Source organism: Microcaecilia unicolor, chromosome 6, assembly GCF_901765095.1.
Source record: "Microcaecilia unicolor chromosome 6, aMicUni1.1, whole genome shotgun sequence".
Classification (NCBI taxonomy): domain Eukaryota; kingdom Metazoa; phylum Chordata; class Amphibia; order Gymnophiona; family Siphonopidae; genus Microcaecilia; species Microcaecilia unicolor.
Window position 1 is genome coordinate 111,013,961 of NC_044036.1, and position 72,089 is coordinate 111,086,049.

Sequence of the window (72,089 nt, forward strand, 5' to 3'; positions counted from 1 at the left end):
GGATTGGGGAGAGAGAGAGAAAGAAAGAGGGAAACCAACAGAGGAAGGATTGGGGAGAGAGAGAAAGAGGGAAAACAACAGAGGGAAGTATTGGGGAGAGAGAGAAAGAAGGAAAACAACAGAGGGAAGGATTGGGGAGAGAGAGAAAGAGGGAAAACAACAGAGGGAAGGATTGGGGAGAGAGAGAGAGGGAAACCAACAGAGGGAAGGATTGGGGAGAGAGAGAAAGAGGGAAACCAACAGAGGGAAGGATTGGGGAGAGAGAGAGAGAAAGAGGGAAACCAACAGAGAAAGGATGGGGGAGAGAGAGAAAGAGGGAAACCAACAGAGGGAAGGATTGGAGAGAGAGAGAAAGAGGGAAAACAACAGAGGGAAGTATTGGGGGGAGAGAGAGAGGGAAAACAACAGAGGGAAGGATTGGGGAGAGAGAGAAAGAGGGAAACCAACAGAGGGAAGGATTGGGGAGAGAGAGAAAGAGGGAAACCAACAGAGGAAGGATTGGGGAGAGAGAGAAAGAGGGAAACCAACAGAGGGAAGGATTGGGGAGAGAGAGAAAGAGGGAAACCAACAGAGGAAGGATTGGGGAGAGAGAGAGAGGGGGAAAACAACAGAGGGAAGGATTGGGGAGAGAGAGAAAGAGGGAAACCAACAGAGGGAAGGATTGGGGAGAGAGAGAAAGAGGGAAACCAACAGAGGGAAGGATTGGGGAGAGAGAGAGAAAGAAAGAGGGAAACCAACAGAGGAAGGATTGGGGAGAGAGAGAAAGAGGGGAAACAACAGAGGGAAGTATTGGGGAGAGAGAGAAAGAGGGAAAACAACAGAGGGAAGGATTGGGGAGAGAGAGAAAGAGGGAAAACAACAGAGGGAAGGATTGGGGAAAGAGAGAGAGGGAAACCAACAGAGGGAAGGATTGGGGAGAGAGAGAAAGAGGGAAACCAACAGAGGGAAGGATTGGGGAGAGAGAGAAAGAGGGAAACCAACAGAGAAAGGATTGGGGAGAGAGAGAAAGAGGGAAACCAACAGAGGGAAGGATTGGGGAGAGAGAGAGAAAGAAAGAGGGAAACCAACAGAGGAAGTATTGGGGAGAGAGAGAAAGAGGGAAACCAACAGAGGGAAGGATTGGGGAGAGAGAGAAAGAGGGAAACCAACAGAGGGAAGGATTGGGGAGAGAGAGAAAGAGGGAAACCAACAGAGGAAGGATTGGGGAGAGAGAGAAAGAGGGAAAACAACAGAGGGAAGGATTGGGGGGAGAGAAAGGGGAAAACAGATGGAAGGATAGGGAGAGAGAGGGAAAAACAGTTGGAAGGTTTGGGGAGAGAGGGGAAAAACAGATGGAAGGATTGGGGAGAGAGGGGAAAAACAGATGGAAGGATGGGGAGAGAAAGGGAAAAACAGGGAAGGATTGGGGAGAGAGGGAAAAACATGGAAGGATGGGGAAGAGAGAGGGAAAATAGATGGAAGGATGGGGAGAGAGAGGGGGAAAAACAGATGGAAGGATGTGGAGAGAGAGAGAGGGAAAAACAGATGGAAGGATGGGGAGAGAGAGAGGGAAAACGGAAGGATAGGGAGAGAAAGAGGGAAGATGCTGGATGGAAGAATGCAGAAAGAAATAGGGGAGACACTGGAAGGATGGGGAGAGAAAGCAGAGCTGCTGGATGGAAAAGGGGAATAGAGAAAGACTGGAGAATAAGAGGAAGGGGCATGGGGAGAACAAGGGTGAGGAAAAGATGAAAAGCCACAGGTAGATGAAGGAAATTGAAGAATGGATAGTAAGAATGAATTAAATCTGGACAGAGAGAGAGCCTGAAAAATATTGAAGAAAGCAAAGAAAAAGGAGACAAAAATGACAAATGGCACAGAAGAGTTAAGTGAAAACAAAGGAAAGGAGAATCATAGACTGGGACCAATATGGAAAGAAAAACAGTCACCAGACAACAAAGGTAGAAAAAAATCATTTTATTTTCATTTTAGTGTTTGTAATATGTCCAATTTGAGAATTTACATTGGCTGTCTTATTTTGCACTGGGTATACTGGAGCTGTAAGAGCTTACAGAGATTATTTATAATAAAAAAAATCACGTTATTTTTTTCTCCTATAGTACTGTAATATTTTCAATGATGTCTGTTTATATGCGCCATGACTGGTATAGGGTGTGTGGTTAATGTGGGTGTGGCTATCATAGGGGTGGAGCCAAAAGTGGTGACCCCGCCCATAATGAGTACCGGCACCTTTTTTTCTACAAAAAAAGCACTGGTAATAGGTGGGGGGGATGGGCCTGGGTCCGCCTGTCTGAAGTGCACTGAACCCACTAAAAACTGCTCCAGGGACCTGCATACTGCCGTGATCGAGCTCGGTATGACATTTGAGGCTGGCATAGCGGCTGGCAAAAAATGTTTTTTAATTTTGGGGGAGGGGGTGAGAGGGGGTTGGTGGCCACTGGGGGAGTAAGGGGAGGTCATCCCCAATTCCCTCCGGTGGTCATCTGGTCAATTGGGGCACTTTTTGGGGACTTAGTCCTAAAAATAAATGGACCAAGTGCAGCCGGCGAAATGCTCATCTGAGCCGGTCATCCTTTTTCCATTATGGGGTGAAGCCGGCTATCTCGTAACCATGCCCCTCCCCCTCCTCACCCCACCCCATCCCGCCTTCTGTACCCTCCCTTGAAGGTTGACCGGCTCCGCGACGAAAAGCAGTTGGCACCGGCCAAAATCAGCTTTCGATTATACCGATTTGGCCGGGATCAGGAGGCCATCTCCCGATTTTTTTCAGAAGACTGACGGTGATCTCTTTCAAAAATAAGCTCAAAGGTCATCCAGCATTTAAGGATATGCACTTAAGATTGAGCTTTTCAAGGGGCCGGAACATAAAAGAAATTTTAAATCCATCTGTGATGCATCCATTAGGTTCTGTACAAATACGGAGACACAACTCAAAATGCAGTCAATACACAATATGTGCTATTACTGAAGAACTTAAGGTTTATAGTTTGAGACATGTAACTGATTGCAAGAGTGACTTTGTAATTTACCCAAACAAAGTGGAAGGCACCAAGGCAACAAACCAGGATGGCCAGAAGCAGTGGCGATCCTAGCCGGCATGACACCCACGGCGGAGCGCCGATGTGCCCCCCCCCCCCGGGTGCAGCGCCCCCCCCCTGGCGAAATGACATCCCCCCCGGGTGCACACTGCTGGGGGGGGTGCCGTGGCGCGCGCCTGTCAGCTGACTTTGCTAACTTCACTGCAGCTCCCTCTGCCCCGGCCGGAACAGGAAGCAACCTGTTCCGGGGCAGAGGGAGCTGCAGCGAAGTTAGCGAACTCAGCGAACTCAGCTGACAGGCGCGCGCCGTTGCACCCCCCCCCCCCCCCCAGCGGCATGCACCTGGGGCGGACCGCCCCCCCCCCCCCCCCCCTTGGTACGCCATTGGCCAGAAGTTTAGTTTGTTTGTAAAATGCACTTTATTCATAAGATCCAAGGCTTCTACAGCAGTCTTCAAGTAATATACAGGATGTGCTTTACTGCAAAACCCAACACAGGCTGTGTTTTGGCAAAAGTCAGTCTTCATCAGGGGTCCTGTGAAATGTACTATGACGCTGCTAATAACCATCATTTCTTGAAGATGAATAGTGTGGGCTAAAAATGCACCATTCTGACACTTGTAAAAACTGGGAGTGGCAACAGAAATCAAAACAACATCCTCTTTCACAAAGACGCATCCTGTATATTATTTGAAGACTGTTGTTTGTACAGGCCGTTGGATTTTATAAATAAAGTGTATTTTACAAACAAGCTGAACTTCTGCCCATCCTGGTTCATTGACTTGGTGCCTTCCACTTTGTTTCACTGACTTGTTCTATGGAAAGTTTGTTTTCCTTCTTGTGTTGTTTGACTTTGTAATGTACAATGCTGACATCCATTATATTCCTGTGGGTATCTTAGCATTTAGTGCATGCTAAGTTTTAGCGTGCCTTAGTAAAAGGAGCCCTACATGTCTCTGTCACAACATTTATGTCAGTAAGACAATTAGATTATTTAAAACACGGATAATAGAACACAAGTCTTGCTTAAATTGCAAGCAAATTGAGGCGCCTATAGTGTCACATTGTTTAACATTAGGACATTCTATCAATGATTTGAAATGCTTTGTACTAGATAGAGTGAGGCATTATATAAGGGGAGGGGATCAGGGTGGAAAATGATTACAATTAGAGCAAAGATGAATTGACAGGTTAAAGACACTAGTTGAACCTTCAGGATTAAATATCACTATTGATTGGAAAGCCTTTTTGTGACTCGTATAATATTTTTGATAAGTATGGTAGAAATTAATCACCAGAAGAAGCTAATAATTATAATATTTCCAGGTTTTCAGTGCCGGCGTCTTATATATTTCTCGGCGCCATTTTAGATCTAGTGACTACAAAGCTGTAAGCAGCAGTGGTACAATGAGGGGCATAATCGAATGCAAACGCCCGTGTGTAAGAACGTCCATCTCCGAGAATGGGTCGTGAAGGGGTGGGCCGAATCGTATTTTCGAAAAAGATGGACGTTTATCTTTAGTCTCGAAAATACGGTTTGTGCCAGGCAAATGCATTGGATGTGGGCGTTTTTGAGATGTGGGCATTTGTTTGAGCTGGGCGTTTTTGTTTTTCAGCGATAATCGAAACCGAAGCGTCCCAGCTCAAAAACGACCAAATCCAAGGCTTTGGGTCGTGGGTGGGGCCAGGATTCATAGTGCACTGGTCCCCCTCACATGCCAGGACACCAACCGGGCACCCTAGAGGGCACTTTTAAAAAATAGGAAAAAACATTAAATTACCTCCCAGGTGCATAGCTCCTTTACCTTGGGTGCTGAGACCCCCAAATCCCCCCCAAAACCCACTCCCCACAACTCAACACCATTACCATAGCACTTAATGGTGAAGGGGGGTACCTACATGTGGGTACAGTGGGTTTTGGGGGGGTTAGAGGGCTCCCATTTACCACCACAAGTGGTACAGGTACAGGGGGATGGGCCTGGGTCCGCCTGCCTGAAGTGCACTGCATTACCCACTAAAACTGCTCCAGGGACAGGACTTGTTGCTGCTGTATAACCTTGGCATAGCAGTTCACACCGTAAGACTAATCTCGCTGAAAACGTCCTTTATTTCAATAACCGCGTTTACTCACAGTTAACTGCAGATCAGAGGTTGTGCCCCACTGGCAACGAGTCTCCCTGGTACTAAGATTAGCAGTAGCTCAGAGCTGGCAGAATGGTGTACAATGCCCTCTTTCAGCAACATTCAAGGTAAGAACTAAGTTCTGTAACGTGGCTAAAACATGAAAGGGATCTAAAATGGACTTACAAAAATGGCCACTACCTCGTGGACTACCGGAAACAAAACAGGGCACACTCTGACCCAATAAGCAGAGGGAAAAGCACCATGGGAGAAGAGCCTACCAACTATCAACATTGTGAGACTGTAACACAAGCTAGTGAAATCACGGAGCCCAATACCCTACACCCACCACAATGCAATGCTGATGTGACCCTGCAGTGCACTCGAGAGCCAAATCTGACCCAGGGAAAGGGTGTGAGAGGTGGGCTGTCATGGAGGTGGGTACGGAATTTGAGGGTGGCATAGAGGCTGGGAAATAAGGTTTTTGCAAGTGGGGTTTTTTTGGTGGGAGGGGGTTAGTGACCACTGGGGGAGTCAGGGGAGGTGATTCCCGATTGCCTCCGGTGGTCATCTGGTCATTTAGGGCACTTTTTTGGGACCTGTTCATGAGAAAAAAGGGTCCAAAAAAAGTGTCCTAAATTCTCGCTAAAAACGCCTTTCTTTTTTCCATTATCGGCCGAGCGCGCCCATCTCTGCTCAGCCGATAATCACACCCCAGTCCCGCCTTCACCACGCCTCCGACACATCCCCGTCAACTTTATTCGTTCCCGCGATGGAGTGCAGTTGAAGATGACCAAAATCGGCATTCGATTATACCGATTTGGCCGCCCACGGGAAACGGACGCCCATCTCCCGAACATGGGCGTTTTTCTCCTTTCGAAAATAAGCAGGATAGTAAGGTAAGAGTAAATATCAAATTCAGGGCAGTGGTACCTAAGAAGCCTAATAGTTGTCACTATTTTTATTTTTACTTTAATTTATTTGCAGGCTGTGAGGCAAAGATCTTGGTATATAGGCTCCTGAAAATGGAGCCTAGAGAACCTTATAAAGGATAAGTGTGTCTTTGCTTTGCATGAACTGAATAAAATATAAATGAATAGTTAGTTGATGGATGGACATGGTAAATGTTGAGATTGAAAGTGTAAAAATATATAATAGAAAAATCTAGAGAGTGTGTTTACATTATTCAGGTAAAGGGATTTTTTTAGACCAATGAAGGTGGTCTTATTTTGAGGTTTTTTAACGTGTCTAATATGAGGCCATTAAAGAATATCAATGAAAATATAAATTAATAATTAATAGTGGGGGTATTGGGATTTAGTTGGATGATTAGTGTTGAGCATATAAATTATAATATTGTTACATGCATATTCTAAAATTTGTTAACAGACACCTGACTCAGTAATTAAGAAGTGATGATAACTCAAAACTGTAATATGGAGGTATCACCACAAATTTAACAAAAGCAGACTCATCTTTATTAGATTTTATTTTAGCTGTTGCAGTAAAAGTAATACGTAAATGGTGCAATTCACAGGCTTTTGACTCCCATATCTAGTGAAATGCAATCCATATTGCAAGTATGAAATCATTATGGTGGAGAAAAATTGCTACCTAAACACAAGAAGCCAGCACTGATAATCCTTGGACATGAAAGTTACGAACATTATGTAGTCATCATGGGGTTGATATTCACAATCGTTTAAATGGGCAGGAAAGGCTTCTTCTGCCCACTTAAACCATCCTGAGCTGTCAGGTCAGTGTAGCTGAATATTGGCTCTAAAAGGCCAGGTAAAATCTGGGCAATTCTGGGTGGTCTAGATGTGGAGTCAGGGAGGAACTAGCACTTAAGCATGCACAAGCAATATTCAGTCCTGTGCCCACATAGCTAAGTGACTAGGTACGATTATACAAAGGGTTTAGCTATGTGGATGCTGGCACTAACTAGCAGCCAACAAATGCAAAACTTGAGTTGCAGCCTGATTATCTTTTTCTTTTCCCTTTCCGATGCCCTCCCCCCCCCCCCCCCCCCCCCGGCCACAACAGCAACCCTCCTCCTACTAACTCCCCTTCTCAAAAGCTTTGCCCCCTCCTGATGATGCTCCCTCAAGGTCAGGCACTCCCAAAATTAGCCCCCAAGATCAATCCAGTTCCTGAAGCCACTACTAGAGCTTACACTCTCCTATACCCCCTCCATAGCAGACCCCATCCTGGACCTTCACATTAGCTTCCTCCCTCCTGAAAACTCCCCCACCACCTCTGTGTAGGCCACCCTGGTCCCACCTTAAGGTCCAAGGTGGTCCATGGTGTAGGCTAGGCAAGAGTGAACTCCAGTTGCCCCTGCCTATGTTGGTTCCAGATGCAAAATGGTGGTCACAACCTCTAGCGATAGTTTTGCAGTATTACCACTAAAGTCTTGACCCCCCAGAAGTAGTATGATGAGACTATCACTAGAGGTCACAGCTGCTGTTTTGCACCTAGAGCCAGCATGGGCAGGAGCAGAAGGTCATATGCCAATGTAGTGCAATGGATCATCTATCACTAGAAGGAGATTGTATATGGACTTGTGTTCAATTGGGCTAACAATGAAGATTATGATGACCCCTGATGAAGAGTAGTGCCAAAACGTGGCCGAGTAGGTTCATTCTTCAATAAAAGTCTGGTTGTTTCTTTCTTTCCTGGACCACCTCTGCTGTTCTCCTTGGACTTGTCTATGCTGAGGTTTTCTCCATTTTCCTTTGTCCAGATTTGGACACCAGGACTTACAACTGATGAAATCAGGTGTAATTCCCAGTGCCCAATTTGAGCACACATCCCTGGTAGCATTGTGCACAAATTTTGGGAATGTCCCTAACCCGCTCATGCACCTCCCATGACCATATCCTCTTTTGGTTGTGTGCTATGGAATTTGGGCACACATTGTTATAGAATACCATGTAGCAAAGATGTGCACACAAATTCAAATTGGTGCCAATTAGCACCCAATTATTGGCACTAATTGGCTTGTTAGCCAGTTTTGTTATGCGCACATCTTGGATGGGTGCCATATATAGAATCTGGGAGAGAGTTTATTATAAACAGGTCTCAAGTTACTTATCAGCCTTAGCCTTCCCCTTAAGTCCCTAATAGACCTCTTAGATCTCTCTCTGACTTTCAGGTGGTAATACTGCATCCATTGAAAGCTCATTGGGTTGTGATGCAGGACTCTGCTATTTTTTTTTCAGCTGGCTCCTTGTCTTTGGAACCAATCAGCCTTTGGGCTGAAGGTAGTCTGAAAAAAGTTTGTTGAAAGCTCTGGGTTTTTTTTTTAAGAGCCTTTGAGGATCACACTTCAGAATGATGACATTTCCTTCTTGTTTGTGTTTTTTCCAGTCTATTATGGAATTCCTTTTGTTTTCTTATTATTGGATTTTAATTTTTATTGTATGCCACTGTGATGGCTTATCAGTATATCAAATCTTGAATAAACTAAACTATTGCTTTAGTTTTGGGGGTATATATTATATATTTGGGATACACCAATAAGATATGCCGTTTCAACTTGATGAACACTATAGCAGTGCTTCTCAATGCTCTCCTGGAGGCACACCTAGCCAGTCAGGCTTTCAGAATTACCACAGTGAATATGCATAAGATAGATTTGCATACAGTGGGTCTTCAATATATGCAAATTTGGTAAGCCTAGAAACCAGATTGGCCAGGTGTGCCTCCAGGAGAGCATTGAGAATATTACTATGCTGTGCATTATACATGCTTAGTTCACAGTACCTCACATGCTCTGAAGCAACACATTCTTAAAAAGGGAAGAGAAACAAATTAAATTTATTTTTACGCAGGTGGCAAGATGAAGTGCACTGATGTGGAAAGACCTATGGTCACCACTTCTCTGGGCATAATCCCTCTTTTGAGCACTGAACCAAACATTTCATCATTGCACAGTGAACTTTTTATTGAGCTGAAAGAATGTACCCAACAAACAACTTTCTTCAGTTTCTTGGAACAAAGCCGAGACAGAAGAAAAAGGATCATTGAGTATATTTGGGTGTCATCTCGATTCTTATAAATCTATAAATAGTTACATTGAAAAAAAGTGCCATTAAGTAAGCAATACAGATAATATCAACATGTCATAAACTAGGACTTCCAGTGGAACTGCAGAGCAAGATGGCCACAACATATGGAGCTCCCAGTTGTCTGGTCCCGAGCAACTCCCTGTGGATTACTCGATAATGGATGGAATGTAGGCAGGAGGTCTTTGCTATGAAAATAACCACCCAACAGCATAGGAACATGTGGCCCACGTGAGAGCCAAACATCGATCCTTCAACAGGTAGAGCTGAAGCAAACTTCCTTCTGGCGGAGGATCAAGTGCTTAGGGAAGACACCACTTTCAGAATTCTAGTCACTCAGAGCCTAAATCACTCCTGAGAGCTTTGTCAGTTAAAATGGGTAACTTCCTTCTCAGATGCCACATGGTTTGACCCCGGCAGACCTTTATAAACCCTGACATAAGGGGCCAGCAACACTACAGCCTACTCGGCAGATCCTTTACATCTGCTGTGCCGACCAGGGGCGTAGCCAGACCTTGATAGGAGAGGGGCCAGAACCCAAGGTGGGGGGGGGAACATTTTGATCTGCCTCCCTGCTGCCACCCTCCCGTCGCCACTTCTGCCCCCCCGCGGCTGCTACTACCTCCCTGCCACCACCCTCCTGCCGCCGCTTCTGCCCCTCCTACCACTGCTCCCCCCCCCCCACCACCACTGCGAAGGTACCTTGGCTGGCGAGGGTCCCAACCCCCACCAGCTAAAGTGTTTGTCCTGCACTCAGTTTCATTAAAATGAGTTTGTACAGCGACTAAAAACAGAACAGGGCAGCAGGCAATGTGAGACAAGCACGGGATAAACACTCGCTGGCGAAGGTTGGGGACCCCCACCAACCAAACCAGGGGCCACAGAGTCAATTTAGGGGAGCCCAGGCCCCCATGGCCCCCCTTAGCTATGCCACTGGTGTCAACGGAAGGAAACTACTCTGTATTTAACACTTGTCCATCAGCAGACTCATATTTGTAATCATTTTATAGAAAGATCTGACTTAAGATTAATTAATATTTGATCTTATGGGGTCAGCCCCAATGCCAACTTCATATGCTTGGGATTAAATTTCATTACTACGTCTAAACAGACTAGTTGGGGGTACTATGCCAAAGCAACTTAAATTGAAGGTCTCAACATCTATTAGAAATATGTACGCCACTAAGGCCTCAAAAGCTCAGAAGGTTGTTCAGTGGTGGAGTCTAAAACTTTGTCCCCCTCTGAAATTGCCTCTCACACAGAGGGGAATGGGATTACTGAGAATATGTGGCAAATGGCACTGCAAGAAATTAAAAGTTCAATTGAAGAGATTGCTGATTTGATAATGGCTAAGTTAGAGAAGAAGTTCAAGGCAATCATGGGACATATGGACACTGTGGAGGTGTGCTTAATGGAGTTGGAAGAGAATGCAGAGGGAGACTGTGAAGAGCAGCTTCATGTGCAACAGCATCTGGAGGCCTTACAGGACAAAATTGAAGTTCAAGAAAATAGGAACCAGAGGTCAAATGTTCACATTCTAAGAATCTTCCACGTATATTGCCGTCTTCTATAGATTTTAGACTATCAAATCAAACCATAAACTGTAGACACTCTCTTCTAATTATTTTAGAGCTAAGGGGAGCTAAAAGGAACCAAGAGGAGGAAAAGACTTCAAACCGCCCGGGTGCTAGGGCACTCACTGGACCTTTGCTCATCATTGGCCAAAAACTTCCTCCGTACATTCGCTATTTTTATTAAAGCAAAATTTTTGTCAAATTTTATCCACTTGCTGATTCAAAACATCTTCAAAAACTCGCTTTAATAATTTTGCTTTAATAAAAATAGCAAAGGTACAGAGTAGGTTTTTGGCCAATGATGAGCAAAGGTCCAGTGAGTGCTTTGAAGAAATTGGGCGTGAAATAAGCCCTAGTACCCGGGCGGTTTGAGGTCTTTTCCTCTTCTTAGTTCCTTTTAGCTCCCCCTTAGCTCTAAAATAATTAGAAGAGAATGTCTACAGTTTATGGTCACATTCTAGGAATCCCAGAGGTTCGAGAGGGAGACTCCCCCATTAAGTACTTACATAAACTTTTGATAACTTGTTTCCCAGGGGAATAGAGATTTAGATTTGAGATTTTCTTGTAAAGACCACAACACATGAAGCCTGATACTACCCCTGTCCCATAGCAAATTGTAAGGTTCATACTAGAAAAATAAGGCAGCTAGTACATTGGCATCTGGGAGCCCCAAATGCCTCATTAAACACCCATTTTAATCCTATTTGCCCTATTGCACAACCTCTGTTCCAGTTTGAATATATTTTTTTATTCTCCAGTCTCTGTTCCTGCCATCTTCCTGTGCTGTATGCCTGGAATACACTTCCTGATTTGGTACCTCATGCTCCATCTCTGACGCTGTTCAAATCCAGGCTAGAAGCCCACAATTTTGAAGCTCCTTTTATCTCTTAACCCATTTATTCACCTATTCAGTACCCATGTTGTCTTAATCATTCCCATAATAAATGTAACTCCTTTGACCCTTATTTGTCCTGTTTGTCTGGCTTGAATAGACCGCAAGTTCTACCGGGCAGGGACTGTGTTCTGTGTACAGTGCTGCATATGTCTGGGAGTGCTACAGAAATGATAATTAGTATAGTTGGAGTAGTAGTAGTAGTTTGCCGAAATAGCAACAGCCTCAGCCTCCTTTCTGGCTTCACAATAGATAAAATGATTTCATTGTGTTCAAGCCAAGGTAAAAGAACTTACAAAGAAAACTTCCAAGCAGGATGACAGTTCTTCAGACTAACGCCAGATTCAGCTTTGATTTATCAAGGATGAACTAACAAAATTCAGCTTGAATTTAGCAATAACTTTATAGCATGAAGGACTTTCCTGGAAAACAAAGGTTTGGGCATTACCTCAATAGAGAGTGTGAGCAGTGTTTATTTTTTGGTAGCCCCCTGCTATCTTGGAACATGGGTCAGTCTACAGTGTGATGCCACTTACCAGTCCATATCCAGAGAGGGTTCAGTCAGTTGCACTTACCAGTCCATATCCAGAGAGGGTTCAGTCAGTTGCTCGGAAAAACAGCTTGCATATATGTCCCATACCATATATGTAGCAAACTCATCTTCCCCTCCCCTCCCCCCTTATTCTGCTTGGTGCAATAATCAAGTGACTAGGAAGTGACTACACATTACATCATCCCTTCCTTATAGACATATGCAGGGACTTGAGATTCCTGCATTTCCCCTCTTTTGTCTTTGGAGCATTTTTGGAATTTCCTTCAGGAAATTTAAGGTTATGACCTCAGGCTTTCCTCAGCTTGCACACTCTACTTTCCCACAGTAACAGGCTAGGAAGGAATGCAAAATGCATAGAGGTAAGTATCATTGCTTTCTTTCGTGTGCCTTCTATTGGGTCACAATCATTTACCTTCAATCTTCAGTAGGGTAGAGGAGGGAAGTAAGGAGCTGGGCAGAAGCAAACAGCATGTGCTTATTAGCTCAGGGGCACTTTTACCATAGTGCATTAGATTTTGCCATTACCATACCTTAACACAAAAAAACTTATTGTGTAGTAAGTGCAAATTTAATGTGGCAACTATTGAGGGAATGCCCAGCATGTCCTTAGCTATTCTCGCATTAAAATATCCATGTGTGTGATATTCTGGTTGTAATTAGAGCAGATGCACTTGCCTTAGGGGTCTTTTTACTAAGGTGCGCTGCAAAATGGCCTGTGGTAGTATAGGCACGATTTTGGACACGTGCAGATCCATTTTTCAGCACACCTGTAAAAATGCCTTTTTTTATTTTGACCAAAAATGGACGTGCAGCAAAATGATAATTGACGCAAGTCCATTTTGGGTCTGAGACCTTATCCCACCCATTGCCTTAGCAGTAAGGTCTCACGCGTTAACTGGGCAGGAATGAACTATGCGTTTCAGCTGCCTTTACTGCCCAGTAGCGCCGCATGCCAGAAAATAAAAATTATTTTCTTGTGTGCCTAGGAGACACGCCAGGGGCGTAACCAGACTTCAGTGGGAGGGGGGGGCCAGAGCCCGAGGCGAGGGGCACATTTTAGTCCCCCCCCCCCCGGTGCTGCCAACCCCCCCCCCCCCCCCCCCCCGCCATTGCCAACTTTGCCCCCCCCCCCGCCACTGATGACGATGACCCTCTCGACCTCCCCTCCCACCGCCAACCCGCCATCGCCTACCTTTGTTGGCGGGGGACCCCAACCCCCGCCAGCTGAGGTCCTCTTCTTCTCGCAAAAGGCTTCCTTCTGTTTCTGATGTCCTGCACGGGGCAGAGGGGTCCAGGGCCAAATCTATGGGGGGGCCAGGCCCCCCTCTGGCCCCATGTAGCTACGCCACTGGGACACACATAAAAAATGAAATTACTGCCTGGGCCACACGGTAGCCAGGCAATAACTTGGATTTGGCACACGGGCACGTGTAGACGCTTACGCAGCTTAGTAAAAGGGCCCCTTAATGTGCAAACATACACATACTGCTAAAACAACACAGAAACAGCTACTGTGTATCTAATTTACTACTGTCTAGTAAAAGGGCCCCTCAGGGATGCTAGTCCTAGAGCTCACCAAAAAATATCATGAGAGGATTAATAGATAAAGCTCTGAAGGAAAAGTGCTCATGGCCACAAAACATTAAATCCACAGAGCATACATCCTTTACCAGAAATATAACACCAATCTTAAATTGAAAGTATACAAAAGTTTTGTAATGTGCTCATATATCACAGACCCTCAGGTTTTCTGAACTGTCCACTGCATGTTTCAATCATTGTACAATGTATTTTTATTTTAACCCAGTCATGCTTCACTTCACCACAGTTTTGTAAAACTGTGGTGAAGTTGTGGTGAAGTGAAGCACGATTGGGTTACAATAAAAATACAACGTGCAATGATTGAAACATGCAGTGGACAGTTCAGAAAACCTGAGGGTCTGTGATAGTCCTGTGAAGACATATGAGCACATTACAATTGGTGCTATTTTTTTTGGAAATTATGTATGCTGTATGGATTTAATTTTTTGTGACTGTGAGTCCTTGAGCTCAGTCACAGAGTCCTTGGTTCAATGTCAGAACTGAAAAAATGAACTCAAGCAGCGTGAATGCTACAGCAAAGGTGGAACCCTTCACAGTAATTACAAACCAACTTTGAAAGCAGTTTAACCTTTCTGTATCACGGCTTCTTACAATAGAAGGACAAACCTACAGCAGTTTCGTTGTGTGTTTTTTTCTACTACTAAGCAAAATAAACCCAGAACCGTTTGAAACTTAAGCTATGAAAGCCTGTGCCACAGCCCACAAAACTGCTTAAAGGGTCCAGTTGTGGATTTTGCAAGACAGAAGAAATGTTATCTGATTATTCTTTTCCTATATAGCGTCACAACTGTGGTCTTTTCCTGCCACAGAGTTTGCTTTCCTGAATGACATAATGTTCCACTTCCCACAGCTACCCTAGGAAATCCACTGACATATTTCTAGGCAGGACTTGTCTACTGTGTGCCAGACCTTATTGCAAATTTAGGCGTGCAAGCAGCCTTAGAGGAAATGTAAAAACATTCGCAACAGTGCACATTTAAAAACAAAATCAGTTTATTAATGTTTAGAAACTTCATAAAGCTATGTGCAAATTCAACATAAAAATCAGAAAATTTTTAAATAGTAGTTTTACAAAAAAAAAAAACCATCTCAGTTTAATTGCACTCAAAATAAAACTTCAAAAGCAGCAACACATCATATACAGAATATCATTTCTATGCTGAACAGTTCTCAGCTGTTTTCAGTAACTATGCAAATCCTAGGTGTGTTATCTCATGTCCTATGTGCCCAGACACTGCTGCTGGTTAATCACCTGCACTCAGCAGAGCATTCCTTTCAGGTTGGGAAGACACAGTGACAACACTGACTGGTAACAAATACATTCAAAGAACATGAACAATACCCTTTTTAACAAGATAAAACACAAAAGTATTTGCTGAAAACATTCTGAAACATCTTGAATGTCAACTTAAGTGCCATAAACTTTAGTTTGCATTTTGTTAGAGAAGTGCATTTAAAGTCATAGCTACCGAATACTCTTTCAAACATGACTACAAATTTCAGTTTTTTTTTAACATGAATGCCATTACATTCAACTCAGATTTCCCAGCTTTGGTTTCCCACGCTAGAATGGAAAACTAACCAGTCATTCGTCTGCTCTGATGGTTCACAGTCATACTTTGCAGAAAATAACCTAATAAGACCTAGTAACAGCAATACCAGGGTAAGATGTGGTTATATTAATACTGACAAGCAAGCTTTACAGAAAGCTGTACCTTCTGCATGCTGCTCAAGGATTTCAGAGTTCATTTGACAAGAGTTTGATTAGAAATAGGCAAATAAGTCCTGATTCAGGGCTGTGATCTAAACCCTATCCCATTACCCATCTATTAATGGGAGGCCAAATTTCATTGATCACAATTCAAGATTCCCACAACATCATAAGATATGAAAGTAAAGTCCTGGATTGTAGCAGGCATTTCACTCTTACTCTTACAATCTTGTGAGATTGTACTTTAAACCCCATGGATTATAACCAAACCAGCCCCTACAGTGGAGCAGGTGTTTATTTGTTTTAGTGAAGGGTAGTTTCCTACTGGATCTTTGTGCTTTCAGCTCAAGTGAGACTGGTCCCTTATAGGTCCACAGCACCCTGAGTCTTCAGTCTCAAATGCACGATTTCCAGCCCTCCCTCTTCCCAGCCTACTACTGTAGCCACAGTCATTGGACAGCAAGGACAGACCACAACTCTCTCCAGAACTGAAGACACAGGGGGGCCTTTTACTACAGGATTGCCGCACGGCAACCTGGAACTTCCACCGGCCCAACATGGGCACACACCATATCCAGCGATACAGAAATTTATTCCCTAATTATCAGTGCGGTGCTAATCCAGCTGTAATTGGGCAGTGCCGCAAGCTGTCTGGTTACTGCCGGGTTACCACAGGAGCCCTTACCGCCACCTCAATGGGTGGCAGGAAGTGCTGCCCCCACATGGCCATGTGGTAAATGCAATTTTACCACATGGCCATGTCGATTTTCGGTCTTTTTTACCCCCTGTGGTACAAAGGGCCCTGGTGCACAGCAAAAATGTCCACCGCTGCTACCGCAGGGCCTTTTTTACCACAGCTTGGTGAAAGAGCTACAGAACAGTGGCGATCCTTGGTCAGCTAACACCCGGAGCAGATCACCGCTGTGCACCCCCCCCCCAAACCGGGTGCAACGGCAGCACAACATACCCCCATGGGCGCATCGCCCCCCCCCCCCCCAGGTGCATTCTTACCTGCTGGGAGCAGCCGCACGGTTGCCGGTTCCACAGGTTCCCTGCTCCCTCTGCCCCGGAACAGGAAGTAACCTGTTCTGGGGCAGAGGGAGCAGGGAACTAGTGCAGCCAACAGCCATGTGGCTGCTTTCTTTATCCCTCCAGCGGCATGCACCCGGGGCAGACTGCCCCCACCACCCCGCTCTCGGTACGCCACTGCTACAGAATGTATGCACCCTAAAATCTAGCCACTATGGAGTAGATTCAAGACAGAGCGTGGCACTGCCCTTAAGGAATACTAGTGTAAATTTGCAGTTTAGTGCCTAACTTTAAGTGTGAGCACTTGTGCCATGTCAAAGGATAATGTATAATATAAGTTTTCTATAACCCACATGCCTAACTCCTAAGCATGCCCCTGACCCTCCAGTGCCCCTCCTACATCCATGCCACCCTAGAACTTCTGCACAATAGTTTTACTGTTCTGGGATCTTGCCAGGTACTTGTGACCTGGATTGGCCACTGTTGGAAACAGGATACTGGGCTTGATGGACCTTCAGTCTGTCCCAGTATGACAACACTTATGTTCCTATGACTAAGGGCAGTTGTGGGCAAAACTGGTAACTGGTGTCAAGTATCACCAATTAACAGTCAATTATTAAATGAATTTGAACATGCAAAGGATCTTGTTTCATAAATCTGCGTGCAGATTTGCGCACTAAGCACTAATGCTTCAGAAAATCTGGGTGCTCCTATATTAGCAAGAGTTGCAATTTACATACATTGTTTCTCATATTCTATGTAACATCACTGAATCAAATTTTGGGTGCGGGTGTGGTGAAGATAATTTAACATGTTCACCTAATGTACAGTGAATATTGCAATTTGCCATAATCTCTTTTGCAATTCTGAATAATACACATGGAATTTCATTTAGGTCAATGTATGTGAGATTTTGTGACCTACTAAAGAAAAATGTTTGTGCTAACCAAATCAAGGATTCCTTTTATTAAGCTGCGGAAAAAAGTGGCCTGTTCTACTGTAGGTGCAGGTATTGGGCACGTGCAGAATTATTTTTCAGCGCGCCTGTAAAAAAGCCCTTTTTTCCCCCCGAAAATGGGCGTGCAGCAAAACCAAAATGGCCACGCAGCCATTTTGGTTCTCTGAACTTACCGCCGGCCATAGACCTAGTGGTAAAGAATTTGTGCGGTAATGACCTACGCCTGTCAGATGCCACTTGACGTTCGTCTGCTATGTGCACCAGAAAATAAAAAATATTTTTCAGAGACATGTAGCGGACGCGCGCCAAAAATGAAATTACCGTGAGTCACATGGTAGTCGGGCGGTAAGTTCATTGTGGCGCATGTTGGGCGCGCATAGACGCTTACGCGGCTTAGTAAAAGGGGCCCCAAATCTTGTTCTTGTCAACTGAACTCCTCCATAGTAAGCGCATTTGCTGCACTTAATCTGGAATAGATTGCCGTGTGTGCTATAGAAGTGATGCATTCCCTCAAAATGTCTTGGCCATCAAAATCTTCATGCTGGGAGCCAGTTTTGGAGGCCGTATCTTGCTAAAGATGTAAAAAGACTGGAAGCGGTGCAAAGAAAAGCTGCGAAAATGGTATGGGATTTACGTTGCAAACCATACGAGGAGAGACTTGCTGACCTGAACATGTATACCTTGGAGGAAAGGAGAAACAGGGGTGATATGATACAGACGTTCAAATGAACCTTTTCCGGAGATGGGAAGGCGGTAGAACTAGAGGACATGAATTGAGGTTGAAAGGGGGCAGACTCAGGACTAATGTCAGGAAGTATTTTTTCACAGAGCGGGTGGTGGATATGTGGAATGCCCTCCCGCAGGAGGTGGTGGAGATGAAAACGGTAATGGAATTCAAACATGTGTGGGATAAACACGAAGGAATCCTATTTAGAAGGAATGGGTCTATGGAATCTTAGCAGAGATTGGGTGGTGACGCCAGTAATTGGAAACAAAACGGGAGCTGGGCAGACTTCTACGGTCTACGCCCTGATCGTGACTGAATAGATAGGGATGGGCTGGAGTGTAAATTTTAAGGGGCTTCGATGTTAGCTTCAGAACTTAGTACAAGAACAGTACTGGGCAGACTTCTACTGTCTGTGCCCTAAGAAAGGCAAGGACAAATCAAACTCGGGTATACATATAAAGTATCACATACCATGTAAAATGAGTTTATCTTGTTGGGCAGACTGGATGGACCGTACAGGTTTTTATCTGCCGTCATTTACTATGATACTATAACGTTGTCAGTTAATGCTTGTCCACCTAAATTTTAAAAATTCTATATTCTACCCAAACAGAAAAAAAAAAAATATATATATATATATATATATATATATATATCAGACATGCAGATTTTCACCAACGCATCCACCTGTTTCACAAAATTATACTGTCACCCAGGACATGAATGTTCCTGGAAACCATGTAGCCAAAAGTTCAATACCTTTTGAAAGGAATTGGTTTCCAAGTATGAATTACCCATCCTCCTTCTCCCGGAAGTCGGCCCTCTCAGGTGCTCTGTTTAACTCTTCTGAACTAAGCTACCTTTTCTGACCCAGGTCATTACAGCACTGCTGAAATGTGTAGGAAGTGTCCTCACCCCTGAAGGTCTGACAAAACCTGATAACACAGACCACTTTCCATAATGGTTAGGAGGATGAGGTCGGGTTGCCTGAAGACATAATAGTTTCAGGATACTCCACCTCATCCCTCTGTCGATGAGAAGAGTTATCTGATCTGCTTCTACTGAACTCCTTTCCTACAAACGGTCTCTTAATGGTAGCCCCAGAATCTATAGAGGCGCAGTTACAAGAAGACACCATTTTCCTGAAAGCTCTTCGCATCTCCTTGTTGGTCAACGTGTAGATGATAGGGTTCGTTGCAGAATTGAGCACAGCCAGGGCCAAAAAGTATTCTGCTTTAAAGAGAATGGGACAGGTCTTCACCCTGCAGCTGACATCCAGCAGAAGGAGGATGAAGAGGGGTGACCAGCAGATAATGAAAGCACTGAGCACAATGATCACTGTCTTTAGCAAGGCCATGGATTTTTCGGAATTCCCAGTGGATTTAGTCGCGTGTTGCCTGAATGTCATTTTGCGACTCTTAGTCCGGACGAAGGTATAAATCCTGGCGTAAAGGATAACAACTGACAGTAACAGCAAGGAGAAGACAGTGGTGCAGAACAGCAGATAATGCTTCAGATATAAAGGCAGCACGGTGGAGCACTGCTCCAGTACCCCGATGCAGTTCCAACCCATAATCGGGAGACCTCCTAGGATCAGGGAGACGACCCAACAGCCGCCTATCAAAAGCGAAGATCTGCAGCAATTGCTCTCATTTTGCACTTTCATTTTCAGCATCGTGCTGAACCGCTCGATGGCAATAGACAGCAGGCTGAACACCGAAGCCGACAAAGCCACAAACATGCTTCCCTCTCTCATCATCCACTGAGCAGGGGTCAGCGTGTAGGTCTTCTCGCCTGACAAAAGGATGTTGGCAATGTACACCGCCCCAGCCAGCATATCGGAGAAAGCCAGGTTCCCGATAAAGTAATACATGGGGCGGTGGAACTTCTTGGTTCTCCAGATGGTCAGCAAAACCAAAATGTTTTCTACAATAATAAAGCAGCAGATGATGATGAGCAGAACGGATGTCCATTTCATCCCAGTGTCCACGCTGGAGTTCAGGTTGAGCTTCCCGGTGTAATTGTAATGGAGCACGATGATTGTACGGTTGGCATAGTCGCTGAAAGCCATGGCAGCGAAGATTTCTCGGGCTGACGCTAGAGGGCGCCCTTGACTCAGCCAGCAGCCTGACCCTGGTCGCACGTCCCGCTGTACCCCTTGCCGAGGTGCAAAAATTCAGAGCTCGACGCGTAGAAAGCTTCACAAGCCTGAGCCCTGAAACAAAGCAGGAACAAAAAGAAACGGTCAGCACAGAAGCTATCTTTCATGGATTCACTTGGTCCCGGTGTCAAAATGTATGCTAAAGCTGCGCAACTATAATTGAGAAATATATATACCCACGATACTTAATTGGGATATGACAAATTATTTCAAAACACATATCCTTTTATTGTCCAAAATATGCGATTTGGTGTTTGTGAATAGCTCGAACTATCGTACAACCAATTTTCTCTCCGGGGTTCTTCCCTTTCTGCTCCTTTTCTTTGTTCCGCTCCATTCCATTGCAGTAGACAAAGCTTTCTGCTCCTTTTCTTTGTTCCGCTCCATTCCATTGCAGTAGACAAAGCTTTTGCAATAAGTTAAAGTATTATCAAACATGTAAAACACATACAAAGATTTGCAATACACGCTTTCTCGATTGTTACATTTCCCGTCCTGCCCCCCCCGCCCCCCCCCCCCCCCCCCCACACACACACACACACACACACACTCTCTCTCTCTCTCTCTTGATTTTTTTTCTAGTAAAAATTTACAGTAATGCCAGCGGGACAGGATGAAGCGTTTACAGCCCAGTGAGGTGTAGCCTAAGAGGTTATATACAAATCAATGCTGTGCATAAAAAAGCTGCATTTTATTGCTATTCTGGATCAAGCTTTCGTTTGCGCAATTTAAAAAAAAAAAGGTTAGGGCAATCATTAAAAAAAAGAGGAGACTGGTGAAAAAAAAATAAAACAACCCGAACTGCAAGAAATGCCTGTGTTGCACTTGAGGACTTTATGTTTACGCTTCACCTTAGTGAAGAAGCAAATACCACATCAAAAGAGAGGAATTTCAATAAACTGGAAACTTTTGTGGTTAATCAATATCTCACATCACGTTTCCACTGACAAATTCCATCTTAAGAAGTCCTTAGGAACCAACTTTTCAAAATGATTGAGGGGGGGGGGGGGGTTGCTAAATCCACTGCAAAAGACCCCATCTCTGGATACAGTCGAGGACTTTGCTCAATATTGGGGAGGGGGTGCTCAAGCATACAAATAGCACCCACAGCTGGCTCCGAGGGCTGCCTTTGCCATCTCCAGCGGTTTATCCCGTGCAACCCGGCTGACTAAAATTTAGGATGAGGTTTCCTGCTAGACACTTAAAAGGCAGAGTCACAATATTTCAATTCACAACTAAAGAAACAGCTGAAAACAAAGCAACACACACACAAAGACAACAGTGGCAAAGCTGCTGCAAGCACTCGGAATTGCATAAGAAACTTAACAGTGCAAAAAAAAATTTAATTAACAGTGCAAAATAAATTATTTTGCATTCAGTAAAAAAAAAAAAAAAACAATGTGCACGTTACTTTATAGTAGAAAGCAATATTTTTTTTGTTGCTGTTGTTCTCCAAAGTGGCCTTTTTTTTTTTTTTCTTGCATGTGCAGGTAGGATTGCAACAAAGCTACCTAAATCCTCCCATCGGAACCTACCTGAGAGGCAGTGGCCAGTCCCTGCATCTCTGTTCTTGTGTCTCCTCTTCAGACTGATCACAGCTTTGCACTGGCTCGGGGGGGGGGGGGGGGGGTTAGAGAAAGCATCACAGCAGTTTCCTTTAGCTAATGGCCTCCACCCTTTGGGTTTCCTATTATGCCACTTAACTCTTTAACAACCACAGGGCTTCTCTGCAGCTGTTGGCTGGGAGCTTTTTCTTTTTAGTAATCCAGGTTTGCGTCTCACGTTAAAGAAAAAAAAAAGATATGAAACCTAGATAGTGTGAACTGTTTGTAACACTACTATCTTAAGAAACCAGTTTTCTTTAAGATATTCTTCTTATTATTGTTACGGGAAGCGGGAGATTGTTCTTTTATTTGTCTGCAAAGAGTTGGAGAAAACTAGCTTTTGACAGTGGTTTGAGCGCTAGCTGCTATTCACAGAGTAAACAGCGTGTGATTCAAGTACACTGCACGGTGTGTGCCTGCTGTATTTAGGAAAGATTCCCCCACCCCCGTTTTTTTTCACTAATATGGGTCATTAAATCACTGCTGGCTTCCTCCTCCCCTAACACCTACAGTCCCTGCTTTTTTAAGCATCCCCCACTGCTAAACCCAAGGCAAAAAAAAGTTGGATGTAGTGAAGAATGCTAGTCAGCCCTTCTGGGGGGAGGGGGGGGGGAGCTGCCACCCTAACCTTTTAACTCAAAAGAAAGGCGCAGGCTTTCCACTAAACCAGGAAGGGCGTGTGCCGGCAAGAAAACCAGAACCACAGGGTGCTGAAAGCCTCACCACAACTGTCGCCTCCTGCCACCGACTCAGAAATCGAGTGTGCAAAGTCCCCAAGAGTTCATTTTACTTTCTTCGAGCCGTTTAAAGCTGTGGGTGTTTTTGCAGAGCTGCTTCATTCATGCCCTAATCATTCTAGTTTCAACAGCCAGCGAATCGGTAAAGGCAATAACGACTTTGTGGGTTTTAGCTAAAAGACATTGTGCATTTTCACGACCAAACTTCCCATGAAGGACTGTTACCTTTCCAGTGCAAAGTCACAGTTTTGTACAATCTTAATTTCCAGCCCTAGCAAAGAAATGCCCTTCAAGATAGGCAGCGAGCTACGGCGAGAGAGTTCAAGGCCAATTTGGTCCAGGGACACAGGGGCAGGTGCTGCCCACGTGTGCCTCAAAGGCTACTGTACTGTCACACTAAACGCAGAGTCAGCGTCGCCTGCCTTAGGACATGACTGGAGCTTTGACTCAGATCATCCCTTCCTTCCCCTCTTCTCCCCACCGCAAAGCTTGCCGGCTGACTGCAGTTTGCAGCAACAACGGTTACATCAAACGGCCAAACGCAAAGGCGAGCAAAAAAAAAAGAATCATACCTGCCACAACCCTTCCTTAAAGAGTTTCACACCGTTTTCTAGCTCTGTTCTGTTCGTCTTCTGTGGTGCTGCTCTCTGCCTGGTTGCTTCAGTTCTCCATGGCAGGATTTCCGATTCGATTAGGGATTCTTTGGCTTAGCTTCATAGGAGCCAACTTTTCAAAATGATTGGTTGGGGGGGGGGGTGCTAAACCCAATGTAAGTTACCCTTCCCTAGACACAGCAGTCAAGGAGTTTGTTCAATATTGGGGGTGCTCAAGCATCCACAGCAGGGGCGTAGCCAGACCACACAAAGCCCGAGGTGGGAGGGACACATTTTGGTCTGCTGCCCAGCCGCCTCACCGCCCCCCTGCCACCTCGCCACCCTCTGCTGCCCTGCCGCTCCACCCCATGCCACCCCGTCGCTTCCCACCCATTGCCGCAGCAAATACCTTGGCTGGCGGGGGTCCCCAACCCCCACCAGCTGAAGTGTTGTCCAGCGCCAGTCTCTGACGCCGCCGGTTGCCTGCCCTGCTCTGTCTTCCCCTCACATCCTGAACGCTCCTTTTAGTGAAATTGAGCATGTTCAGTTGGGGATCCGCCCCAGCAAAACCAGGGGCCCACAGGAAATTTGGGGGGGCCCAGCCCCCGTGGACCCACATAGGTACACCACTGGACCACAGCACCCACAGAGCTGGCTCCCATGCTTAGCTTTACTGGTATACCATCATGAAATTGGGACGACCATACCTTGGTTCAATAATGTGATATAAACCAGTTCTCTTCCAGAAGGAAGCAACATTCTGTAACACAGGTAGTCCCAACCAGGGACATTTTGACCTGAGCATACCCTCCCCGCCTAAACAAGGAGAAGGCAAGGCCAACCCATAACACAATGATTGCGATGTTAATGGCGATGTTAATGGCAAAGTCAGATTAATGAAAACCTGTGCCATAGCCCACAAAACTGCTAAAAGGGTCCAGCTGTGGATTTTTCAAGACAGAAGAAATGTTATCAGATTATTCTTTTCCTATCCAGTGCCCCCCTTAATTCTATGTGCCCAATTTGTGTGTGTAATTTAATTGAATAACAAGCCAATTGGTGCCAATAAATGGGAGTTAACAATCAATTATCGGTGCTCATTGGCATTAATTAAAAATTACATGCGTATATTTACACGCCCAGATCTGCATGCAAATATTACACATAGCTCTAAAAAAGGGGCGTGGCTATGGGAGAGTCATGGGTGGATCAGGGGTGTTCCCACAATTTATGGGTGCTGTTATTAAATAAGGGGGTCCACGCTTAATTTAAGCACAGGGATTTACACCAAGGTTTCAATGGTGTAAACGGTTGTGCCTAAATGTAGTCGTGGTTCCCAACATTTAGTGCTATTCTATAAATGGTGCCGAACTTTGAGCAGTGCTAACTCCTATTTTTTTTTCCAGTGCTGATCTTTTTGGTCGCTATTTACTGAATTTATCCCAACATAATCAATAGAAATAAAACAAAATAAAACATGAAAAAGAAAATAAGATGATATCTTTTTTATTGAACATAACTTAATACATTTCTTGATTAGCTTTCGAAGGTTGCCCTTCTTCGTCAGATCGGAAATAAGCAAATCTTGGTAGGTGACAGTATATATAGGTGAAACATCAAAGCTTACAAGTGAGACATCAAAGCAATTATCAGTGCTCATTGGCATTAATTAAAAATTACATGCATATATTTACACGCCCAGATCTGCATGTAAATATTATAAGTAGCTCTAAAAAAGGGGCATGCTTTGATGTCTCACTTGTAAGCTTTGATGCTTCACCTATATATACTGTCACCTACCAAGATTTGCTTATTTCCGATCTGACAAAGAAGAGCAACCTTCAAAAGCTAATCAAGAAATGTATTAAGTTATGTCCAATAAAAAAGGTATCATCTTATTTTTTTTCCGTGTTTTATTTCTATTGATTACCTTTAAAAGTGGACTAACACGGCTACCACACCTCTCTATCCCAATATAACAAATTACAGAACTGTATGTGAGCCAACCAAAACACATTAATACAGTTACATTATCAGCCTGCAATAGGACCAGCAAGAAGATCATCCACTCTGCCTCTAGCCTAGGGTAGTGGCATAGCTACGGGGAGCTTTGGGGGGCCTGTGCCTCCCCAAATTGGATCCAGGGCCCCTGGTTTGTCTGGCGGGGGTCCCCAGCCATGCTTTCCCTCACCTGCTCGGTTTTAGTGAAAGATCAGCATTTTACAGGGTACCCAACAACTGTTTCTTTCACCAACGGTCTTTTTGAACACCACCTCATGCTCTTTTCACAAGAAGCATCATCAACGATAAACGTGATTATCAAGTATATGCACCAAGACTCCTGAAGTAGACACGCATCTGCCAAAAAACATGGCTCCATGTCGAGTCAGTATTAATAAACACCTATAATTCCATTCTGGCGTCCTGAGTCTGTTTTTGTAGAGCCTCATCCAGTTCCCACTCCTTGTTCCTGGATTTTATCCACCTCGTGGGATCTTTGAGTTCTTTCCACCTTCTGTGGTTGTCTTGCACTGGCATTGAGGTGCTCATTTTCAAAGCACGTAGACTTACAAAGTTACATAGTGCCATATGTAACTTTGTAAGTCTATGTGCTTTGAAAATGAGCCTCTTTTAAATGTTAGGGCATAAAGGCAATGGTGGCAAAGAAATTGCTGACAGCCACCAGCTGGATATTTAGCCTAGTGAGTATAAGTTCCCCACTCCTTTGGGAAATAAGTTCAGAACCAGATCTGGTGAAAAAGTCTCCCTCGTGGACATGGATAATGTCTGGTCTGCATGAAGTGTGTGTATGTAGTTGGGATTATAGGCCTAGCAGGCATTCTAGGAGCAGTGGCATAGCAAGGGCAGGGCAGTGGGGGCAGTCCGCCCCAGGTGCACGCTGCTGGAAGGTGCAGAGAGCAGCCGCGCACCTGTCAGCTCCGCTGGTTCCCTGCTCCCTCTGCCCCGGAACAGGTTACTTCCTGTTCCGGGGCACAGGGAGCAGGGAGCCAGTGGAGCCGACAGGCGCACGGCTGCTTTCTGCACCCTCCAGCAGCCTAGAACGCACCCGGGGGGGGGGCTTGATATGCCGGGGAAGGAGGTGTCATTGCGCCGGGGGGGCTTGATGCACTGGGGAGGGGGGGTCGTGCTGCACCCGGGGGTGGTGCGCAGCGGCGATCTGCCCCGGGTGGCAGCCGACCTAGGATCACCACTGTCTAGTAGTGCTGGCTGCTGCTGTCTTTCCTAGAACTATAGTTCTAATGCACTACTCCACATTCACTAACATGAAAAGGGCCGATAGCTCACTCACATATACGCCCAACTTCTTTGTATACAATTCTACAGATTTATTCATTAGCAGTCAGTAAGATCAGAAAAAATTTTTTGTGTTGGATCATCATATAGTTTTAAATTTTTAGAAGCCGTCATTGGAAAAAATCTGGAGACTACCTTGAGACAGCTATGAGCGAAACACGGATATTCGTGTCGGTGACAGTCTCCAATATTGGGTGCCTAGACTGAAATGGAAAAGCTGAACTAAATAAGCTAGAAAGCTAAGTACCCTCTTTATAAAATAAGTTCAAATCTTAAAACTACTACTACTACTACTACTTGACATTTCTAAAGCGCTACTAGGGTTACGCAGTGCTGTACAATTTAACATAGAAGGACAGTCCCTGCTCAAAACAAATTCCTACTGATAAAAATCTAAAACTATAGGATATTGAGAATAAAAGATAGACTAAAAGTAAATTTATAAAAATGGATTGATGACAAGTACGTGCGTCTCCTATTGAATGCCTGGCTCAAAGTTTTTAGCCAAATGGATATGTGCACATGACTCTGATGATCCAGCACCCAAAAAAATTTCTGATCTTACTGACTGCTAATGAATAAATCTGTAGAATTGTATACAAAGAAGTTGGGCGCCTATGTGAGTTTCCTAGAACTATGACACCTTTTCCTGTTTCAAGAACTGTCACCTGAATATCAGCTTTCACTTGTCACTTAGGATTTTGCTCTTTTTTCAGAGACTAAAAAGACGTGGTGAATTGAGAGCCTGGCGAGGTAGTCACTTTCTTCGGTGGGAGTTACTGGCTACATTGTAGCCAGAGTGAAAAGATCAATAATGCTCTGAAATATTGTCTGTGGTAACTTTCTTTCTTTGTTCTATTCAAAGATTACAGTAGTTAGGTTCCCCGTGCCAGAAAGGAATTCACTATATCATCAGGCATCAAAAGTACAGAGACATAATATATAATTCAACTACTCTAATTACTTTATACAAAATGCTCGAAGTCAATGACTCCCTGTTTTTAAGAGGAGACGGTGCTGAGACTGACTCTAACAGAATAACAACAACAAAAACATGAAAGTCTGTTCTGCAAACTCCATGCAAGCCATTTCCTTTAGATATGCTAAGTGTATGGTTTAATTGCATTTCACTATCCAGGCTCTGTCTAAAACATGTGACTAGTTGTCTATTTCTTGATCATTTCAACATTGCCCAAAGATTTTTAGTCATGCTGGATTATAAACAGGGATGTCGTCTCGCCAATATTCAGATTTTCCTTTTTCTGATCTTTCATGGGGCAGTTTTCGCATTGCTAGGAAGTACAAGAGCCAATGTAATGGACTGAAAGCCAGGACTTGAATCCTGCTCTGCCACTGTCACTCTTTGTGACCTTGGCCAACTCACTTTCCCACTAGTTCTATAAAAGTCACCAAAAAAGTGCACATGTAATTTAATTGAATAGCGAGCAAATTGGTGCCAGTAATTGGCTTTTTAACAAGCAATTATTGGCGCTAATTGAAATCAATTAACATGTACATGTGTAAATTTAGGCATTTGATCCATGCCTAAATTTTATGTGTGTCCCAGAAAGGGGGGGAGGGTCCAGAAATGGGAGTGTCATGGGCATTTCAGTGCAGAGTGTGGGCATGAATTCCAGTTATTTATTTATTTATTAGGATTTATTACCCGCCTTTTTGAAAGAATTCGCTCAAGGCAGTGTACAGTAAGAATAGATCAAACATGAGCAATAGGCAATTACAGCAATAAAAATATTCAAATAACAATACAAAGTATGGCATAGTATACTACTTACAATGTCAACACAATATGTAATAGAACATTTTAATTGATAGTGAAGGGTATAAGCAAAGATGGAACATATAGATAGGTAAGTGAGTAAGAGGAGTTAGAAAATAAGGTGACTAATTTAAAGAAAGTAGCACATGAGGTCCAAGAGATGGTTAGATATTATCTCAGCTACGGTGGGAGTGGATAAACATGTCCTGCTGCACTGTGTGCAGCCCATGTCACTCCTTGTATGTGTTGTGTGTGCAATTATAAAATAAGGGGGTTTTGTGTGTACATTTTGGCAGGGCATTTATACCACATTTTCATTGGTGCAAATGGATGTGCCTAAATTTAAGTAGAATCCCTTTGCTTGAGCCCTATTCTATAAACCATACTTGACTTTAGGCATGGCTTATAGAATAGCGCTAAAGCATTTTTTTCCCACATCAATTTTTTAGGTGCAATTTATAGAATTCACTCATTTATCTCCCATTGCCTCGGGTATCCATTTATTTTATTTATTATACTTCAATTAAATCGGGTTTTCAGGATATCCACAATGAATAAAATCTCAAGGTAGGAGTAAGGGATCACATATGAGAAGGACTAAAATTACAATACATTGTACTTATTTCTAAGATACAGAACAGAGGGGAGAAAGCGAAAAGATGGAAGTAGAATAAGCTCCCATGAACTCTCAGAGAAATTGATAACTATCTTATCTTTAGAAGAAAGTTGAAAACGTATCTAATTGATCAGTATTTCTTTAACGTTTAACTGTAATGGCTGCTATTATTATTATTATATTTCTATTGTACTTTTAGAACTGTACCCCAATTGTTCCCTTTTCTTATTGTGATCTGCCTTGAGCCAATTCAAGGTTAAGTGGAATATAAGTGTTCAAATTAGATTAGATTAGACAAGATAAAAACTACAATTGAGAAGCTGCTATGAGGGGAGCAAATTAACCCAAAGCTCCAGTGCTTCTGCATTCTCTTGTTTGCTAGAGGAGAAGGCTTGAGTAAAATGGTAGGTTTTAAGGATAGCTTGAAATGTTTTAAAGGGAAGGAGTGAGATGGGGCATGGGAGAGCTGGTGGGTGTAAGAAGAAGATGGAAATTTGATAGGTAGTTGAAAAGTAAAAAGGAGACGAAGAAGGGTGAGAGAGAGAGGCAGAAAAGAGCTAAAAAGGAATGATCAATATGTCAGAGGCAGGAGTAGTGAGGGAATAGGCAGGAGAGGGGAAAAGACAAATGGACTGCAGCCGCTTGAAGAAGAATTAGCAGACCACAGACAGGAAAGCAGAAAAGAGAAATTGGAACCAGCAAGATGGAAAAATAAAATGTCCAGACAACAAAGGTAGAAACAAAGCATTTTATTTGAATGTTTTAAATGGAGTATGTTAGCTTTTGGAAATGTTCATAGCAAATGTCTTTGTATCGTGTTCAGTAGAAAAGGAAATGCACTTCTGTTTTATGTCTCCAGTGTTGCAGTAATGCTAAGTTTAACTTCTTGGGATTCCCATTCAATATTTGTCTAAATATTTTATTTCTAATTTGTGATCCCTTGTTCTGTATTTGATGAGAGTCTGTTGGCGTGATAGTAATAGCAGGTGGGAAATCTGAGGGGAGGCAAAGAGGAGAGGGAATCGGGGAGGGGGCCTTCCTTTATTTTCTGACCTGGGCCCAAGCAAGACTAAACACCAGTCCTGACCCTTGCTGTATAGCTAGTGAGGATCCCTAAGCATCCCCAGCTAAGGACCTCCTCCAAAGACGGCCAGAACTCCCTTCTACCATGCTCTGCAGTTGACAACAGCATCCTTGAACAATCAACAACTAAGCACGTGTGGGGTGCCAGCATCAGTGGCTTAGGTTCATTGCTGCTGCCTGCCAAGCTTGGTAAAAGAAAGTTCTGGCCACCTTCAGAGAAAGACTTCAGCTGACAGAGCTTGGAGATCCTTATTAGCTAAAGTATTTACATTTTGAGGTAGGGGTAGGGTGAAGCAGAGAACATTTTGTGCCCACCCACTTTGGGCTCAGGCCCATCCAAAACTAGGCACTGGTTCTTCCAGCTTTACTGAATTAGTTTAAATGGTCCCTGCCCTCAAGTGACCACCATCTAATCATTCTGTTCCTAGTAGATTGATTAAAAACACAGAGAAATAATAGAAACATAGAAACATGACAGCAGATAAGGGCCGTCCAGTCTGCCCTTCCTAAGTAAACCACTAACTCCTCCTTTCCTAAGGGATCCCACATGCCTGTCCCACAGTTCCTTAAATTCTGACATAGTCTTTGTCTCCTCTACCTCCACAGGGAGGCCATGATGAATCTAGATATGTGGTCCTCAAACTTTCCTGGGAAACCCTCTCCCCATAAGCCAGTCAGGTTTGAAGGATATCCACAATGAATATGCATGAGAGAAATTTGCATGCAATGCATATTGACACATACAAATTTATAGGTATCACTTAAAACTGTTTGATCTCAAATTACCACAACCAAGCGCTAAAATTGTGACATCATTGTGCTGAGAACTACACTCTTCGACCCTGTATCGGGAATGAAGAAAATCCCAATACCTGGTCATCTAATATAGTTCTATCATGGCACAACTGACCATCCAATAATCAGATGATCTTTCATTATCTCTCCCACAAAATCATATTGTATTAGGAACTTATCTGAGTCTCATCCATTGCATAAGGAACAGTGAGTGCCATTTTGTCTCTTTTCATATTAAGAACAGAATCATTGAGCAACACCAGTATGTTTTTCCATATTTATGATGTTTGTTTTTTTCCTCAGTAGGATATTTTGCTGATTGAAGTTTTTTTTACAGGTAACTTTATGGCTAAGTTGCGGAGTGGAGGAGTGGCCTAGTGGTTAGGGTGGTGGACTTTGGTCCTGGGGAACTGAGGAACTGAGTTCGATTCCCACTTCAGGCACAGGCAGCTCCTTGTGACTCTGGGCAAGTCACTTAACCCAAAAACGACAAAGAGTCCAGTTCTTCCGTACAAAACAACAGAAAAAACAACAAAACGGAAGAATGCAAGAGAACCAGGCTCGAGAAATATATGAAAAACCAAATTTATTGCACAGGACCCTACACGGTCCGTGTTTCGGCCAGAAAGGCCTTCCTCAGGGGTCTAAAAACAAAACATACAGTATATCATAAATATAAGATAAAAGTATTACATAAGGAACAAGATAATCTGTCCGAATTTGAATGTATTTTTGGATACATATATGAATATTTGTATAAGCCAATTTATAGGTATGTTATAAATTCCATATTTTAAATTAATCTACGCATACTCAGCTATTGTCATATTTATCATAAACCATTCCATATATCCTTGAATGCACTATCTTGTCCCCTTATTGCTTATTCACATATGTTTTTATATGCTTATGCCTTATAATTATATCATTATGGTAACATGTTCTTAACCTTGCCCTTATAGCAATATGTTACCTTTATAGCAATATGTCACCTTTTTGCGGTTTATCTTGTTCCTTATGTAATACTTTTATCTTATATTTATGATATACTGTATGTTTTGTTTTTAGACCCCTGAGGAAGGCCTTTCTGGCCGAAACACGGACCGTGTAGGGTCCTGTGCAATAAATTCGGTTTTTCATATATTTCTCGAGCCTGGTTCTCTTGCATTCTTCCGTTTTGTTGTTTTTTCAAGTCACTTAACCCTCCATTGCCCCATGTAAGCCGCATTGAGCCTGCCATGAGTGGGAAAGTGCAGGCTACAAATGTAACAAAAACAAAAGAAGTCATTTGTGAAAGGGTCCCCATCGAGACCTTAACTGACCTAGGGTGGATCTGACACACTGTGTTGTGAGTTTGAGGATTATCTTACCGCTTGAAGAAAGGATCTTCCTTACTGTTGAATTATAAGACAGGATGTTCAAGTACTGTGACATTTCTATGCAGTGGAAAGCAACACTGTAGTGTAACTAAAGTTAAGTGTGTCTTTTGATTTATTTTGATGCACAGTGTTTATTTTGTGGACATTATTTAAAAAAGACTAGCAATTTTTGACACTATTAAAGTGACAAGCAATTGTTGGAGGTTTTTCAGACCCATGATTGCTTATTGACTGGTTACAGTTTGAAAAGGTTACACTTAAAATTTATGCTATAGCATTATCTGTACTGGTCTTTATGAGGTCTTTTCCTCCATTTTTTAAAACACATTTTAAACACTTTAAACTTATGAGAGTCTTCCTGTGTTCCTTAAAGTTCACCATTTTTTTTTTCAGATTTAGCCTGTTTTTAGTATGGTGAAATTGATCTAACTTGAGTTTTGCATTGCATCTTCAATTACTTGCCATTTTATCTCAAACAACAATCCAGTGATAAGTGTAATCCAATATTAAAGTGTCCCGATAGGTGATTAAAATCCTCTGCCTCTCTTACTCGACATAGATCCATGCTTTACAATTCTTCTTCAGGAGCTCAGACTATACAAAACAACAATTGAAAATCCATGAATAAACTCCTTCTGGCACCACAGCTGACCATTTTTGAAATAGTTTAACTTTGTTACAAATTTCATTCTGTGCATTAACTTATTTCCAAAATTTACTGCAGCCACACAACTGAAGGGTGACTCCTCCAGACTGTCGAAGTAAACTGGCAATAAACGCTATAGTAATGTCATTTATTAGTAACAGAATAAGCGTCATTATGATGTTCTTACCGCCAGTTTGATAATATAATTTAACAAAATCTTTAAAACCCCATTGTGTCTTAAGCCAGCCAATCTACCTCTCTGTTTAAACCTGTTGGAGAAACAGTGTCCCAAATATAAATCAGTTGTTGTTCTTGTAAAGTCAGTAAATGCGAGACCTTCCCACCTCTCGGCATCTTATCATGCAGGAGGAATACAAACTTTAATTCACTCAAGCTATGATGTAATTGTTGCCAATGCTCTACTAAAAGAGCTTCACTCTGATTCAGACTAATATTATTTAATGTTCAGCAATCTGCTCCTTGATAGCTCGTTTAGTTTGTCCAATATGCCAAAGCCAACAAGGGCATCAAATCCCATACACCAGTTGTGCGATGTTGCAATCCATATATGCATGTAATTCAAACTTCTGTCCTTTCTTAGGATTTAATACATGCTTTACTTCCATAGCATGTGAGCAATAAATGCACTTTAATATTAGATTACACTTATCACTGAATTGTTGTTATTATCTTTCGAACCCAGTACCATAAGAAAAAATGTGATTAACTGGGCAGAGTACACCAGAATCAGGTGCTCTAATGTCAGCTGGAGGTCTTTTGCAGCATTTCCAATTGACACTAGTGCAGATCCAACTCTGTGATTCCCCTCACTGGACACTAACACCTGATAGCCCAAGTGGGCTCTTCCCCAGACCTGTGAACCTAAAAATGTTCCAGGTGGCCCAAGTGGGACCCCATGACCCACAAATGACAGGTGGCATAAATAGGTCCACCTACTGGGCCCCCAGGATCCCCCACCCTGTTCCCTACACATCTTTAAGTTGGGAGGCAGGACTTATGCTCCATTGCACCTGCCTCCATTCTGCTGACTTGAAAATGGCTGTGCCTGACCCTCACAGTGCATCCCGAGATGCACTTTACAGGGTCAGTATACCAAATAAGGCAATTATTGGGGAAAATGGCAGTGCCTTACCGCACATGGTGCATTCCAACCTAAACATGCATGGGATAGGGTATTCAGGAGGCCTGAAGAGGCAACATGGGCCACCAGGGACATTTTTGGTGTTGAGGCAGTTGGGGTCTTCTTGGTCCAGCAGGGATATTTTGGGATGTGGGAAAATCATCTGTTCCAACACTGCAACACTACAGTGAAAAGAATTGTAATATCCAGCAAATTGCAGGCATTTTGCATGCCCACAGCACTACCCTTTAGCACAGTAGTTTTATACTGTTTTTTCCATGTTATTCTTTCTTCCTACATTGGGCGTAAGACCAGCACAGGAAAATCAAGCATAAACTGCCCTACTAATGGAAACAACAGCTTACTACATCATTCCAAGTATCCAACAATTCTAATGAGCATATATGGCAGGAGCACGATCCAAAATAATGAAAGATCAAGGTACATACAGCATCAATATCAGATAATCTACGTTGTAGGAAAGATCCTAAGAAAATGTGTGCAAATAACAAAAGCACCTTGTTAAGCATGAAGGAGAGCAAGAAATAGAATTCCTCTTACAGAGCACCCTGACAGGTTTCAAATGAAACTTCCTCGGAGAAGTCAATCTGACCCTCCTTGACAAAGGCTTTTACTTGTTAGGCTCGGTAAAGTATTTGTTATGCCTGTGCTGTTCCCAGGCTGTGTTGACCTGGTAGTGCAACCCCTGCTTTTACGGCTATACATTTTCCAATCTGCATGGTTCCCTAGCTCATTCTAAAATTCTGCCTTGAAACTATTCCTTCTGCAAGGGATAACTGAGATGAATCCGTTTTTTTTTTCTTGTTGAGATTCATAGAATCAAAACATTTCATATCTTTGCTTGGACAAAAATCTGAAAAACAAAAAAAAAACTACGTACACACTTCCTTAATAAGATCAACTTGACACCAAAAGACTTGCAATAAATGAGTCCATTAAATTTATTTATTCAGAACATTTATACCCCACTTTATACCACTGAAAGCAGCCTCAAAGCGGCTTACAAAGAACTGAAGAAACAATTACAATGTCAGTAGAATGACAAAGTAACTGAGAATGAAAAATGGCAGACCAGCCGTTTTACCCACCTTGGTCTCTGATCCCAGGTGTGTGTGAGTCTAGGCAGTATTTGGCATAGAAAACATTACATAATGGCAGCTGTTGTAGGATGTGATGGTTAACAGCTCAGAGGGGGTACTCTTTCCTCTTAGCACTGAACCATGTTAGGAGCGTTGTACTGCTGTAGGTCTGTATTTTGGGCTAAACAATTCAATGGCATTCCAGTGCACTTTCTGGGCTCACAATATCCCAAGGAATTTTTCCAAAATAAGCACACGGGTTCCATACAGATTTCTTTAGGCTGAATCAGCAGCTGTTGTTGTTCATTCTTGTGTGTGTAAAGCTGAGTTATCATGTCTGATGAAGTAGTCACATCTACGCCAGGGTCCACTCATTCAAATATTGATGCCTCACATTTTTGCTAATTTTCATATGACTAAATTTTATTGAGGCACGTTTATAATCATTTTAAAATGTTAACCACTGTATAGGTGCTCCTTTGTCATATAGTTTAGAGTGGAGGAGTAGCCTACCGGTTACAGCAATGGACTAACAACCAGGGAAGCCCAGTTCAAATCCCACTGCTGCTCCTTGTGACCTTAGGCAAGGCACTTAACCCCTCCATTGCCTTAGGTACAAACTGAGGAGGAGCCCTTTTACAAAGGTGAGATAGCGGATGCCAAATTGGCTGTAGCTTGGGAGCCTGGAGGTAGTTCTGAAGTTGGTACGCTCCGTTTCCAGAGGTAGAAAATAATTTTCTATTTTCTACCATGGGGGGGCATTCCCATCAGTAATCGGCAGCACGGCCACATTGCTGCCCGCTGTCCGAATACCATAGGGTTAGCTCGTGTGCTCTTACCACCTATTAAATAGGCGGCGGAAAGGGCTCAGGCAGTAAATAGCCACAAGTTAATTTTAACGCATTGCCATTTATGGCCCCATTTTATAAAAGGCCTTTTTCTCTCCATGGTAAAAAGTGGCCCAGTGCTCGTCAATTTCATGGACCAAAATAGGAGCAGGTCACTTTTTACTGTGGCTTAGTAAAAGGGTCCCTTAAATTGTAAGCCCTCTGAGGACAGGAAAATGTTTAGCATACCTGAATGTACTCACCTTAGGCTACTACTGAAAAGGTGTGAGCTAAAAGCTAAAAGCATTATAGCTCAAGAAAAAAAAAAGTTCACTGCTAAATACAGTTGGTGAAAGAGAACTGGAAGCAGAGGCGTAGCTAGGTGGGTCGCTAGGGGAGAGCCCTCATATGGTGGTGAAGCCCAGCCCAGCACATCCCAGGATGCACTGGGCAGGTCTGGGCGCCACCATTTTCAAGGCGGCACCAGAACAGAAGAGAGTGTACTACTCCCTCCTCTGCCACTCATGTACAGGGGGGGCGGGGAAGGGGGCTGTTAGACCACAAGGTTGGGGGGCTTGTGTTTGTGGCCCACTGAGCCACCAGGGCTTTTCTTATTGGTGTGTCAGGGGGGTCGGGGGGACTTGAGGTCCACCGGAACACTAGCCCCTGTGTCGCTTGCTAGGGGTGGGAGATCAGGGTTCTAGTGGGAGGGACTCAGGTGCTCCTGCAGGTGGGTTTCCATTAGGGGTATGGGAGCCTGCCAGCATGCAAATGCATGCTGGACAGGGCTCACCATTCCTCCCCAATTTTCTGCAAACCCTAACGCCAGCTCTGTGCTGGTGTAGGGTTTGCCGCAGGCAGCACGCCGATGTTTGGCATGTTACCCGCAGATTATTGGGGAGGAATAATAAAATGCCTGTTTAGCATGCATTTGCATGCTACTTGCGGTCCGAGCCTGCGAGCACATTGTTTCAAGCACTTGAGAGCTCTGATCATAGGGTGTAGCAAACATGGGTAATAGCATGGTCTAATAGCCTCTAGCGCCTGCACTTGCTTCTGATCATCAGCCCATCAATGCTTTAAATATTTTTGCAAACGTTTACTGCAGAACAAACATGGAACGGAATCTGTTAATATTCACTGATAACTTTGGGTTAGAATAGATATCATGGGCAGTGTTCTTTCTTATCTACAACCTCATAATTTTACTTTCATTGTGACCTTTATCATTCAGCAAGACATCTTAAAACGATGAAGGGCCTGATTGCTGCAATTTCTCACAAATTCTGGGTCTATGAAGAAGACAGCTTAAAAAGGCCATTAATTTGGCTACCTCATCGTTTTATCTATCACGTTGTATTCAAAGCAGAGCCCGAAGGGCAGATTATATTTAATGTGTGCTATTCTAGACACTAATGTACTGCCCTGGTAATATCAGTCACTGATAGCAGGCAGTGTGCTTTATAACAAAAGATGAGATCTGGCAGTCACTGATGTCCCCCTCCCCCATCCCCACCTCATTTTTTTATAGGGGTCATATTTAAAAGTATGTTTGGCATTTTGGAGCAACAATATGTCACAGTAAAGTCCCTTAACTACCAATCTCACTCAGAAAAGAAGCCTTTAAGATGTTTTCCCACAGACGGTATCAGCTAAGCCTGCCAGACCACAAGATCAGTTAAACTGCAAACACACACACAAACACACACACCAGAGGTGGCCAGATCAAATCCCACAGCTGCTCCTTGTGATCTCATGTGACTCACCTTGACCTACTACTGAAAAAGGTGTGAGCAAAATCTAATAGATATGATCAGCTTTCTTGATGCATTGTTTTAAACCTTCCATAGTCCACTAGTGATAACTGTATTTCTAGCACATATGGAAGATTACTTTAAATGCTGTATAGTGAAGACAGTGCTAGATACTCTAAATCAGAAGCTATTGAACAATCCAGTGCTTCCAGTCCATGTGTATACACTGGTTTTACCGGCAGCAATATTTTGAGGTTGTGTGTTCTTGATATACAGCTTACGGTATAGATTTTTACTGAGCTGAGCTGGATTTGTTCACCGAGGAGTCGGACAATATATTGTCAGGAAGTATGTTTTCAGGGAGAGGGTGGTGGATATGTGGAATGCCCTCCCGCAGGAGGTGGTGGAGATGAAAACGGTAATGGAATTCAAACATGCGTGGGATAAACACAAAGGAATCCTGTTTAGTAGGAATGGTTCCGTGGAATCTTAACAGAGATTGGGTGGAGACGCCGGTAATTGGGAAACAAAACGGGAGCTGGGCAGACTTCTACAGTCTACGCCCTGATCGTGACTGAATAGATAGGGATGGGCTGAAGTGTAAATTTTAAGGGGCTTTGATGTTAGCTCCAGAACTTAGTACAAGAACAGTGCTGGGCAGACTTCTACAGTCTGTGCCCTGAGAAAGGCAAGGACAAATCAAACTCAGGTATACATATGAAGTATCACATACCATGTCAAATGAGTTTATCTTCTTGGGCAGACTGGATTGACCGTACAGGTCTTTATCTGCCGTCATTTACTATGTTACATATGTATATGCCACATCAATTGTTTGATTAAAATCTCTTTAGATTCTTGATGTAGGCCCATGGTCCATGTCTAGTCATTTAGAAGACATTTAGTAAAGGTTTTTTGAGCACTATTGGTTGGTGTGCTGTTTTTTTTTTTTTTTTGGTACATTTGTATCCCACATTTTCCCACCTATTTGCAGGCTCAATGTGGCTTACATAGCACCATAACGGCGTTAGCCAGTTCCGGTATGAACAAATACAAGGTGGTATTGTGGTAAAATGAGATTCATGTATGGTAGGTACATTAGGGGAGCTTAGAGAGGAAGAGAAAGAGTTAGGATATGTCCATTGCGGTCTTTGGTTATGTTATGTCGCAGATAACCAGGTTTTTTATGTTGGGTCAGTGGGGTATGCCTTTCCGAACAGTTTTATTTTTAGTGCTTTCCGGAAATTAAGGTGGTCGGCCTAGTTTTTACTACTTTTGGCAGTGCATTCCATAGTTGTGCGCCTAAGTAGGAAATCTGGATGCATAAGTGGATTTGTATTTGAGTCCTTTGCTGCTTGGGTAGGGGAGGTTTAGGTATGATCATGCTGATTCTGTAGTGTTTCTGGTTGGCAGGTCGATGAGGTCGTTTGTCGTTTCCACTGTTCCTTTTCTTTGCTGAGCAGTGTGGAGTTATGTTCTTCTGCTCCCCTTTGGTTTCTTGTTTGTGATATTACAGCCACACATGAGAGATTTGGGCCACTGGCAGCCCTGCATGGCTGTGGTGATGCAATTGTGCATGTCTTCTACTGTTCCAAAGATGTGAAGGTGACTCATATGCCATATAACATTAAAATAATTATTCCGCCAGTGCCTGGAAAGTGTGCATACAGTATGATGTGATCTATGAATTGTCAGATATTGTCAAGAGATTCTCACATCACGTGTGCTGCATGAAGACATTTCTCAACATTTGATGACTGACAAGAGAAAAACAGAAAAACATTGATGCAACAATGCTCCATTTGGCTTAATGTGATGTTGAGCAATGTGTTAGTATTTTGACCAGGGTGTTCCTTTTTTTCATCCCATTATAACTAAAAGAAATCTCTCTTTATAATCTTCTCTAATTCATTATCGCCCTCCAGAAGACAGTGGTCTAAGAAAGCCATATAAATATTGATCAAAGTGATTATATTCTTATATACTTTGTAATATTTTCCTAATCTGAAAAATGTAATTTTCTTTTGAAATTGGAGGCTGTATTTCACTTGACAAGGTGTAAACTGTTAAAGAATTTAAAATTAATAAACAATAAATTAAAAAAAAAAAGGAAAGAAAGAAATCTCTCTTTGAGATTTTCCAAGCAAGACATAAGACTTAAAAATAGCCATATTATTCTATTTGGGATCTTGTCAGGTACTTGTGACCTGGATTGGCTACTGTTGGAAACAGGATGCTGGGCTTGATGGACCTTTGGTCTATCCCAGTATGGCAACACCTATGTTCTTATGTAGTCAATATTCTACAAAATGTGCATGCAACATAGCATACAACTACAAGGGGGCATGAATCTGAGAGAGGCATGGGTGGGTCAGGGGAATGCAAAGCACTTACACCTATGAGTTATAGAATATTAGCCAACTGCCTATATTTTGGCACAAACTTTTGCACTAGTGTAAATGCTCGCACCTAAAGTTAGTGGCCACTGTGTTTGCAGTTACCAATATAGAATTTGCACTTAGCATGAAGCATCCCAGCGCCTAACTGTAGGTGGTCTATAAAGAATTAATCCCCTGGGCATCAAACATATAAATGACAAGTGACCTACCTGTCAAAATATTAAGTATACAGTGTTAGTTAACTACGCAGACTCATTTGTATGTTAAAGATGTTTTCTGCCTTCTCCAATAAAATTATGGAACCATAAAGGGGGGGGGGTGGAGGTGGGATATAAAATGATAAAAGAGTTGATGATAATGATTGGAGAATCAAAATGTGGATTAATTTCTCCTTTTCTTGTGATTTGAATTTGAATGTTCCCTAAATATTTGTATTGGCTGATTTCTTAAGCCATCAATAAAAATTATTGAAACATAAATGACAAGTGACTGACTCACCTGCAAATGCGCAGTAGAGACTTCCCTCTCTGTCCCGCCCTCGCGTCAAGACGTGATGACGTCAGAGGGCGGAACAGAGAGGGAAACGGACACTGCCGCTGGAGCCTGGAGAGAGACAAAGCAACATCGCCGGGGCACCAACCTCCACCACCCCCCCCATCCCCGACGTCGCCCTCCATATCGGGCCCACTGCACTGACATGACAGCGCCTCTCACCTCCACGTGGAAGCGCTGCAGGCAGCAGCAGAGCGATCTGCTGCTGCCTGCAGCACTTTCACACGGAGGTGAGAGGCACTCTCATGTCAGTGCAGGGGGCCCGGCACGGAGGGGGGAGGGAGCGGTGGCAAGGAGGGTAGCTGGACATGGGGGGAGGGCAAGGGAGAGAGCGGGGGGGGCAAGGGAAAGAGGAGGGTCACTGGATATGGGGGGAGTGCAGGGGAGAGAGGAGGGTCGGTGGACGGGGTGAGGCCAGGGGAGACAGGAGGGCTGCTGGACATGAGGGGGATGGCAGGGGAGAGAGCAGGGTTGCTGGACATGGATCGGGGGAGGGGAGGGCAGGGGAGAGAGGAGGTTTGCTGACATGGATGGATGGAGGTGAGAATTATTACATTTTGCAAAACACAAATCTTGCCAGTTTTAACGGGCTTAACGGCTAGTCTAAATATAAGTCCCCTTTATATAATTATCCTGTAAGGGGGCCCTTATACCAAGCTGTAGCTAGCGGCGGTGGCCATTTTTGCTACGCACCAGGGCCCCTTTTACCGCAGCAGGTAAAAAGGCCAAAAATTGAAATGGCTGTGCGGTAAGTTCGTACTTGCCATGCAGCCATTGATGCGGCAGTAAGGGCTCCCGCACTAATCCAGCGGTAACTGTGCAGCACACAATGCTACCCAATTACTGTCGTGGAAATATTTTTTTAATATTCCCACTAAAGCCGGAAAGGGTACATGCTGGGGGTGGAACTACCGCCAGCACCTGCGCTAGGCCAGCGGTAGTTCCGGGTTTTTGCGTAGCAACACTTTAGTAAAAGCATTCAGGGGCCCTTTCACTAAGCCACGTAAGCATCTATGCGTGCCAAACAAGTGCCAAAATGGAGTTACTGCCCGACTACCGCGTGGCTCTTGTAGTAATTTCATTTTTGGCACACGTCTGATACGCGCGCATGAAAAATATTTATTTTCAGGCACGCGTAACGGACATGTGGCAAGTGGCATTTGGTGTGCATAGGTGATTACCACACAGATTCTTTACCACTAGGTCAGTGGCTGGCGGTAAGGTCTCAGACCCAAAATGGACGTGCAGCAATTTTGATTTTGCCGCATGTCCTTTTTCGGCTAAAAAAGGCCTTTTTTACAGGCGCGCTAAAAAAATGGATCGGCACACACCCAAAACCCATGCATACACTACCGCAAGCCATTTTTCAGTGCACCTTTATAAAAGGACCCCTCAATAACTGCATAGCCTGTTGGGGTGGGAATGAGCTATAGTTAGCAAATCGTGCTTTTTGCAGACTAACTGATCACTGTAAATGCATCTGTTCATGTTTACAGTTACTAAACTCAGTGGTTCCCAAACTGTGTGCCGCAGTGAACTCTCAGGGGTGCCACGGCGCATCGCTCCCTACTTTCCCCTCCTGCAGGTTCGGCATCTGCCACTTCCTGCTTCTTCCCCCGCCACCACTGCAGGGCTTGCAGCTTATATTTTCAGGTGTCCGCGATTCACACAGGCACTGCGGGGACTTCCTTCTGCCGCGTCCGGCCCTCGCAACAGGAAGTTGCATCTGAGAGGGGCGGACGCAGAAGACTGGAAAGGCACCAGAGTGCCTGTGTGAATCGTGGACAGCCCGAAATGGAAGCTGCAAGCACTGCAGCTGCAGCAGGGGAAGGAGAATGAAGCGGCAGCGATCCTGGATGTGCAGGAAAGAAGGTAGAAGCAATGCTGGATTTGGGGAAGGTGTGCTGGTGTGAGAGGAGAAGGCTGCAGGGAAAGGGAGACCTATGTGGCGGGGATGTGTGCAGAGACCCATGTGCCTGGGGGGGGGGGGGGTGCTGCAAACTGAAAAGGTTTGGGAACCCCTGACATAACTCCTGGGAATATGCTGGCAATGCCCCCAAAATGTTAGCACACAGACTTTGTACTCACTATAGTGTTTTAATTTTTGCATCTGGTAAGTGTAAAACTTTGCTACACTTTAGTAAAAGGACCCTTAAAATACCCAAGCACAATTGTCATAAAGGAAAAAGAAGTGAGAAAGAAAAGAAACTGAGTAGGAGAGGAAAAAACAAGACTTAATGGAGCACCAGCAACAGACACTGATTATTAAGTATATGATACTGACCTCATTTCCCCTTCCTGCTCTTAACATTCTAGCAGTTTGAATGATTCTGTATAGTTTGAAATACTAACCTATATCTCTACATAATTTCACTGCATTCTCTTATGACTCAGCAAAACTCTAGGGACAAAGATATCTGTTTGAATATTCATGGGAGCTGAGTGATTCAATAGAAAGCAGAGCTTAGTCACCAGTTTCAAACTTGAGCTAAGTCAACCCTTTTGGGAGGCAATTTTCAAAGAACTTCCCCTTTGAAAACTGCAAGGGATGCAAAGCAGCCATCAAGGAAATACAGTCCGAATGTGATATTTTTTGAAGGTGCCCAAAACACACCTGTGCAAATCCTCCCCTAGATGTGGCATAGCTTCAGCTGCTTGGGGAGAGGGTGATTTCCAGAGAGCTAATTTAGTCCCACAAATGGGCGTTAAACTTGTTCTCCCCATGTGCTGCTGTGTGTCATTAAATCTTACCTTAAATCCTTTTTTCTATTTTTGACCCTTCTGCTCCTGCTGTACTTCCAGGTCAGTCAGAACCACAGCTGTCATCTTGCACCATGTGCCTTCTTTCACAGTTATCAAGAGTGCTTGCTCTCATTTTTACCCCACCCCTTCCTCAACACTCCTAGTCTAGTCATTGCAGGGATAGTCCTGGGCCAAGGACCATGCATCATGTGGTCAGGGCTCTTGCAGACCCTCAATTCAGCCTCTCCCTCCACTCTCTATCTCAGTTGATAACACCCTCATCCTCCCCGTCTCATCTGCCCGCAACCTCAGAGTCATCTTCGACTCCTCCCTCTCCTTCTCTGCGCATATCCAGCAGATAGCCAAGACCTGTCGCTTCTCCTCTATAACATTAGCAAAATTCGCCCTTTCCTCTCCGAGCACACCACCCGAACTCTCATCCACTCTCTCATTACCTCTCGCCTTGACTACTGCAACCTACACCTCACTGGCCTCCCACTTAGCCATCTATCCCCCCTTCAGTCCGTTCAGAATTCTGCTGCACGTCTTATCTTCCGCCTTGACCGATATACTCATATCACCCCTCTCCTCAAGTCACTGCACTGGCTTCCGATTAGGTACCGCATACAGTTCAAGCTTCTCCTACTAACCTACAAATGCACTCGATCTGCAGCTCCTCCCTACCTCTCTACCCTTATTTCCCCCTACGTTCCTACCCGTAACCTCCGCTCTCAAGACAAATCTCTCCTTTCAGTACCCTTCTCCACCACCGCCAACTCCAGGCTCCGCCCTTTCTGCCTCGCCTCACCCCATGCTTGGAATAAACTCCCTGAGCCCATTCGCCCGGCCCCCTCCCTGCCCATCTTCAAATCCTTGCTCAAAGCCCACCTCTTCAATGTCGCCTTCAGCACCTAACCACCATACCTCTATTAAGGAAATCTAGACTGCCCAAACTTGACATTTCATCCTTTAGATTGTAAGCTCCATTGAGCAGGGACTGTCCTTCTTTGATAAACTGTACAGTGCTGCGTAACCCTAGTAGCGCTCTAGAAATGTTAAGTAGTAGTAGTAGCCACTGGGTGTCATCCATAAACAACAACTGCAACTCCCTCCTCTCATAGGATTTGAGCATATTACCTCTGAGCATCCCCAGCCCCAGTGATCACAGTGGTCAGGAATCAAACTGGAGAACCATTGAGACATTGGACCAGCCCTTAACATCATTTCATAAACTATCAGTGCCGTTACTGTGCTTAATGTTGCCCTTGTACCAGGCCTCAGCACACCTCTACACTTCAGTGCTTTTGCTTTAGAGTTTAAGCAGTGCTGATATTTGCATTTTGTGGTAGAATGTTTAAAATTTACCTTGTGTTGACCACAGTTCAACACCAGGAATGTGGACCCTTTTGATGTGACTTCAAGACTATTGAGCTGTAGTGACTTATGTGGAGAGTAGTGTACACATTTTCTCTCACTTTTCTTTTTCCATTCAAGGATTTTCATCTGTATCACTTTTTTGTTTCTCTTACTGAACTGAACCATCATCCTGCAGATTGTGATCTGGCTACACTCTTAGCACCTCCAAAACAGGAACTTGCATAAGAGACGCATCACCAGAGAATTAAACTCAAGATCCTAGAGTACCCACAAAGTCTTCCTGCACGATATACAGCATTTTTTCTGCTTCCTTAGAGCGAAAGAACATCCAAGTCAGAATTGGGACATCCTGCTCATAATGTCAAAAAAAAAAAAAAAAAAGATCACATCCATCTCACAGCAATGTTCAAATAGGAAAGACGTCCACATTCTCTTTTCGAAAACACTTGATAAGGATGTTCTTATGCTGGAGATGTCCATCCTGAACAACCATTTTACAAACTGAAACATTTAAATTATAAATAGGGGGAAACAAAGCACAGGGACGTCCGTCTGGCAGTATTCTTATGAAAATGGACACACAGATGTCCTTACAGAATAGATTAGCCCAGTGATAGCACAGTGGACTTCAGGAATGTACAGCACTTCAATAGCCATCAGGCTTGCAGGTGCATTATATCTTTATGTACAGTAAGTATTTTTTCTGTTCCTGAAGAGTGGAGGAGTGGCCTAGTGGTTAGGGTGGTGGACTTTGGTCCTGGGGAGCTGAGGAACTGAGTTCGATTCCCATGTCAGGCACAGGCAGCTCCTTGTGACTCTGGGCAAGTCACTTAACCCTCCATTGCCCCATGTAAGCCGCATTGAGCCTGCCAAGAGTGGGAAAGGGCGGGGTACAAATGTAACAAAAAAAAAAAAACCCAGGGAAAAAAAGTTAATAGACTTACAATGGTAGTTGAACCTGTTTCTCCTGATTACAGTCCACTGCACTAACCACTAGGCTGCTCCTTAGACCTGCTTGCTGCTTTCTTCAAAATGGCCGTAATACTTGCATCTAGCATGGCGCCTGGTTTTCCTGTCCAGTTTCACTTTCATGGGAGAGGGAAGGGAACAGCAACCACTGGGGGTTATAGAGGAGGTGATAATTCCTCCAGTGGTCAGCTGCTCAATCAGAGCACTTTTTTTTTTTGTAACTTGGACATCACTGAAACAGGTCGAGATAAAAATGTCCTTTTTCGACATGGATGTTTCTTCCTGTTCGAAAATCACTGTTAGATGTCCTACTTTTCAGCCCTCCCTAGCCCCGCCCAAAATACACCCACAACACGTCCCCTTGCTATTTGGATGAACTGCAGTGTGAAATGTCCAAATTCTGACTTTTCAAAATCAGGATTTGGATGTTTTAGCAGATGGACTTTTTTTAAAGGAATTTTGAGGCATCCATCTTGGTAAATGAGCACCGTAGTATTTGTTAAACCTGCAAAATGTGCTGACAGTAAGGATCCAATTTAATATTTACTAAGCTGTTTTTAACTGTTAACTTGACAGTTAATACAGTTTCTAAGCAGATGAAGGGCAATTCTGAACCTAGATTTAGGTGCCCAGACTTTGCCCATGTAAACATCCGACAATATGTGCATATTTATAGCCTACGGCTAGGTGATTGTCATTTACATGCATTAAGTGACCACTTATACACATAAGTGACTAGAATATCAGCATTTACGCCACCTAACCTTCGCCACCTAACCTTCGGCAGCTTCATTTTAGAATTACTCTTTTAGTGCATGCTAATTTCTGCATAATGTGGAATAAGGCAAAGATGGGTGGTTAATGAGCAGCGACTGTGTCTTACGAGTAGTTAACACACATTAATTGTTAAGGGAAAGAAAAGGGAGATGGGATTTTGATATGCTGCCTTTCTGTGGTTACAATTAAAGTGGTTTACATATTATATACAGGTATTTATTTTGTACCTGGGGCAATGGAGGATTGAGGGGTCCTTTAATAAAGGAATGCTAGCGTTTTTAGTGAGCGCTAATGATTAGCACGTGCCAAACACTAAAGACACCCATAGGAATATATGGATGTTTCTAGCATTTAGCATGTGCTTATTTTTAGTGCACACTAAAAACGCTAAAATGCCTTTGTAAAAGGACCCATGAGTGACTTGCTCAGAATCACAAGGAGCTACAGTGGGAATTGAACCTGGTTCCCCTGGTTCACAGGCTACTCCTCCACTCCAATTGTTAATGTGGCAGATACACCCTAATTCTTTAAAAGTCACCCAAAATTGCGTGTGCAATTTAATTGAATAATGAGCTGATTAGCGCCAATAATTGGCTTTTTAACAAGCAATTATTGGCACAAATTAGATTTAATTGGCATTTATGTGCGTAAATTTAGGTGTGGGATCTGCATCTAAAATTTACACATGATCCGCAAAAGGGGGCGCAGAAATGGGAGGGTTATGGACGTAATGGAGGCATTCCTAAAATTAATGTGCATTGCTATAGAGTAACAGGAATACATGCCTGATGTAGGCATACCGCGTTTCAGTTGATGCAAATGGCTGCACCTGAAGTTAGGCGTGATTCCCAGGCATATGCGCTATTCTATCAACTGCGCCTAACTTTAAGCCCAGCTTATAGAATAGTGCTTTTTTTCGGCAATGATTTTTTTTAGCACCATATATGTAATCTAGCCCTAAATGTGGTGCAGTAAATGGCACTTGAATAGGTATAGCTTTCTTATTTTTAAGGTTATCAGGGGTTCCTCAGTGCTCTGTTCTCCTTAGTTGGGGGGAGGGGGGATTGGGGAGAGGGGGATGAGTAAGTTGGGAGAAGGTCAGGGAGAGGGGGAGGAGGGTACAGAATGATGTAAATTGATTAGAAATGCTCTACAATCAGCTGGTAGTGGACATTTGACATCTTTGTGTATGTTTTGTATATGCCAGACTGTTGCATCAGGAACTGTTTGACTTTCTCGCTTACTAAAAAGATTTAAATATACAGGAACTGCTGAACTGGTATCAACCAGAGGGTAATTTGCATAAACTGATCCACATCTTTTGGCAGTTCCCACATTAGGTGTTTTAAAATTGTCCTCCACTCAGGACAGGGCATTGCAGGGAGTAATTCTACAAAGAAGATGCTTATATTTACATGCTAGTTATGTGTATAAATGACTAGAATAATGGCACATATATGTTAAAAATACACCTAAGTGCTATTTTGCAAGTATGCACATATTCATTCATTTCAGTATTTATATACTGCTTAGACCTAAGTGGTTTACAGTTTAATTTTACAGGTACTGGGTCTGTCCCTGCTGTACCTGGGGCAATGGAGAGTTAAGTGACTTGCCCAGGGTCACATGAGCTGCAGAGAGAATTGAACCTGGTTCCCTAGGATCTCAACTCACTGCCAACTATCAGGCGCAGTGGGAATTGAACCCAGTTCTCCAGGTCCGCAACCTGCTACACTAATCATTAGGCCACTTCTCCAACAGGTGGACATACAGATAGGCGGAGTCTGAGTGGAGCACAAGCATCGTGCACATGTATATTTTCCAAATCTAGGTGTGAGTATTTACCCCAGCTGTACGACTCACATAAGTGATCATGCCTAAGCACATACTCACATATATATCTAGTTATGTTAGTATAATACACTCCACTTATGTGCACATCAGATAAGTGCTTATAATCTGCACTAGAGAGTACCAGTCCTGTTTTTCTACCATAGACTTTAATGAGCAATCACTTTGGTTAAGCACACCAGCTGTAAGCACATACTTCGCTTATATGCATGAACTTGGCTGGTCCCTTTTACATACAAGCACTTGACTGGCACCCCATTTATGTGCACATTCAGGTCATTCAATTGCCCAGTTCACCTAGGACTAGATTCTATATATAGCGCTAAAAGAACGCTATTCTATAAACTGTGTTTAAAACTAGGCATGGTTTATAGAATAGCGCTTACGCCCAGTCACTGCCGTTTGCACCAACGAAAATGTGGTACAAATTCCCAGGCCTAAATTTACACATGGAGCCCCCATAGTCTGTAATTATGCATGTAACTCAAAACCACATCCCTGATCTGCCCCAGAACACCCATGACCTTCCCATTTCTGCACCCCCTTTTTTGGACCGCACGTAAAATATAGGTATGTAAGTTCTAATTAAATCTAATTAATGCCAATAATTGCTTTTTAAAAAGCTAATTATTGGCACTTATTGGCTCATTAAGTAATTAAATGTGCATGCAAATGTGGCACACACCCAAATTTGCACATGTAATTTTTATAGAATTTGGGGGCTAGTGTCCTTCCATTGTTGTGTGACCACCATTACTATCCTATTAATGGTGCTACACTGTTTTGACTACATTTATGTGTGATTAGCTAAGTGATGCTTTTACATAGTTGTCTACTGTCCTATTAATGCACAAATGGTGCTACACTGGCTGTACATTTGATAATTGAGACACAATTCAGAAAGGGTCACATCGGTTATGTGCAAGTTAAACTTCAGTCCTCAGGCCTTAACTGGAGTCCACTGTATTCCATAAAAGAAAAAAGGTGTTCATATTCCTTTCTAGGATATGTTCCTATCAGATGCTCTTCAGGTGCCTATTTCCAGGCGCACTGTAATAGAATTACCCTCTATCTGTTTTACAGTCACACTTATGCAATTCTTTGCCTTTAGCACTGAGCTCAGAATGTGACTTAAGCTTGGAAACAGCTGAAAGGCTTTTTATTTAACATTTTTGTTTTGAATGATGTGTGTTTCTGTCGCTGTATTATTTTGTATGTAAAGTTGTTCACTGGACAGAATCATCATTAATCAGTATTTTGATATAGAAATTGGACCCTAAATATTTGCTCTGTTCTTTATAGTGTAACCCATGGAGGAAAAGACTATGGAAATCTCTTGTACTTTCTACTATAAAGGCCATAAGAATATAAGAGAAGACATGCTGAGTCAGACCGAGGTCCATCAAACCCAGCATTCTATTTCTGATAGTTGGAAGTGCCAGGCAGATGCCAAAAAGTACATTTAATTCCCATATTTAATTTCCAGGGATGAACAGTGGCTCTCCCAAGTCTACCATGCCAATACATTTCTAAAGTTGTTTTCTTCAGAAACTTGTCCAATCTTCTTTTCAATCTCAATATGTTAATTTCCTCGACTACATCCACTGGCAACAGACTCCACAACTTAATTATGCACTGTGTGGGGAAAAAAACTGTCTATGATTTGTTGTCAGTCTGCTGATCATTAGTTTCATGCAGAGACATCATGTTTCTATGTTGTTTGACAAGTTAAACATTATTCTCTCTTTAATCATTCCAGCCTACCATAATTTTAAAATAAATTTCTATCATATCCCCTCTCAGTCATCATTTCTCCATGATGAAAATCCTGAACCTGTTTATCGCTCTTCATAAGGAAGCTGTTCCATTCCCTTTATCATTTTTGTCACCATTCTCTGAATCTTTTCTAGTTGCACTGTATCCTTTTTGAGTTGAGGTGACTAGAACTGCTTACAATATTCAAGGCAATTATGATACTCTAATGCAGTGTTTCCCCAAGTCCAGTCCTGGAGTACTCCTTGCCTTCAGGTTTTCAGGATATCCACCAGGGGCGTAGCCAGACAGCAGATTTTGGGTGGGCCTAGTCAAGACGTGGGTGGGCACCAAGTATTCTCCTCCCCCCCCCCCCCCCCCCCCCCCCAATGCGATGAGGCCAGTATCAGCAGCTTAGGAAGCTTAGACTGCTGAAGTGGAAAGCAGTGTTTTCAACACCATCAGGGGGAGGTCTTCAGCTGGCGAAGCATGGGATCCCCACTAGCTAGCACTAAATATGTGCTGCTGTTGGGTGGGCCTGAGCCCTAAGTGGGTGGGCCCCGGCCTACCCAGGCCCAACTGTGGCTACGCCACTGCCCTAGTCTTTATGGGTATCCTGTGCACTCCTCTCTCATGGAAAAAAAATCTCCATCTTGGGCTCAGAAAGCAATCCACTTCACAGCACCCCTGGAATTTACATCATGCTTTTATTACAGTGAGCATCCATCTCTGCAGTCATTCTGGGGTTCATTTTCAAAGCACTTAGACTTACAAAGTTACATGGAGGGGCATTTTCGATAGTGTGTCTAAGTCGGGCTTTGAACGTTTTGCACTAAACGTACCAAATCAGAACAGGAAACACACCCGTTTTCAAAAAAAAAAAAGGAAACACACCTATCTTTTTTTTTTTTCAAAAATACCATTTCGAACAAAGTTTTTCTGCTTTGTGCGTTTATCTTTTTTGGCCATTTTTGAAAAAAAACAAAGTTAAAAACACACAAAATCAAACCATTGGAATGTAGGAGGGGCCAGCATTTTTAGCAGACTGGTCCCCCAGACATCCCGGGAGAGCAATAGGCCACCCTAGGGAACACTGCTGTGGACATCATATAAATGCTCCCAGGTACCCATCTCGCCATTGCTCCCATATCTTGTGCACTGAGCCTCCAAATCCCACCTAGAACCCACTACCCCCAACTGTACACCACTACAATAGCCCTTATGGGTGAAGTGGGCACCTATATGTGGGTACAGTGGGTTTCTGGTAAGTTTTGGAGAGCTCACACTTTCCACCACAAGTGTAACAGGTAGGAGGAGGTATGGGCCTTGGTTTACTTGTCTACAGTGCACTGCATCCACCACTACACTACTCCATGCTGCTGAAATGGAGCTGGCAATAACATCTGAGGCTGTCATAGAGGCTGGTGAGTACTATTTTTATTCACGTTTGGGGTGGGAGGGGGTCAGTGACCACTGGGAGAGTAAGGGTGAGTCATCCCTGAATTCCTCCAGAGATCAACTGGTCATTTAGGGTACCTTTTCATGTCTTATTCGTTAGACCAAAACATTGACGTTTTCACACTAGACATTTTGATTTTCTTCCATTTTGGTTGTAAAACGTCCAAGTGTTAGGCACTAATCCTGCCTTTGAAACACCCCAACTCACCCCCTTGTGATTTGGATGCACTACAGGTAAAATGCATAATGTCTGCAAATCAGGTTTCAAATATGCCAATTTCTACATTTTGAGAAGAAAGTCTGGTGCTTTGTGACACTTTTCAGACATTTTTCCTCTTTCAAAAATGAGCCCAATAGTAACCTATGAAACATCATAAGTCTAAGTGCTTTGAAAATACGTCTCCATATCTACATCCATTCCTTCAGTCACTTAATTCAGTCTGCAATTATTCAACTGAAGTAGCTAAGGAGAGACTCATCCTGCTTTTACTGAACCACTCTTGGTTTCAGCTATCTACAGTTAGTTACTTGTTTCGTTGTTTGTAATAAACAGTTGAAAATAAGAAAGTGAGGGGGTCTTTTACTAAAGATTAGCTCAAGTTATCTGCAGCAGGGCCCATAGGAATAAAATGGGACCTGCTGCAGATAAATCGAGCTAACTTTTAATAAAAGACCCCCCCCCACCCCCACCCCACCCCTGAGTCTTCTGTTTGGATGTCAAACTGGTTTAGTTTACTGTTTATTAGGGCACTGGGATACACATTATGAGATCAGCGCAGGTACAGGAAAATTTGGTTCTCTCTATGAATTTTTCATCCCTGACCACCTCGGCCCAGAAATCTCTTAAGTCCGTTGTTCATTCCTTGCACTGGGAACTGAAGAATCTATCAATGTCTTGCTACTTAAGTCTGGACCATTTCTTGCCCACAGACATCATTGGTCAATGGTTTCCTAGCAATGCTGAAACATGGGAAATCAGAAATCAAAACATATAATGTGATTATCAAATGGCAATTGCAGAAAGCAGACGCATTATGAAATAAAACAGATGCCACTAAGAACAAGCAAAAAAAAAAAAAACCTGACACGTGGTTTGCTCAATGACCTGTTTCAATGGTTAAGAGTTTCAAAATCATGCTTATAGTGACTGGTGACTGTTTGTCTGACATACTATGACCATTCAGATTTTTGTGGCAGAGGTTGATTTTTTCTCCACTTATATTATTTGTGAGTGACACTGAGTGTGTCTGTGATAGTATCTGCTGTAGTCCCTGTTGTTGAAACTTTGTCTCGGAAGGAGCATTTAGCTCTAAGGCTATGCTCCCTCCACCCAATCTTCAGAGCTATTTAACTACTACTACTACTACTATTTAGCATTTCTATAGCGCTACAAGGCATACGCAGCGCTGCACAAACATAGAAGAAAGACAGTCCCTGCTCAAAGAGCTTACAATCTAATAGTCATGAGTGGGGCCTGATAATTTAAACATTATTGCTGTCAGTCAGTACAATTTTAGTTGAGGCTTGTAAATATATAGCCCTGTTGTTTCAGAGTTTTTGCCCAATGATAGAAACGCTGCAGGAGTTATGAATTGAATTATATATAACCTTGCACTAAACCGCAGACATTTTTTGCCAGCGGTTTCTGAGGGCTTTTCTCTGTTACACCAACACAACACTTATAATCAAGGCTGTAGTTTCTATCTAATAACTGGCTATCCACCTATTTTTAAAGCAGGTTTAGCAGTCATTTTTGGCCACATGAAAAGGTGGGATATCTTTGGCTGGCTTAAAGAAAACTAGCTAAGTCTGAATACTGACTTTTTATTTATTTATTTATTTATTTATTTATTTATTTATTTATTGCATTTGTATCCCACCTTTTCCCACCTATTTGCAGGCTCAAAGTGGCTTACAGACTTGCCCGGTTATCTTTGAACTGGCCAAAAATAAAGCAGACATTCAATGCTGGTCACTGAAAATAGCTTGGCATTGAATATCCGGACTCAGCACCAACTGTGGGAGTTAGCTGGTCTAACTCCCATGGTCTAACTGTGTAGGAGCCACTACTAGCTGATTAACTCCCAATGAATATTCAGCAGGAAAAAAACCAGAATATTATTCAGGGGTTACTCCAGTGCTATGCCCTGAAAAGGAACCAGTAAACTACTATCCTTTAGAGAGTGAGACCAGAAAGTTTCAAGGCTTCATTCTGTGTAAGTGCTCACTCTGCCCCCGCACCGCTCTCAAATTAGCTGGTAACAGCTTAGGCGCTTACCAGGTATATTTAGCAGCACTTAAAGGTATTAATCCGCAAACGAATCTTTTCCGGAGATGGGAAGGCAGTAGAACGAGAGGACATGAAATGAGATTGAAGGGGGGCAGACTCAGGAAAGATGTCAGGAAGTATTTTTTCACGGAGAGGGTGGTGGACGCTTGGAATGCCCTCCCACGGGAGGTGGTGGAGATGAAAACGGTAACGGAGTTCAAACATGCGTGGGATATGCATAGAGGAATCCTGTGCAGAAGGAATGGATCCTCAAAAGCTTAGCTGAAATTGGGTGGCGGAGCAGGTGGGGGGAAGAGGGGTTGGTGGTTGGGAGGCGAGGATAGGGGAGGGCAGACTTATACGGTCTGTACCAGAGCCGGTGATGGGAGGCGGGAAATACTGCTGGACAGACTTATATGGTCTGTGCCCTGAAAAGGACAGGTACAAATTCAAGGTAAGGTATACACATATGAGTTTGTCTTGGGCAGACTGGATGGACCATGCAGGTCTTTTTCTGCCATCATCTACTATGTTACTATGTTTAGCAGCACTATCGGATTAAGATCCGCTTGAATATCCACAGTTAGGCCTGAACAAACGATTTAAATGGCCTGTTTAAATCACTTTGAATACCGACCCCATAAATTTATCTTGTTTTTTTGGGGGGGAGGGGTCTGTGGTTGCTTCATTCTTTTTTCTCTTCTCGATCAAATCTTGGTGCCAAGCACCTTCATTCAAACCACCTGGGGATTATTCCCCTAACATTCAGCCACCAGGTGTCACCCTTAATGATGAAGATCATACCATCTCTCTGCAGCAATCCCCACCCCTGCTGACCAAAGTGTAGAAGACCAAATTCAGAAATCAAGCTGGGGATCTTCCTCATGGAAGCATTCAGCACTGCCAATGAGTCACCGGGCCAGTCAAATAAAACTTTTCTCAGAGATATTCTGGCTTTGGTCTTATATAATTAAATTATGTAGAAAATATTATAATGTGGCATGATCATAATAAACAATGCAATTCTATACAAGTTAGTTCTTGAGAACAGCCAGTCAGTTTTGTTTCACGATTGTTCCTAAACTAAAACATATGCTGAGAAAACTGCTTAGGAAGTCAGAAAACAATATAAATCATGGTCAAATTTTCCACACTTTCTAGACATAGGAGTTCCTAAGATTATCACACTAAGGGACTGCACACTAGGTGCCCTGTTCACAAAAGTAACATGTACAGTAGCACTTCAAAAAAGACATCTCAGATAGCAATCACATTTAATTAATTTCCCATAATGTAGTTATAGTACCCACAGAAAAACATATTAACATATACTCTAGTACAACTTAAAAGTTATTGTTTTATAAAGAAACTGTATTGTTGTACCTCTCACTGGACACTATTATGAAACATTCTCAAACACTATTCCAGTACGAACACTACAAGGCAGGGTACATAACAGCGCCTTTTGTTTCATTTTGAGGGAGTTTCCAGGGGTTTTAGGTTTTGTTCAAATGTTATTTTTATTTCATTACATTTCTTTTTTGCTACACATTATTTGCAGATTGTGTGCCAAATCCAAAACAAATCTAATTTAATTACATTTTTTTAACAAAATGAATCAAACATGGTGCTGAGGGGGTCGGGGGTGCCACTGGACCACAGGGGAATTTTTAAAGGTTTGGGAGGGGAGGTTCATTAGACCAGCAGGATTTTGTTTTGGGGGGGAGCCTATCTGGGGCAGGGTAGTTGGGTTGCAGGGACAGAAGGAATGCCACTAGACACCTCTCCTCTCAACCAACCCCAACCTGGCAGAAAATTTGCCACACTACAGGCACTTAGGAAACATTTTTTCAGGCATTGCTGCAGGGTACCTAAATGTATTTAAATGCTGTTCGCTAATGGTTTCAGCACTTACACTGGAACTATTAGAGCATTCAGTGCACAATAACATGTGCCCTAACCTGACATGAACCCTGTTTTAGCACCAGCATTAGTTTCGAGCATTAGTCCCTGTGTATATATATATATATATATATATATATACAGATTGGTGCCTATTAGTACATAAGTACATAAGTACATAAGTAGTGCCATACTGGGAAAGACCAAAGGTCCATCTAGCCCAGCATCCTGTCACCGACAGTGGCCAATCCAGGTCAAGGGCACCTGGCACGCTCCCCAAACGTAAAAACATTCCAGACAAGTTATACCTAAAATGCGGAATTTTTCCAAGTCCATTTAATAGTGGTCTATGGACTTGTCCTTTAGGAATCTATCTAACCCCTTTTTAAACTCCGTCAAGCTAACCGCACGTACCACGTTCTCCGGCAACGAATTCCAGAGTCTAATTACACGTTGGGTGAAGAAAAATTTTCTCCGATTCGTTTTAAATTTACCACACTGTAGCTTCAATTCATGCCCTCTAGTCCTAGTATTTTTGGATAGCGTGAACAGTCGCTTCACATCCACCCGATCCATTCCACTCATTATTTTATACACTTCTATCATATCTCCCCTCAGCCGTCTCTTCTCCAAGCTGAAAAGCCCTAGCCTTCTCAGCCTCTCTTCATAGGAAAGTCGTCCCATCCCCACTATCATTTTCGTCGCCCTTCGCTGTACCTTTTCCAATTCTACTATATCTTTTTTGAGATACGGAGACCAGTACTGAACACAATACTCCAGGTGCGGTCGCACCATGGAGCGATACAACGGCATTATAACATCCGCACACCTGGACTCCATACCCTTCCTAATAACACCCAACATTCTATTCGCTTTCCTAGCCGCAGCAGCACACTGAGCAGAAGGTTTCAGCGTATCATCGACGACGACACCCAGATCCCTTTCTTGATCCGTAACTCCTAACGCGGAACCTTGCAAGACGTAGCTATAATTCGGGTTCCTCTTACCCACATGCATCACTTTGCACTTGTCAACATTGAACTTCATCTGCCACTTGCACGCCCATTCTCCCAGTCTCGCAAGGTCCTCCTGTAATCGTTCACATTCCTCCTGCGACTTGACGACCCTGAATAATTTTGTGTCATCGGCGAATTTAATTACCTCACTAGTTATTCCCATCTCTAGGTCATTTATAAATACATTAAAAAGCAACGGACCCAGCACAGGGGAGTCAGCACCTTCTTTCCTTTATAGAACACTAGCATAAACAAATAGCTACATGTGTGTTTAAGCCTGAGCACTTACACGAGCCATAAAGCTGGCAGGTGTGCACTTATTCCAGTGATAGACACATATGTTATTGTATTCTATAAGTTATGCATGTAACTTTGTGCCCCGCCCAGACTCCACCCATATGTTCACACACTTGCAAACTACACACTATCGGATGTACAAAGATAGTTATAGAATAGCACCTAGACGCATATCTGGCATGTATACATGTAAGTGCACTTAATTGCAATAAATGGCAAAAAAAAAAATAATAATCCACACAATGTGTACCAACACTAAGCAAAAGTGGATTTTTAAAAATTCACACCAAATATTTCATCTAAAATTCAATTACCTAAAGCAGGAGGAAAAAGACCTCAGAAATCACAGAGTTTTTACCAACTGCATGAATCAAGGGTTAAGGTAATTATTTTTAAGCAATGAATTAATCATTAGTAAAAAAAAAAAAAAAGCCTCCTTCCTGCCTTTAATGTGTTACCAGTAAGCAGGTTATCATTTTAATTAAAAATTATCAACTTTAATCAAATTTTTATGAAAATGTTTAGTCAAAACATTTTTGATTTGCAATTCTTGTAGGAGAATTTTTTTAGCAATTCTTAAGTGGGGAGGCAGCAAACACATATGCAGAGTTTCAATAGTGTTCGCTGGACTTGATCCCCTGATGAAGCCTTTTGTGAAACAGGCGCCTGTCGGGATCCAGCTACTACAGATAAGTGAGAAATGTTTTATATATATATAGCTGCTTTATTCCCCTACAAGAATTGCTAAAAAACATTTTTGACACAAAATTGATACAAATTTTCATTAAAATTTGATTGAAGTTGATAGTTTTGAATTAAAATAATAACCTGCTTACTGGTAACACATTAAAGGCAGGAAGGAGGTTTTTTAACCAATGATTAATTAATCGTTTAAAGATAGTTATCTGAATCCATGATTCATGACTTGGTAAAAACTCTTAGAGATTTCTGAGGCCTTTTTCCTCCTGCTTTAGGTAATTGAATTGCACGCGTGTGTGCACACATACATGCGCAGTACCAGGGCTAAACATGATGGGGCCCAGGGCAGACAATGGGTGGGGGACTCAAAGCCTGCCTGCAGGCTGTCCAGCTTTAGGCAGGCTTGGTGTCCCCTGTGAAAAAGTGGAACCATCCCTTACACCAGCCCTGTACATGTTTAAAGGTAGAATTCTAAGGGGCCCTGCTTAAAATGGCTTACAGAGAGGGACATAAGCACATAAGCATAAGCACATAAGCAGCACCATACTGGGAAAAGACCAAGGGTCCATCAAGCCCAGCATCCTGTCTCTGACAGTGGCCAATTCAGGCTTCAAGAACCTGGCAACCCCCCCCCCCCCCCCAAAAAAAAAAAAAAAAAAATTAATAATGTTCAATGGACTTTTCCTTCAGGAATCTGTCTAAACCCCCCTTAAACTCCATAAGGCCAGCCGCTGCCACCACATTCTCCGGCAACGAGTTCCAGAGTCCAGCTACACGCTGAGTAAAGAAAAACTTTCTTCAATTTGTTTTAAATCTACCATATTCTAGCTTCATCTTGTGTCCCCTGGTTCTATTATTGTTTGAAAGTGTAAACAAATGCTTCACATCTGTCTGCTCTACTCCGCTCATTATTTTGTAGACTTCTATCATATCACCCCTCAGCCGCCTTTTTTCCAAGCTGAAGAGCCCTAACCTTCTTAGCCTTTACTCATAGGGAAGTCGTTTCATCACTTTTATCATTTTCGTCGCCCTTCTCTGCACCTTCTCCAATTCCTTTATATCTTTTTTGAGGTGCGGCGACCAGACTTGGACACAATATTCGAGGTGCAGTCGCACCATGAAGCGATACAACGGCATTATAACATCCTCATGTTTGTTTTCCATCCCTTTCCTAATTATACCCAACATTCTGTGCACTTTTTCGGCCACCGCAGCACACTGAGCAGGCGAGCGCAGGCATCATGCGGTAAGTTCCAGGTTAGCATGCACACACCAAATCAGTGTTTTCCAAACCTGTTCTTGGGGTTTCCCAGTCAGTCAGATTTTCAGGATATCTATAATGATTATTCATGAGACAGATTTGCATGCACTGACTCCACTGCCTGTAACTCTCTGTCATGAATATTCATCGTGGATATCCTGAAAATCTAACTCGCCGGGGAACCCCAAGGACAGGTTTGGGAACCACTGGCATAAATGTTAGCCACTACTGCACAGAATTACCCTCTACAAAACCTGATCCAACCCAGCAAATTCCAGAGACGTTATCATTAAAAAGTTGCTCTCTCATTTCAAGGATTCACACTGTAGTGTTATAAAGAACGGTGAATGCATTTTATACTGTTGCACACTTTGGGGAAGCATTTTACCTAACTTTGGATATATAAGAGTCAAAACTTAATTTAAGAGAGATTTTTCGAAAGCATAAAAATGAAGACATAGTATCTTGAAATCAAAGAACAATTTCTCTGGGTGTATTAACTCTAAATGTTATTGGTGGCTGTTTTTATACTCAGATGCCAAAGCAAACAAACTTCAGAGCTTATCAGAGAGCCACCAAACAGTCTGGTAATCACCAGCAGCAATAAATCAATGTCATGTTTCACTTAGTATCGCCTGAAAAACAGGAAAAGTGGATGATATAAAAGGCGGTTCCTGTTCAATGATACTAAGAGCATGAAGTGTGGCCATGACTGATATGCAACGACTCATTGGAAAAGCATTATTCATTCAAGTCAGTCAAGTGCAGAACATTAATACTGCATTTCCATGGGGCCTCAACTGTTTTAGCACTGGAGGTCTTCAGCTCAGGCTGCAGAAACTGATGAGCTCTGAGCAAAGGTTTTTGTGTTCACCAGGAATAAAAGATCGTGAAGAATAGAGTCTTTCCTCTGGGTGGCACCTAAGTGTATTCTTTTATTGCTGTATTATAACAAGTATTAAAGCTTTCGGGGTCAGTGCATTAAGCTTGGAGAGCTGTGTACTCATGCTTACCCTGAGATTCTATATTATACGACCATAGGAGTCGACTTTTTAAAATGAATGGGGGTGCTGAATTTTTTTTTTACAGGTGGTGCATTCCCCCCTCCCCTCCCCCCCCCCCCCGTTCCAGCCCCCCCTGAGTTCCAGGCCCCCCTTCCTCCTCCTCCCTCCCTCCGAGTTCCAGGGCCCCCCCCCCCGCCCATCTGTCCGTCCATCCCTCCCTCCTTCCGAGTTCCAGGGCCCCCCTGCCCCTCCATCCCTCCGTCCGTCCAAATTTTAAAAGCCATCTTCTTACCTCGTTGGGGTGTTACGGCGGCAGCTGCATGCAGTGAAAAGCGTGCAGGCTCGCGCTTCAGCCTTCCCTTGTCTCTCTCTCAACTCTAGTCCCGCCCTTGCGGAAACAGCAAATGAGGGCAGGACCAGAGCTGAGAGACAGACGAGGGAAGGCTGAAGTGCGAGCCTGCACGCTTTTCACTGTGTGCAGCTGCTGCCGTAACACCCCGACGAGGTAAGAAGATGGCTTTTAAAATTTGGACGGACGGAGGGATGGAGGGGCGGGGGGGACCCTGGAACTCGGAGGGAGGGAGGAACGGACAGATGGACGGATGGCCCTGGAACTCGGAGGGAGGGACTTTTAAAATTCTGGGCTGGAAGGGAACTTCTGGTCGGCAAAATATTGGTGGTGCTCGAGCACCCAAGCACCCACGGAGTCGGCGCCTATGTATATGACTTAAGTCGCATGCACAAATCCAGTCGTATTTTGGATTTGTGTGCACAACTTAGGGGCTCTTTAACTAAGTCGCGTAGGCACCTGCACGCGCCCAACTTGCATCAATTCAGAATTACCGCCCAGCTACCGTATGGCCCAAGCGGTAATTTCATTTTTTAGGTGCATCCACTACGCTTGCCGGAAAATATTTTTTATTTTCTGGTGCACGGGCAGTAATCGGCATTTGAATGCGCGTTGACCATTACTGCTCAGCTAATGCATGAGACCTTACAGCTAAGTGAATGGGTGGTGGTAAGGTTTCAGACCCAAAATGGACGCACACCAATTTTCATTTTGCTGAAAAATGGATCTGCACATATCCAAAACATGCGCCTACACTAGCGCAGGCCACTTTTCAGTGCACCTTATTAAAAGGACCTCTTCATTACTTAACAAGCCAATCAGCACTGATAATTGCCAATTGACAAGCAATTATTGACACTAGTTGACATGAATTAGAATTTACACACACAAATGTCTAAGTGTATTCTGTTCAGTGATGGCACGTAAATTCAAATCCATACAGTTAAAAACTCAAATGTACCCAGATCTACTTAAAATTCAGAAAATTATTGAAGACTGTAATGTTCAAAAAGGCTTATTCTCCAGGCTCAACATAATTCAAATTAACTTCTAGTATAACAAAGATTCAAAAACACTAAATATCTTTATATCTTTACATATTGTTGTTTCAAATGTTGTTTACTATCTTACTTTTAAACTGTATAATTGTACTTCATGCACTGTAGCCTTTTCTACAGATTGTGTAAGCCACATTGAGCCTGCAATTGATGGGAAAATGTGGGATATAAATGTATTAAATAAATAAAAAAGGGGTAGTGGCCCTGGGCGTGGAATGGGTGGGTCATAGGTGTTTCTAAAATCTATGCATATTGATATAGAATATACCTGCTCCGTGCCTAATTTAGGAATCGGCATTTACATCAAGGTTTACTTGTCATAACTGTCCACAACTAAATTTAGTCACGCAGATGGGCGCTTGTCATATTCTATAAACCACACAAAACATTAGGCATAGTCTATAAAATATAGCCAGGTGGTCAGCCAAATCCAATAAGGAAGATAAAACAACAAGGCTGACTTTGTGAAAAACACAGTTTTTATTAATAGATTAAAAGCTCCCAGAAATTTAACATAAAATGCCTGACATGACTGTGTTTCTCCAGTATAAAACGGCTGCACCAGGGACACTTGGTCACCAACTGATATGAAATTCCAAAAATAGCCTGGCTGGTGTAGCTGTTAAAATGTAGAGGGGCATAATCAAACGGGGCGCCCATGTTTTCCTGAGGACGTCCTCACAGGACGTCCCGGCGAAGGGGCGGGGAAACCTGTATTATCGAAACAAGATGGGCGTCCATCTTTCATTTCAATAATATGGTTGGGGATGCCCAAATCTCAACATTTAGGTCGACCCAGTGGCGTACCAAGGGCGGGGCGGTGGGGTCAGTCCGCCCCGGGTGTCAGCAGGTGGAGGAGTGCTCCACCGGCGCCCCATTCCCCACCTGCCTACCAGCTCCTTGTACAGATGACCCTCTTCTCCTGCCACCCGGCACCTCACCCAGCCTTTTTTAAAGTCTGTGAAGGTGGCGGTGTAGCACAGCGCCTCATGTCTGTCTGGTCTGCGTGTAAAGGAAGCAAATCGCCTCGTCGGCCTATTTCCACAAGGGTAGGACACAGTGAGGGAAGGCTGGCCAATGAGGCGATTTACTTCCTTTACACGCAGAGCAGACAGACGCGAGGTGCTGCGCTGCGCCACCGCCACCTTCACAGATTTTTTTAAAAAGGCTGGGTCAGGTGACGGGTGGCAGGAGAAGAGGGTCGTCTGTCCACGGTGCTGGTAGGCAGGTGGGGAATAGGTCGGAGAGGGGGGCTCAGATTGGAGAAGGGGAGGGCTCAGATGGGAGAAGGGGACTGGGTCGGGAGAGGGATCAGATGGGAGAAGGGGATTGGGTTGGGGAGGGGGGTGCTCAGATGGGAGAAGGGGCCTGGAACTGGGGTCTGAGAAGGGGGCAGGAGGGAGAATGGGGCCATGCCTGAGGCAGGTGGGAGAATGGGTCTGGGGCTGAAAAGGGGGGCCCTAATGCAAGGCATGTGGATGAAGGGGACTGGAACTGGGGGCTGAAAAGGGGCAGGGGCAGGGGCTGAAGCTCGGCACTGGTGGGAGAAAAGGGCTGGGGCTGAAACTGGGGATTGATGGGATAGTGGGGCTGAAACTGGTGGCTAAAAAAGGGGGGCATGTGGGAGATGTGGGCTGAGGCTGGAACTAGGGGCAGGTGGGATAATGGGACTGGAACTTGGGGCCGAAAAGATGGGGCAGAGAGAGAGGGAACAGATCCTGGATGGAAGGGGAGCGAGAGGGAGGGCAGACCCTGGATGGATGGGCGAGGGAGGACAAATGGTAAATTGAAGGGGCAGAGAAAAAGGGCAGACAGTGGATGGAAGGGGGAGAGAGAGAGGGCAGACGGGCAGATGGTGGATGGAAGGGGCAGAGATAGAGGGCAGATGGTGCATGGAAGGGGCAGAGATAGGGCAGATGTGGATGGAAGGGAGAGAGAGAGGGCAGACATTGGATGGAGGGGACGGCAGAGAGAGAGCGAAGACAGATGCTGGATGGAAGGAAGACAGTGAAAAGAAGATGAAGAAAGCAGAAACCAGAGACAACAAACTGTAAATAAAATATATATTTTTATTTTTTTTGCTTTAGAATAAAGTAGTATTGTAGATGTATTAATAAATATTTATTAATAGAACATGTAAATAAGGTAATCTTTTTATTGGACTAATTTTAATACATTTTGACTAACTTTCAGAGACCAAAACTCCCTTCCTCAGATAAGGATAGGATACTGTAACAGCACTATACTGTATTGACCTGAGGAAGGAGGTTTTGGCCTCTGAAAGCTAAATGTGTTAGTCCAATAAAATGGTATTATTTTATTTTCTATATTTGTTTTATTTCTATTTGTTAATTTGTAAAGTGGTGATTGGTATTTGTTAGTTTTTTCAAATTTACATTTTCTGTTTCTGTGGTGTTGCATTGTATGCAGAATCTAGCATTTGGGGTTTCAGTTTAATTTTTGTCTACATAGAAAGTTTATGATTATTTATTCTATAGTGGATTAGGGTGTATCTGTGTTTGTGAAAAAGACATGGCTTTCAGTTAGCATTGACTGTGCAGGATCGATGATCTGTACTATTCTGTCTGGTTTCATTTTACAATACCGTGTTTCCCCAAAAATAAGACACTGTCTTATATTACTGGATTTTGGAGGGGGGCGTTAAAGAATGACCAGCCCCGGATGTCAACTACCATAGGTACGCCACTGGGTCGACCTTAGAGATGGTTGACCTTAGAGATGGTGGTCCCTGTTTTTCGGTGATAATGGAAACCAAGGACGCCCATCTCAGAAATGACCAAATCCAAGCCATTTTGGTCATGGAAGGAGCCAGCATTCGTAGTGCACTAGTCCCCCTAATATGCCAGGACACCAACCGGGCACCCTAGGGAGCACTGCAGTGGACTTCAGAAAAAGCTCCCAGGTGCATAGATCCCTTACCTTGTGTGCTGAGCCCCCCAAAACCCACTCCCCACAACTGTACACCACTACCATAGCCCTTAGGGATGAAGGGGGCACCTACATGTAGGTACAGTGGGTTTCTGGTGGGTTTTGAAGGGCTCACATTTACCACCACAAGTGTAACAACGTGTAATTAAACTCTGGAATTCATTGCCAGAGAATGTGGTAAAGGCGGTTAGCTTAGCGGAGTTTTTAAACGGTTTGGACGGCTTCCTAAAGGAAAAGTCCATAGACCGCTATTAAATGGACTTGGGGAAAATCCACTATTTTTGGGATAAGCAGTATAAAATGTTTTGTACTTTTTAGGGATCTTGCCAGGTGTTTGTGACAGGATGCTGGGCTCGATGGACCTTTGGTCTTTCCCAGTATGGCAATACTTATGTACTTATGTACGCAGCGCTGTACACTTGAAATAGAGCCCTGGTGTACGGGAAAAACAGCCCCACTGCTAGTGCAGGGCCCTTTTTCCAGCAGCTTGGTATAAGGTATAAGGACCCCTTAGTGTGCGGTAATGTAGATGTGCTAACTGATTAAGACAGACACACCCACTCTGCCCCAGACACACCCCCTCAGCCAAAAAAAATATTTAGCATGTGGGTAGCAAATGCTCATTTGGAACTTACTGTGGGGCACCTGAGCGCACCTTACAGTATGCTCTTTTAAGCTGCAGTAAGCATACATTAGTGCTTACCACAGCTTAGTAAAAGGACCCGATAGACAGAGAAGAGTAACAGGAGTAAGATAGAAAATAATCAGACTAACTTAAAGAAAACTTTATGTGAAATCAGAAAGGTGCATGAATCTCAGCTAGGGTAGGAGTGTATAAGTAAGCCATGCTTCAATATGTGCAGCAGCTGTTAGTCCTTGAGTGTGTGTGACTAGCTAGTTAGTTGCTTCTTCCATTAAAGGCTTGGGAAAAGAGCCAAGCTTTCACCTGCTTCCTGAAGTAGAGATTGTTCTGAACAAAAGCAGGCTCAGCAGGACCACACACATGGTTCTCCCTAGCTAAGGGTAGCCTTCAACTGTAAAAATTGGGAATGGCAACACAAACTGTCACCAATAGGCAAAAATGAAACATGATTTTGTGAAGTAAACTTGCTGAAGGAAATCAAAAGAAGAAAATAATCTTCACAGAAAAGACGCTGCAAATACATCAGGAGAGGAAATATGAAAAGCATGTTCTATGAAAGATGTTACTACACCCTCGATGTCAAAGAATAAAATCAACTTAGAGAATGGCAGAAAAAGAAATCCCTGCCTATGTGGGCCTTTTACAAAGACGCGCTAGTGTTTTCAGCACGCGCTAAAAAATAAGCGTGAACTAAACACTAAAGGTGCCCATATAGTCCTATGGATGTCTCTAGCGTTTAGCATGCACTAAAAACATTACCGCATCTTTGTAAAAGACCCCCTAAGTTTGGACTGAGAAGAGGCAGCTCAGTTGAAGAAAATGTCTCAATTACAGCAAATGAAAGAAAAAGTAAAAAGTGAAGTGGCTGAACACACAGTGGTGCACGTACCTAGTAAGCTTTCCTAGAACATACTGGAAATATCTTCTAGACCAGTGGTCTTCACTAATTTTTAAGTTGGGGGCCATTTTGGAGCCAAATGAGGTGAAGGATAATTGCCAAACTTCATCCCATATAGGGCTGCGATATTGCTGACCAGCATGCGTTAGTGGCATTCACCCATTCCAATCCACCTTCAGATGTTTCACTAGGGCTATCCTCAAGGAGCTGTGCATTTCCAAATGCATTCTCTTCTTCTATTGAGAAATGCCTTGTCCTTCAAGCATGGGGGTGTTTCCCCTATCCACTTCCCCCTTTCTGTTGCAAGATTAAGTAGAGAGGCAGAGAGTAGAGAAAAAAAGTCCTAGAATGATGATGGGGGCCACCCTAAAGGTCTCCAGGAGACACCATTGGCCCCTGGGCCTTGCGCTGAAGAACACTGTTCTAGGCAGAATGGAATGGAGTCATGTGATCCATGTGTGTGACTTGTCTGTACTTCTCTGTCATCAGAGAACATGCTTAAACAATGTGGCATGAATCTCCATTTTCTGGGCCCTGATGAAAAACTCCAGTTTTTGCTTTATAGAAACCATATTTTATTAGGCTTGAGATAAAAGGTTTTATCTAGCTTTTCCTATCCTTATAAACTGCCACTGTTATCATTTACAGACACAGCTTCAGTTCAACTATATCACTCCCTCTCTTTGCTGGCCTGAAAGGCATGTAAACTGCCAATTCCTCTGCCTCTTCTTAACGTGTCTAATATAAAGCTAGCAAGGTCTGTTCATGTGTACTAAACTGCCTGAGCTGTTCAACGTGCTCACAGTTAACTGCAAATGCCTAATTTGTGTGTACAGGGTACTGCAGTTTTTGAGTTTCGTCATATCATATTGTGGGGAGGTGGGGGATGGGTCCCTTCCAAATGCAGACATCTACCAGAAGGGGGAGCTGGGGAGGCCTCCCAAGTCTATGCCAGCTCTGGTAAAGAGAGTGGAGTCCCAAGGGAGGTGTTGGAGGGCCAAGGCATCAAGAGAACAGGAAGTAGGAGGGCAGGCACCACTGGGGCAAGAAAACGAAGTTCTAGAGCCCATAGAGATAGGAATAGAGGTGGCTAAGGATGAGGAAGTGGCTGAACCAATGGACTTGATAAAAGTCAGTGCCCAATGGAACCATGAGCAGTCCCAGAATGTGGCTGAGGACAGCATGGAAGTAGAGCTAAGTCCTTAATAGATCCAAGGTGCTACCTAGTTTTGTTAGAATGAACTGTTTGCATTTTTTGGTTGAAAATCCTGACAGCTGGGAGAGGGAGCGTGAATTAGAAATGATAAATGGGAGGAGGCTGTCCTAGCCAGGCTAAGCACTAGTGAGCCCAGTGCAAGAAGGGTTTAAGGAGGGGGGGTTCCCATTTTGTTGGAGAACTGAGTCTGACCTGAGTATGAACTGATTTCAAACTGTAAAATAAGCTGGCCCCTTTTGAATTTTGGGGGGAAGAGCACTGGGTCCTAGAGGCATTAAGGCTGAAAGTTGGCTGAAAGTGCAAGTTGGCTGCGCATCCCCAGTATTCAATAACACTGTGCCCAGGGGCAACCGAAAGCAATCTGCCACCGGAGGCAGGGATGAGATGCCACCCCCTACTCCTGCCACACCCTTCCCTCCTCAACCCTCTTCCCGCGTTTACCTTATTTGTTTTGTTTTCCAAAAAGCAGCAGCAGCAATTCCCATGGGCCTCTTCGCTCTACTAAGTCCCACCTCTGAGGAAACAGGAAGTTTTTTCAAGAGGCAGGCCACAGTAGGGAGAAGAGGCCGTAACCCCAGCAGCAGGGTAGCCTATGGGAGTTGCTACTGCTTCTGCCTTTTGGAAATGAAAAAAATAAGGTAAACATGGGGAAGAGGTTTGAGGAGGGAAGAGGAGAGGTCCACTCCTGGAGAGTGCCACCTGAGGCTACTGCCTCTCTTGGCCTAATGGTAGGGCCACCACTGACTGTGCCCACATATTTGGAATTCCCTTGACCCACCCATACCTCTCCCATGGCTGTGCCTCCTTTTGCATTGCGCTATATGAGATTTGGGCATTTACCCCCAGATTCTATATAGTGCGCTTAGATTTAGGCACCAAAATCAGTGCGAATTGAATAACACTGTGCGTAACTTAATTGGCGTAACAAGCCAATGAGTGCTGATAGCACTTAACAAACAATAATGAGCACTAATTGGCACTGATTAGAATTCAGGCACACAACTCGCAAAACGTATTCTGTAATGATGTACGGTGAACTTCTAATGCATGCAGGCAAAAAGGGGCATGGTTATGGGCAGGGAAATGGGCATTTTGTGGGCGTTCAAAAATGTAGGCACCTAGTTATAGAATATAGTCCAGTGTGCTTAAATCTACATGCTGGGATTTATACCATGTTTTCATTGGGATAAATGGATGCATGCAGATTTAGGCGCTGAAATATCAACTAAGCATATTCTATAATCAGGCCTAAATCTAGCTGCCGGTTATAGAATATGCTTAGTCGGAACTGATTTCAGTGCCAGTTGTTTACGTGCCACATATAGAATCTCCTCCTTAGTGTATAGAATAGTCTGCAGGTAGATGCATACACAACTACCTTAATTGGTGCCAATTAAAATCAATAATTGATTGCTAAAGACTAATTGTTAATTATTAATGACTTGTTGACTAATTATGTTGCGCAAATATCTCAGGATCTCTCCTAGACCTTTATAGAACCCAGGGGCATGTGTCTATTTTCTTTCTTTTCTAGTACTGATAGGATAACTGTGCCGCTTTTGAGTATTACAAATCCATAATCTTATTCATGATTCATTAGAAGAAAGCTTTCATTCGATGCAGGAAAAATACTTTCTTGCATAGTATTAGTCCTCAGTGACTACTCTTGGCTGGCTCTTTCTATGTAGTTCTTCTAAAACCTGGTAAGTGCATTATCATTAAAGCAACAAATTTTGTTTTTGCACCAAGCCTATCTGTTTAAACAATTTTCATCCAAAACACGGGAAATGTTCCTCCCAAAATAGCACATTTTTACTCACAGTAATCCCTACAATGGCTTCCAATGAAGAACAGAAACTAAACAATGCATGAACTGTAGACTATTTTCTTACATTATATAGAGAAATGATGTGGCATGCTTTTCTGATTATCATTCTTACAAGGAAGCTTAAAAATGTAAAGTACTGGCAGATACATCAACCACTAAAGGAAAGGAAAACATTACATGTTGTCAAGGAAAAAACCAAGGAGACCTATTATTGGTACTGATTTAGCAAGGCCTTTTTCCCATTCTGTAATAAATAAGGCCATTCAACCCCATTTCTTGAGGTCTTTGGAAAGGGTAATATTCAATATAGTAGAAATGATAATAAAATCTGTGCCAAACTCAACCAAAGATGAAACTTTGTAAAAATCCAATATGTATTATGTTTTTATATGAACTGGATAATATTAGTTTACTTGGATTTATTTTCTACAAACTGAATTTGTCTTACATGCATTACCATGGGAAATCAACAATATACGATTCAGCATAAGGTACAAATACTCAGTGCTGTAAAACTTGAAGTCCTAGGTCTATTTAAAAATGGATCTTGTTTATGATTAGTACTCAAAACTACCATAACCTAACCCCTTTGGCAGCAGGATATGATGTCCACTTAAACTCTTCTCCTGCTGCTGCCCCAGACAGCATAGGGGAGACACAGTGATGAAAAGATGATGGCAAATAACCTCATTGGATCAGCAGGCATTTGGGTTATCCTTGGCCCAATCAAATGTCTAGAACTGGGTGTCAAACCACCACCACTGTTCTCTCTAAGCTGTGCGGGGTCTTCTACCTACTGCCAGTGGGAGGTGCTGTTTCACTATCACATTTTCAATAGTGAGGGACAGGCAAGCTCTGCAGGACTCCAGGGAAACTGCCTGTCCCTAGCAATTGAAAACACAATATTGAAGCACTGCCCCCTACTGACAGCAATAGAGGGAATAGAGCCTGCTACCTCTTGGGTTTCTGTCAAGTACTTGTGACCTGGATTGGCCACTGCTGGAAGCAGGATACTGGGCTAGATGGACCATTGTTCTGACCCAGTATGGCTAGTTTTATGTTTTTATGTTCTTAAATGACACGCTTAAGATTTTAGGAAATGTTCTCACCTAATGCTGCATTCCTGCACATGAAAAGCAGAACGGAAAATGCAAATGGTTAGACTTAAATAGATTAAAGGGACTCCATTTTATTGGCACCACATTCGCTTCTGCAAAATTACTGATCATAGGTAACTTTCAGGTAGTATTATACAGAAACCTGTTGTATTATTTCATGCTGTTGTTTCTCTCTAGGAGGCAATATCTCCAAATGGATTAATTTTACACCTACCATGACAATAATGAACTTCTCTTCTAAGCCAGGGTATGTGGATTATGATTTCAGACTCTCAATTTACTGCTGTTTGTTATAGTACTCGCATCATGCCAAAAAAAAGCTACCTTCTGGAGTTCATAGGCTGTGTAGGCCACTTAGCAATGTGTGCTTGGAAATTGCTTTTAACCAAGCCTGTGACACCCAGCATGATAGGAAATATTTCTGTATTTTTCTGCCACATTTCCTTAGTCTCTGATTGTATTTCTTGGCACTTGAGGATCTTCTCTCTCTCTCCACAAAATGTACAGAATAATAATTGGTACTGACATTTCTTTTATAAATGTCATTCTTGTGATCTTCTCTTATTTATTTATTTATTTATTTATTTTTATCCCACATTTTCCCACCGATTTGCTCTGACATTGTGCCCAGTCTTGTTGCATTAAGCTTCTCATCAGTTGAACTAGGAATGCCCCAGGTGATTCATTCTCCACAACTCTCTTCAGATCATGAACCTAGTACCTTTCTGGTATAGGAGGGACTTCTATAAATGGTGCTGGAAAATGGGCACCAGAAAAGATCGGCACTAAGAACTATTCTATGAAGGGTGCCCATCTTTTGTGCTTTTCACTTTTGAAGAAGGCATTCATGATGGAGCTATATAGCATGAAGATATTTGTGAAACGTTAGCTTGGAAGTGGAATAATTGAGGTGAAGGGACTAGTAAGGAGGAGGCTTGTTTAGAGTTTCCAATGCTGGTATTAATAGATGGCTCAGCATAGATGTTTAAAGTGCCTGGGGAAACTCTATTGGGCCATTTGCAAGGACATAACTATGCCTGAGGTTCCAAGCGACTGGAGAAAATGGGTCAAATGCAGCATATGACTGCTCCTATGAAAAGGTATAAACAGGATGGAGTCGGTCCAGAGGGCGTCTACAAAATTAGTAAGCAGTCTTGAACACAAACACATATAGGGACAGGCTTATGAACCTCAACATGTATACACTGGAAGAGAGGAGGGAGAAAGGAGATATGATAGAGACATTTAAATATCGGAAGGGCATTAATGTACAGGAAGTGAGCATTTTTCAACTGAAGGAAAGATCTGGAGCAAGGGTGCACACGATGAAGTTAAGAAGGAATAGGCTTAGGAATAATCTAAGAAAGTATTATTTCACAGAAAGGGTGGTGGAAGTGTGGAATGGCCTCCTGGTGGAGGTTGTGGAGTCGAGCACTGTGTCAGAATTTAAAAAGGCATGGGATAAGCATGTTGGATCGCTTAAGAGTTAGGGGTTACAGAGGATGGGCAGACTGGATGGGCCATTTGACCTTTATCTGCCGTCATGTTTCTATGAGAACAGACATTACAAGTTGTAGCAGAAGCTAGCTTTGGTCTACATGCTGCTAACTACAAATGTAAGCATGACCACACAATCGTGGGGGCAGAACAATTGTTCTATTCTTTTTGCCAAGTTTTTTTGGACATCTTTTGAGAATCTATGTTTAGTGTTGTTGAGCCTACACTTTGGAATCATCTCCCTTTAACCTTATGCTCTGAAAGTTCTTGACAAACATTTCAAATGTCCCTTACGACCTACTTATTTCAGAAAGTGTTTAACACCTCATTTTTGCTCTTGATTTTTTGGGGGGTTTTTTGTATTCATTCTGCATGAATAGAATCGAGCAACGGGGGCTTGAAGACA

General features: G+C 43.3%; 1 protein-coding gene across 2 annotated transcripts; it reads right to left on the reverse strand.

Moving 5' to 3' along the window:
- Nucleotides 1-18,753: 18,753 nt before the first annotated feature.
- On the reverse strand, nt 18,754-22,045 carry S1PR1 (sphingosine-1-phosphate receptor 1). 2 transcript variants are annotated; one of them, XM_030207488.1, is made up of 2 exons: nt 21,971-22,045; nt 18,754-20,489 (listed from the first exon to the last, which is right to left on the reverse strand). In XM_030207488.1, the coding sequence occupies exon 2, from the start codon at nt 20,343-20,345 to the stop codon at nt 19,239-19,241; it is 1,107 nt and encodes a 368-aa protein (XP_030063348.1). In that variant the 5' UTR covers nt 20,346-20,489; nt 21,971-22,045; the 3' UTR covers nt 18,754-19,238. The 2 variants fall into 2 exon arrangements, with proteins under 2 accessions (XP_030063348.1, XP_030063349.1); XM_030207489.1 differs by lacking the exon at nt 21,971-22,045 and adding an exon at nt 20,718-20,793.
- Between the last annotated feature and the right edge of the window lie 50,044 nt (nt 22,046-72,089).

Bases quoted from the DNA above. Each gene is read 5' to 3' on its own strand.
- S1PR1 (XM_030207488.1), bottom strand. From the start codon at position 20,345: ATGGCTTTCAGCGACTATGCCAACCGTACAATCATCGTGCTCCATTAC.